The sequence below is a fragment of the Pempheris klunzingeri genome, chromosome 3 (assembly GCF_042242105.1).
Source record: "Pempheris klunzingeri isolate RE-2024b chromosome 3, fPemKlu1.hap1, whole genome shotgun sequence".
Classification (NCBI taxonomy): domain Eukaryota; kingdom Metazoa; phylum Chordata; class Actinopteri; order Acropomatiformes; family Pempheridae; genus Pempheris; species Pempheris klunzingeri.
In genome coordinates, this window is record NC_092014.1 from 16,403,828 (window position 1) to 16,475,916 (window position 72,089).

The window sequence follows — 72,089 nt, forward strand, 5'->3', positions numbered from 1 at the left end:
ATTTCTCTGCCTTGTCATTCTCTTCATTTGACTTAATTTTAAGTAAAATTAAATGCTTCAAGTGCTCTTTCCTCAAATTCATCCTCTACATTTTTCAGTCACCCACACTTAGACTAATTTATTCATGGTCTCAATTTTTCCGCCAAGCCTGGCAAAATCAAGAAAGCAACAGAATGGATACGGCGGATTTCAGGCTTTTCAATCTTTCTCTCACTCTCTGGCTCGCTCCTCACTCAAACTCTATCTGACCCCTTCCTCTCACCGCCTCCACTGCCTACATTGTCATTGGAGTGAATCTCACAAAATTGCGTGTTGTCAGACCTTAGGCTCTTTAACAGATGTCAACTTTAAATATGCTCTAACCATGTATTTAAGCATTTCAAATTATGTTTAGTTATCAATTATGCCAGAAATAAAACACATTTAAAAAGTCAAATCTCTCATAGTCTGATAAGCCCATGTCATGATTCAAATGGAAAGTACCAGAGGCAGGAGCACTGAAGGAATTCAGTCGGCTGGAGAATCAACTCCAGCATACAGGACTGAACTCCTGAGGCTAGTGGGACTGAACACATAGCAGAGCTGCTGACCTAATGTTTTGAAATGAAATTTACTAGTCATCAACAACATTGTCAGAGGAAATCTTAAAGTGCACGTGTAGCAGTCAAACGTCCAACGCTCTGCTTATCTACAAGAAATAGCAGCAGAGTTATTGGCAGCCGTGGCTTTCGGTCCAAATAAGCAGCCTACCAGCCCACTGCCCCCTGAAGAGTATCCCTGCCTCATTTATTTCTTTGTACGCTTCTTCTGCTCTCCTTTCCTTCTCTTACTCGGTGGGGCCGTTCCCTCTCTCACTATATCCATCCTTACCCTTGCTGCAGTGCAAACCCCAGCACCTGCTTGAGAATCCCAACAGAGCTGGTTCAGCTGAACTCTGCAACATGCACATTTGTTAGGATTGTTTTATTACCACTGTATGTGTGAATGCACTTAAGGGGGTGTGTCTGGAGGTATGCTTGTGTTTGCATTAGCCCTATGTCCATTCATCTGTGAGGGGTAAAACTCAACCAGCATCTCCTCTTTGCCACCTGCCCGTATCACTTTAATACTGCACATCCTTTTGCTCCATTGTACGCCATTAGAGAAAGCAATCTAATACTGTCTTCCCATCTCTGAATAGCATTAACATAACTGTGTTAACACTTTGTGAAAGCACGTAGTGAAAACAGGCCTTTGGTCCATAACAAGGTGTTATCGTCTGAATGAGGTAGGTAGACATGAATAGAATAGTAAATGGCTTCTTTGAAAAGGAGAAAAGCGGCCAGCCCTCTAACAAATTGCACATAAACAACTAGCCGCAGGCCATTGGTTGAGCTACTGCCAACTTCTTTGAGAAGTGACAGAGGAAGAGAGCAAGAAGGAGGGAGAGAGAAAGGAAAGGAGACTGTAGGAAGGACGCATTCCTTTCCACATAATTAGGTTTTATTTGGCTCCCTCAGCTTGGATCATAACTCTTTCCTCCTCTTCATCTTTCTCACCATCTCTTTCTATTTTTCTCATCACTCCATCAATGTAAGAGTACTCACTTCAAGCATCAGGACTTAAGTGGTATGGCGCGCTGACACATACTATATTGAGGCACAGAGATTGGCCAGCATGCAGAGTATGAGTCATGAAATTAACACTAAAAATATGTCAACAGGAAGAGCGAGTGGGATAGCGTGACGGTTATACGTTCACTGACATTTCCTTGTAATTTTAGGAGGATTAAATTTTGGCTCAGCTGCCAGAGGCTGCTGAGTCCAGTTACTGGACATGAAGACATGAAGTGGTGAAATCTGAGCTAACCCCATACAAACAGAAGCATGGAAACAGACATCCACACACTGATATAATATCACTTCAATGACAATTCACTTTAAAGACAGCCAGAATGTGATAGAATACAAAAGAATAAATGCAAAAAAGTACCATACAGTGAAAAAGAAAATACCTATAGAAGCATACAGAAGTGTGCTTTTCATTTTATTGCAAGTAGCACAGAGACCAGAGGGGAATTGTTGTGATGGCAATGGAGTGTGTGATTTATGCTTCCACAGCATGGGGAACAGGTCCTTCAAATATAAGTAGGACAACAGCAATATGGGATTCAGGGAAGTTCTCAGATGACAATATTAAGAGAGAGCCGATTGTTAAAACGGCTTGTTCAGTCAGGCAAAACAGATGCAGAAATATAGCAAATGTTGTGCACTGAAATATAATCTTTTATGATTTGCTCTTTAAAGTGTATATACACAAATAAAGAAAAATAGAATAGATTCAGACCAAGGATATGGTATATAGGATCCACATTCCCACCCCAACAAAAAACAATTAGTTAGGGCTCATTCATCACACCCTGTCCTCTTTACTGAATCTCCTGTTACCAGGTTAGTTTATGTTGTTACATGCTACTTGGCTCAACTCTTATTTCAGGGTTAAGGGGTTAATCAGATGTACATTTACATCTGAATAAAAGTCTGAATTCATTCGCAGATTTCAGACCAAATATAAGAAACACAAGTAGCGCACATGAGATCTGTCTGTAGAAACAAGCTTTTGTCCTCTACCTGTATCACTTGTGCAGCACATTTGAAATGTATAGCTTCACTCAAGTAGTTAAAACAAGCTCATGGTGCTATCTAACTGAAGCTCAACGTGCAGTCAGTGTACAATGCTAATGGATCTCATGTCAGTCGTGGTCTATAAAGGGATGTGAAGTTGGTTGAAATTGTGGTCATACTGTGTAATGTTAGAGCCTATTCAGTGGGCTCTGGCCACATGCACCATTTCACCAGGTTTACAAGATAAAGTCTTTGAGAAAAGTTGCATTTTGGTCACACAATAACTGACACAACCAAACAAGCATAACAAACATGATAATCACAATCCTGGAGTTTTAATTAGAAGAAGCCCAGGCTCATCTGTGCTGACTTCAAGCTGTTTTCTGTATCTCTGACTCCAATAAGAGAGTCTGGTCAGCATCCAGCTAAAATAGGAGCAATATAAAACATACAAGTGAGGAGGAAAGCATGAAGTGGCAGCTGAAAGAATAATTGAAATGCCCTGTAGAGCTGAGATAAAGAAATAAATGGTAAACATTATGCAGAGCCCAGTGAGGGAATATTTCCCTTCATTTACTGAAAAGTTGTGCAGACTCTTTGAGAAATAAATTATATGCTTAAGGGCACATCAGTAAGACCGTCAGCTCTGTGAAATTATTTAGAAATGTAGGCAAACTGTCATATCAGAAGAAAAGTTGTATTTTGGAAGAAGTATATCAAAAGTAGTTTTGCATTTTAGAGAAGTTGGTGCAAATGTTATTTGGAGTTTCCATTCATCCAATCTACATCAAATTATAAAAACACTGATATGTTGTCTTGGCTTTACTGATGAAATTAAACCAATAATCAATTCTTATGAATAGGATGATGTGGAGTACATGATTCCTCATGAATCATCACATTAATACCACACATTGTGTCTGTTATATGCCAACTTTTCAGGAACCTTGAATATTTCAGAAGAGATTTTTGTATTTTCTCAATTTTTATTGGATTAACCAGAGTTTTGCGCAATGGGACCAATATGTCCTCTTGTTTTAGAGGTGAGAAGTCACTGGATTGTAATGCTGCGTATTTTTGTAACTGCGTTAATGTTAGAGCTGGAAGATACAGTTTATATAATCATCTGAGATTGTTGTTATTATAATGCCGTGTAGGGCTGTAACTAAAGATTACCTAACAACATTTACAAGAACATTACAATTAATCCGTGATTGCGATAGTGGTGGATTCAGTCTCTGTTGATCAGCAAGACAATGATTGACTGTCGTAGCTCTAAGCTGTAATTATACAGCTGAATTGATGTCTCTTCTTGTTTTTTAAGGGCACATCGCATTGCAAGTGATTTTCTGAACCCATTTGACAGTTTTAGCTAGGTGAAATTAACAACAAATGCCTCAATCTGCTTTGCCATCACCTCTCTCCTTCTCTCTAATGCTTCCACCACCTTTACTCCTTCTCACTGAGACTAAACAGTGTCTTCTTTTTTTTTCTTTTTTGACCCGTCTTGAGAAATCTGCTGCATCACTAAAGACAAACTCTTTCAGCTTCAGTAACAACAATGACCTCCCTCCCCCTCTTTACAGCCCACACAGGCACTGGCCTCTTCCACAGCGGAGACAGACAGAGAGGCAGGCAGGGCTTCATATGCAAATATAGCCTGAGTAGGAGGCAGCCGAGAGCAGAGTGTGCAGCAATGTGAGGACTCTCACAAGCCCCGCCCACAGAAGCCAGTTGCTAAGCAACCACCCGCAAGAGAGAGGGAGGGGGGGAGAGAGAGAGGAGGGTTCATGAATTCAACAACTGTTGCCTGATCTGAGCTCTCACTGTGTGAATGTGAGTCAGCCGGCGGACCAGTCAGCGAGAGAGGGAAAGAGTGTGTGAGGTGCAGAGTCTGTGCTTGTGTGCGTGCATGTGTGTGCGTGCGTGTGTGTGTGTGTTACAGAGAGAGAGAGGCAGTTGCTGTCTCTGTCGGGTGTAGGAGAAGCCAGGCAGCCGGTGCAGTGTTTTAAAGTGAACGATACATCCTGCTCCACTCCTCTGCCTCTCTTTGGATTATACCACTAACAGGGACTCACCCTTTGGACTATCCCGACGCTTCCTCCTCCTCTTGCCTTTGAAGGGAACACCTGTGTGTGTGTGTGCTTGTGTGTGTGTGTGTGTGTGTGTGTGTGTGTGTGTGTATGTATCTGTGAGATAGGACAGCAGCTTTAGCCCTGGTGAACAGGGCGAGTGGATGACTTCAGTGCATGAGGGCTTGGTTTTTGGAAAGAGGGGGACTGCTGACCATGGACTCCCCTCACTAGAAATCGGGGTAAGCAACCAGACTGCACCCAACCAGCTGGAAAATGGGGGTGATGAAAGATTACTTGACTGAATGAGGACAAAAAGACTCAGTAGAGAGACGTGGGGGGGGGGGGATTAGTGAAAGAATCACAAAGAAAGCGCAGATAGTTTATATGTTAAGGGGAAAGATTGGTGAGGAAACGGGGGGCAGTTCAGCGTCAGTGCAGAGCCCATTGTCCCCCAGTTTGTGTGTGTGTTGCATGCAGTTGCCCCTGCCTCACAGCTTCCCTGTCTGTCTTGCTCAGCTATGTCATCACGCTGCACTGTCCTGTCTCTTCTGTTCGCTCTCTCCTCATCCCTATTTGCTTCCCAGTGTCCCTTCTCATCATGTTCTCTCTTTCCCTCCCTGCCTCATTCGCTGATGGCTCTGTTGCAGCTCAACATCTCTCTGATGATAATGGGATTAATTGGAAACCAGGGTAGCTGGAAGGAGAGGGGATGAGAGAGGGAAGGGAGAGAGAGTGTGATCATGAAGGAGTGTGCTGTGAACAGGACAAATATAACATGCCCGGGTACAAATAGATTCAGAAAGAAAGATAGAGGTTTGGTTGTAAATGTGAGAACAACAGGTTTGTTGCAGTATCAAGGTGAATGACAATTGGCACATAAATGTAAGATAGTGTGGGCTGTTATGATGAAGGGCTCAGCATCTGTTGTGTATTTAAGATGTTCAGTTTTAATATTCAGTAAATTGGAAATGGTCTGAAATCATTATGCACTAGAAATGCAATGCAAGGTTATGCCAGTCTGTTTATTCAGGCCATAGTTCAGAGAAAAGGGAGAAGTTTATACCATAACAATCACATTTAACAAAATACTGTGATAGTCAGCTTCACTATAGTTTAAATGATCTAGAGGACTTTTAATAAAATGTAAAAACAATATGACTGAGGCAGTACTTTTTGTACGTTGTAATATTCATTCAGCATTCCAAAAATAGAAAGGCAAGGTGAGTTTCATTTGTACTGTGAGGATCCCAATGGCAACATGTGACGTCAGACTCTATAGTCCTTTTGAATACTCCTGGTCTGTGACTGGACATTACATAATGAGATTTACTCTTCTTCAGCCAAGCAGGAAATACTCTGCTCATTGTCACAGGTCCCAAACATATGTGGAAGACTTGTTTTCCACTGAAGTATTTCTTCTTATGGGCATGTAGATGTAGTTGCTTTTTACAGTAATTATTTTTGTTCCCTGAAACAAGATTGACATTCAGCCAAGTGTCTTTGACTGTGCACGGGGTGTACACCAGGACGAGAATAACTAGATTAGCATGCAGTACTGAGCTGTTCTGGATGAATGGAGCCTAATCTGTTGCAGTTACAACAGTCACTCCTCTCTATGATTACTTCCATACTTTCAAATGCGTTGATACCGAGAGAGGCGGAAGAATAATCTCCGGACAAAACAAATGTCTATCTTAACACAAATACAATTTGTTAATGTACTGTAGTTCCAAGTATTATTTAAAAACAGAATACAAAACTTGAATCACCAAATTCAACATGCAACAGCTGACAAGAGGCAGTGGCCTGACCACCCGCTGAGGGTCTGCTGCTAACGGCACACTGAAATGCCCCCATTCAACGGACAGCAGCAACAGGGCTGAAATAACAGTCACTTAAGACAAAGACATTGCACTTTGGTAAAGAAAGCGAGGGGCTTTCTCTTCTGTTCAATGGACAGGAGTTTGATGACTCAGAGAGGACAATCAACACGCTAGACACTTTTTTTAAACACATTTTGGCTGTAAGACGACAGACTTGAACAATGAACGAGACAGAGAGCTGTTGAGCGTTAATGCTGCCACATATTAGTCATGGTGTTGTGTTTTTTCCTTGAAGATGAGTCTTACTTCTCTTCTTGCAATCCCTAAAAATAATGGTGATAGTGACAGAGATTTTTGTGTGTTTTATGTCATTGTAAATTTAATATCTTTGGGTTTTAAGACTAAACGGGGATTCTGAAGATTCACTTTGGGCTCTGGGAAATTGTGAGATTTGCTGTTTTCTGATAAAATAGTCAATAATGAAAATAATCATTAGCTGTAGCTTCAGTGGACTGTATCACACTGTCTGTTGTTGTAAGACAAAGCACACTTGTGACTTTGGTTTGACTTCTGTTTCTAAATGCCAACTTCCTTGTTTTGATGGGAAGCAGTAGCGTGTTTTGTTCAAACACACTATAAGCAGCTGTCAAACACCTAAGAGAGAACATGTGGTTGACACCCTGAGGGCAGATGGACTAATAAACCCGCACACTGGCCTGCCTGCGTGGTGTGACAGCTTTTTAATTACACTTCAATATGACTGTTAGGTTAGGTGTACCCACTCCAACGTTTAGATTTCCTTTTACTGTCTAGATTCTCTCTCTTCTTCTCTCAAGAATTGGTAACACATGCGCACAGGGATAAGAGAGTACAACACAGCTCTTTGGTTTAAGTTTTGCTCCAGTTTGAGCCTTTTTCTGATATCACACAGTCACACACTGACACACATCCTTGCACATGCAGAGCATCTACTGAATGTTGTGCACCAGCAGCAGTCTGCAGGATGCAACAGTTGCTTTGCGTGCAGCCTTGTAATCTTCACGTAATAGAGCTTAACTGTCTTGTCATGTTCTCAGGGAATCTGTCTTTGTAATTAAAAATGCAGTTCACTCATTAAAGCACACACAACAATGTAATATGACATTGTATTTCAAGTTCTCCCTGTTTAACGGGCCTGCTGTACATACACACACACACATTCATACACCTTAGTATCTTAATTGACAGCACTGTTTTCTTCACTGCTAACCTCATCTGTGACCACACGTAAATGGTTTTAGCCCTAAACCTAATCTGAATGTGTGTCTTCACTCTAAATCCAAATTGTCACCTTGAAATGTGTCCTTGATGAAGTCCAAACTAGGCAGAATAAACGTTCAGTAGATACATAAAAACAACAACAGAAAAAACACAGGCGCACACACACACCTCTCTTTCGCCTCTTGGGGTTTCTTGTGCATATCTGAGCTTGGTTTCATTTGGTACCTGCACACAGTCTCCAGTGTGCTGCCCCAGTCCCTCCCTACATTGTCCTTTGTCCAACGCCACATTCCTGGTAATCCAACCAGCTACCTGTTTCCCTTGAGACTTGGGTGAAAACAAATGTGTGTGTTTGTGATTGAAACCTGTGCAGAGTGAGAGTTGTTATACTTTTATAGAGGTGCAGTTGTGTGTGTCGAGCTGCTCTAAAAGCCCCAGTGTTGACATTTTACTTACTGTTTTGACTAACAGATGAATGAATGAGAGGAGGAGGAGGCTTTATTCAAAAGTTCTCACCATGAGGAGTCTCAGGTGTTTTTGTACAGTATTTCTGTTGGGCAAGTGTGTGTGTGTCATTTGCGGAAACCTGAGTTTCTCACGGTGTTGACCAAACAAAATGTTTGTCAAATATGACTCATTACTTCCCCTTTGTGTGATGTGGCAATGCATAGGAAGAGTATTGCTAGCTATAGGAGCTGAATAATACAGACAAACACAAGCACATAGACACACATGCAGACAGTGTTTATGCTCCCCTGTCATGGCATTGTTGGTATCAAAATAATCCACGTAGGTGTGAATGTTATCATCACTCTACAAATTATTTATTATTTATATGACAGAAAGAGTAGCAAATCCCTACATTTGAGAGACAGGAACCAGCAAATATTTGGCTTGAATAATTACTCAAATGATTGACTTATCACATAATCAACTAATCTTTTGTGTATTTGTGAATTAGACCGTCCTTTTGAGATTCTGGAAAGCCTCTTATGCCCTCCTGTCTCAGAGTGTCTTGTTACCCACTGGTTGGGTCTTAGGCTCAGAATGACAGAAGCACCCGCTGGTAACCGAGTCAAAATGCTGAATATCAAAGCAGAGGAATTAAACGATTCACTTCATAGGTGAATATTTCGGCGGTGGCAGCATTCAAAGAGCTCAGGGCTTAGAAGAATGAGGAGAAAATGAACAAAGAGAGGGAGAGAGAGATGTGAAGCCTCTGCAGTCTGCAGAGAAACGCCTCCTATCACTGGAGCTCGGTCTGACAAACACAAGCAGAGAGGCTGGTGTTCTTTCCCTGCTGCCCTTCTCTTGCTCTGTCTTTTTTCCTCTCTCCGATCCACCCGTCTCTACATTCAACCCCTTTCAATTTGTCCCTCACGCTTCTGCTCATCGTCCTGCCCCTTTCCTGCTGACTCACACTAAATCAAAGCTTCATCAGTGTGAATCGATCCGGTCGATGTCAGTTCATGTGTCTGCTCATCCAGTCCCACCCTGCACTGGTGAAGTACTCCATCGTCTCTGTCTTTTGCACAACACTTGTTTTGTTTGCTTGTACAGCAACAAGGTGGTTACAGTCCAACTAGTTATACAACTAACCATGCAACAGGAAGAACACCTTTTAAAACCCTATAAGCCGGATAATTCCTTTAATCTAGTGTTGCTTAAATGACACAACGCAAAAATATTCGTAAAGGGCGACCCTCAATCGAAATCTTAGCTCACGTTAAGCCTTAGTTTAAGCATATAGACTGCCATACCTTTCTTAAAGGTAGAAGCTTAAACGTTTTAAATGCTGAATATTTGTAACTGATAAATTCCTGTGGGTCCTTTATTAATATGTATGATATTATCTGCTGTATTCTTCGTTTGGTAATTTGGATGTTTTCATGGAAAATTCTGCAAACGCTCAATCAACTTAACATTTACTTTACTGTTTGATAAACACGTTTATGATACACGAATGAGAGTGAATCAGACTAACGAGGGAATCTCACTCTACTGGCAGCATTTCCAACTGAACAAATAAGATGTTCAAGTTGCACCACTCTTGCCCAGTCATGGTCTGGAGAGTTCAAAGCCATCTTTTTGCATTTAGATCAATAGAGCCTTGAAATGCAGGGTCATCCACACGGTTCTCATCGGTGCCAAAGGGGCAGATTAATGATTTGTTCAGCACTAAAATGGTATTGACCCCCAGCACTCAGCATGCACTAAAGGGGTGTGAGGAGAGGTGGACTGAGAGTTTGTCTTTTTAATGACAGCTGCAACAGCGTTGTCGTTGTTCAACCTGATAAAGAGTTTGAGCCTTTGATGACTTTGTGATTGAACGCTAAACTCAAACTAATTGGCCTTCCACTAAACAATTACTTCATGTCACTCTGCCTGTCATTCTGTGTGTGTTTTGTGTATGTGCGTGCGTGAGCATGTAAGCTTTTACTGTATACAAGAGTGTACTGGCACTGTGAGCCAGTACATTCATTAGCTACTGAAAACAGGAGTTAGATCCCTTGTATGACAAGAAAGAAACATTTTCTATAACTTTTACAGAAGATGAATATAGACTGTTTAGATTTTTTACTTGTAGAAGTAAAAACCCTCCAAATGAAAACACCAAAATACATCATTTGTCAGTGCATGTTAGACAAAATCACTTAGATAGTTTGAGAGAAGGATCATGGTCTCCTGAATTCAAACCATTGCCCCCGTCATAGTTATTACAGCTGCTACAGTCACTTGAATGGAAACGTACATTGTTTTTGGCCACTTGCTGAAATGACTCGCTGTCTCGCATTGAAAAATACACAAGTGTAAGTAATAACATCACTTAATTCTCCATTTTATTTGAGTAAGCAACACGCACGAAGCCCTGGACCTGGGATCTGGCTGTCATTAATGTTATTAATTACACCTGTATTTTTCCTGTTGAGACTTGTCAAAACTCCTGCTGTGAAAAAGGTCTGTTGTCCACTTTTCCTTCTTAGTGTAGCTTCATGCCGTTTCCCATGAATACCAAGTCAATTTGCCTATTTGACTTCCTTAGAATACTCTTTACTGTTTGCATCATGTGTTTGGATGGGTTAATGATTTGACTACAGGTCACCACATAGGAAATAAAATTGCATGTCAACATGGGTTGGAGGAGTTTGAGATAAACTTCTCAGTGTATCTCAGGGTGCACGTTTGCCTCCCACTCACCTGTTTTATTCCAAGTCTTTCTCTTACACAAACACACACGTCATTTTGTAATAAAAACATACTGCGTGTTTGCCTACCTAGCAGCCGATGCTGTTGCAGTAATTAAGATACAGCAACATCATTTATATTTAATAATTTTCCATACTGTAACCTTCCACAGGGTTGCTCAGCAACCGTAGCATTACAAAGACATTACTCAACAGTCCAGAGTTTCAGGACTGTGTCAACAGGGTGTGTTTGGTAGTCAGCATGCATATTATGTAAACTTCCATCCATTCACGGCTTAAAAAATGTCACTGCCGAGCTTAACTGAAAGTTAATTAAGAGGTCAAATTATTTTCCAGTTTCTATTTTTCAGTTAACTCTGATATTTTCTCTGCTGTACCATCTGTCTCTGTCTATTTTTTTCTTCCCATCTATTTCTCTCCACTTGACATGTGGCGACCTCTCTCTCTCTCTCTCTCTCTCTCTCTCTCTCTCTCTCTCTCTCTCTCCAGCTTACTGTAGAAAAGTGACAAGTACTGTCCCTCTGTCTCTTTTCTCCTCACTTTTTACATTTCTATTGCAGCTGCAGTGGATGTAAATAATACATTTTTCCCTACGAGTCTGGCTGTGTTAAGAGTCTCTTTCGTATTCTGTCTCATACATTACTATTCATGCCTCACAGCTGTTTCTCTACCTGGAAAATCAGGGCTGACAATCTACATGTCCGTAGTGAACGTGTCTGACCTGGATTTTTCCAGAGAGAGTTTAGTTTAGAGTACACATGTTTATTCAGCCACACATGATAACAAATTACATGTAATAAGTCTGTCACAAGTCTGTAATTGATGTGATGACTGATCTGGACAGAGCTTGGCTGAGGTTTAGGTAGCTGGACAGAGAAAGCATTCACATATACACCTATGTGAACATCCTGTGTACGTATTCTCATTAACTTCCAAAAAAGAAAATAAAAACATTACTAGACTCTAATTGACCACAAACACACAGCCAATGTCTTTTTTGTGTGTTTTCCTCATCTCTCCATCTTGGTCTTCTCTGACATAAGTCTCACCTGGGAGAGTGGGAAGGAAAGCAGGAAAGAGATGATAGGATGTCTGTATTTTATCTAGGTCAGACCCTGCAGCAACAGACTCACAGAGATCAAAAATCTTTTTATAATTTTATAAGTGAAAGAATATGTACGACAGCATGCATGCTGTGCAGGGTAATAATAAAAAGCTGCATAGTTTTACATCAATTCCTGCCTCTGTAGTAAAAGTTTTCACATCTGAGAAAGGCAATGCACAGACATAAATGTTGATCAAAGCACGATACAGTATAGATTTATGTCAGCCTCCCTGTAGTCATAGTTCAGTTTTAGTTTGTGGGTATTATTAAAGTATGTAACTGCTTTGAGCATGGCTTTATTGTATTCTGAAAAATGCCACTGATACTCATTCATTATTTCACCTTGAAATGAAACCTGCTACCAAAGTATCAATAAAAGAGCTGATTTTGCTCAGGCAAACATTTAATGGTGATAAAAATCCTCCTTGGACCAAAGGGTGATGTGAAGGCGCTTCACGCCTCAGGCAGAGGCAGTTAAAAGCACAGCAGAATTTGGCAACCTCGATTCAAAGCCACTGGCAGGTTGGACGTTGCTTGGCAGGCTAGGTGTGTTTGTGCTGCGGGGGAAATCCAGCAACTCAAAACAGTCTGTAGGCTCATGTTTTGGCAGTTACAGCCCCAAGGGCCATTCTGAAGTGGGCAGGTACATAGAGAGGCTAACTCTAACTCTGCACGCGCACACACACACACACACACACACACACACACTTGGTAGGATATTACTGTCCACCAGTGCCTTTGCCTGAACCAATAGCTGTCAGAAAAGCTTTAATTGGCAGCCTAAATGACGGCACATGTGCTGCTCTTCTCCTGAAAATGGTGCTTGACTGACTGCTCAACATGTATTATTACTGTTCCTGAACACTTGAGTGAGTCACAGGATGCTGACATACATTCACCTGAACAGAGCAAACAAAAGCTCTTGAAATACTTTGAAATGAGCCGTCAGGTTGGAGTTAAATACATTCTTTACCGGTGGTATTGTATTAGTGCAGCATTATGTTGTAAAGAGACTGAATAACTTTAATGTGAGGATATTTCTTTATCGTTATCGCCTCATCGACTAGGAAATGTGTACTTCTGCTAATGAAGTGGTAATTTTCAGTTGATGTAATGAAAAACTGCCTTGTCTCTCTTTCTCAGAACAAGCACAGCAGGTGTCAAACTTCCTGCTGTGTTAGCTTGTTCAGTTTTTTTAATTGTTGTTGTGGAGTATAGAGGGGGGGCTGCCTATTAGTTTGCCTCACACTGCTTCTTTTTCTGCTGCAGGGAAATACAGAGACTAGTCTAAGGAATGCCAAAGAGACCTTTATCCTTCATTTTATTCTCTGTGACTGAGCTCCAGACCCCATGTTGGCTCTTTGTAACGGTACGGAGCCTCACTTTATGACTCGAGTGGGTGCTTTTTAATTTAGCTGCACACAGGAATGTATGGAATTTATGTTTGGTTGGTTATGAGATTGGGGTGTTAGAAAATATAAATGCATTATTGGGATATGAACAGGTAATACACATGAACAGATAATCCCCTCTAAAAAGATACACACAGCATTGGAATATTGCAGTAATATTCATATCTTACAGACCATCTCAAAAGAGTATACTAAATGGCCAAGAGGGCTTTTTGAATTTCTTTCTCATGTTTCATTGACACTTAAAAGAGCTTTATTTGCATGCACAACCTCCCTTTCTAATCAAGCAATAGGGCCAAATAAGTCTACGGCCTGTTTTCTGTTTCTTTTTTTATTTGTATATGTATTTATGTATGAGTGGGATTGAAAAGGAATGAAAATTTCTACAACAGTTGAGCTTAAAGGATGAAAAGTCAGAGTTTTGTGTGCGTGCCTGTGTGTGTGTGTGACAGAGAGAGCTGTCTGAATCTTAGTTGCTGAAATCTTGTATTAGTCTTAATATCGTCTAATACCGACCTGCTTGTCCTCAAGCTGCTTTGTTATCTCTCTGCCTCTCCCACATCTTTCTTCACAGCTCTCACACTCCCGTCTAATCTCACCCTCACGTTGTACTGCTAATTCCTTCCTTCTTGGCTTTGTTCCTTATGCCACCTTTTTCTTCTGCTCACTTGTTAGCTGCATTCTTCTCTTCTATGATTATTCTTGCACCCCACCTCCATCCATACATGCCTATTTCACTCGCTCTCCACCTTTCTGTTTCTCACAACCCAACGTACCCCTCACCCTGCTGTCTCTCCTGTCTTATTACCTCTTCACCTGCCGCCCTCCTTCATGCTGCTCTGTGTTTCAGCTGCTCAGTCATGCTGAGATAAGTCCTTGTTCTCTGTTGCATTAGACTGGATTTGAGCCGTGGAAGAATGACACTAGATGGAGTGGGACCTGTGACCTTTGACCTGTTGCCCTTTCACCTCCTCCAGACCTCTAGACCTCCAATGTGAACTTAAGACCATTCCCACAGTGAAAGAATTTACTAAATGGGAAAAAATCCACGCTAAAACAAAATCCACAAGAATTAAGCAAAACTCAAACAAAGAATCGCAATGAGATGGATTGAAACTTGCAACTTCTTGCATGATACCGACCTGGCAACGTTCTGACGGTGTCTCCATAACAACAAGTCTCTGTGCTGACTGCTGGCTTTCAGCCTTTTTTTGGATTTTTTCTTTTGCTGAATATAATTTGTAGCATCTTAAAATACGAATAAGGATAGTGATAGTGAGTTGCATGTTAGAGTTGCATTTTCAATATTGATGAAACAGTAAAAACATGAAAATACAAGTGGGTCAAGAATTTGGAGCCATTCATGATTCAGTGTGTACATTTTAGGGTTAGTTTGGTTTGTAGGATACTTTCCTCTGTCTAAAACTAAGACAGTCTAAGACAGTTTTTTTTACTTATTGGGTGTTGAAACCGGTGACATGCATTATTTTCAAAAACCGACCATTGGTAAATTGACAAGCTTAGTATCCAGCCATCAGCCAGCTTTGGTGGAGCTGAGATGGGCCAGTTTACACTGGTGCAACTTTCAGAAACAGTTTCATCTCCTTAGGAAACAGCTGCCCTAAAAGTCAAAACAAGTCAAGGCCTTTTCAGTGAATTCCAAAATACACCTGTTGTCTAAGAAATAAAACTTTGCAAGATATTTGGATGTATTTTTTAGGGGTATGCTAGATTATGTAGATTATTATTATGTTTTTTTACAGGTCAGTGTCTGCAAACGTGTTCGTGATCTTACTCATCAGTAATCTCTTCCTCCCTTTCTTTTCTCTGTGTCTTTCTTCCCATCATTCTCCAGGGCGGTGAGGAGGAGCGGCTTTGTCCGGTCATCATGTGCACACGGGCCTATCCTGACCCCGTCCCTGAGTGCCAGCTGTTCCCGGGAGAGGTGGAGGAGCCTGAGGAGGAGGTGGCAGACGACGGCAGGGAGAGGGAATCAGACAGAGACAGTGCTGTGGAAAGCACCCAAGGGTCAGACACCTCAGACGGGCTGATCAGACCGGGCGATAAGGAAGACGCACTGGGGGATCTTTTTTTCCCTGGGGAGAAGTAAGCACAATTCCATCTTTTTGACTTCTGCTTTCCTGCCTGCTCCTTTTTCCAGTGCTGCATACAACAGAGACCTTTATTCATGGAGACGTGTGTTTTGTCTGTTTCTTTTCAGCTTGGTGGTCCTCACTACTGTTTTCTCAATCAGACTCTCTAAAATTGGCCATTGTCAACTGTCCTCTGTGGCATTTTTCCTCTCTCCACTGTTTTTCCAATGTATAATATAATGCATTAGTCTACAGGTGATATTTTGGAGAAAATGTATCCTCTAAATTCAAATAAAAGAATCATCATCAGTTTGTTGGAGTGCCTTTGTTGTATCTCACCTCCCAAGATGAAGATAATGACGTAAGTAAGTATAACATCAAGCTCTCTCTTTTTATACTCAGGTGTGGTCAGACCAGCATCTCAGTGACCTCAGATCTATCAACACGTTCCTCAGCTTCTCTGAACGAGGAGCAGTTTGAGGACTACGGCGAAGGGGAGGAACCAGACTACATTCCCAGCAGCCCCTGCCCGGACGACGAGACTCGTACCAACGGATACTCCGACCTTGGCTCATCTGTTCCCTCTAGGTAAGATAGTGTTAGACAAACAAAACATTGTCGTCCACTACCTAGACTGATCACTGTCAGGTTTTTTACCAACGTTAGCTTGTTCCAACGGTGATAGGATGTTAATTGTGTAGCTAAGCGGGTGATGACAGATTGATTACATCATGTAGTGATGACCTATTGCAGTTCAAAATCAGTGTTCTGTTGTTTTCAGCGTGACAGGGACACCTGTACTAAACTCAGTGCAGACAAAAGTCAAGATAATGTGCAAATAGCCTTAATTTGCTATGAATGTATGTAATTATAATTCAGCTTTCTTAATGAATCATCCTGCAGGCCCAGCAGCAAAAGTTTGGTCACTCCATCAGGGGTTGAGAACCGCTATGCTACTAAGCGCAAATAATCACACATCATCAGTTGTGCATTGCTGTTTATGATGAAGAAATTGTCCAGTTTCCATAGCTTGAACTCTATCAAGTATTGGACTTGAGGCTCCACTCTGCGAACTCCAGAATCATTACCTGACTCATCCTATTCTGGGTCTTGACTGCAGCAGTGTACTTTAGGAGCTCCTGCCTTTAAGGCCACATTTATATTCATCGAAAGCCTGTGTTTAATGGGATTAAGTCTCCCAGCTGATAGACTGGCAATACTGCCTCATGCTGCTTCCACGCATACCAAGCAGACAAAACGCACCGAATGAAGTTGGCATGGAGATTTAAATTCAAAATGAGGCCCTGATTTACAAGAAGTCTTAGACATCTTAGCGTCGGCAAAAAGTTTGAATAACTGCAGTACAAAGTGTGTTAAAGGTACACTCTGTAATTTTGGTATTGTGCCTCCTAAACTCCTAAATGACTATTTATGGATTTAAATATTTATAACTAAAAAAGGCCGATAGTCGGCCAATACGGCCGATAGTCGGGGAACACTGGACCAGCTCCACACTCTCCATCGGGTGCTCGAGGGTTCATGGGAGTTTGCCCAACCTGTCCACATGTGCTTTGTGGACTTGGAGAAGGCATTCGACCGTGTCCCTCGTGGCATCTTGTGGGGGGTGCTTCGGGAGTATGGGGTCCAGGGCCCTTTGTGAAGGGCTGTCCGGTCCCTGTACGATCGGAGTAGGAGTCTGGTTCGCATTGCCGGCAGTAAGTCAGACCTGTTCCCGGTGCATGTTGGACTCCGGCAGGGCTGCCCTTTGTCACCGGTTCTGTTCATTATTTTTATGGACAGAGTTTCTAGGCGCAGCCAGGGGCCGGAGGGGGTCCGGTTTGGGGACCTCATGATAGCATCTCTGCTTTTTGCGGATGATGTTGTCATGTTGGCTTCATCAGGCTGGAGCTGAGCCAAAAGGCAAAGCTCTCGATTTACCGGTCGATCTACGTTCCTACCCTCACCTATGGTCATGAGCTTTTGGTCATGACCGAAAGAACGAGATCACGGATACAAGCGGCCGAAATGAGTTTCCTCCGCAGGGTGGCTGGACTCACCCTTAGAGATAGGGTGAGGAGCTCGGCCATCCGGGAGGAGCTCAGAGTAGAACCGCTGCTCCTCCACATCGAGAGGAGCCAGCTGAGGTGGCTCGGGCATCTGTTTCGGATGCCTCCTGGACGCCTCCCTGGGGAGGTTTTCCGGGCATGTCCCACCGGAAGGAGGCCCCGGGGAAGACCCAGGACACGCTGGAGGGACTACGTCTCTCGGCTGGCCTGGGAACGCCTCGGAGTCCCACCGGATGAGCTGGAGGAGGTGTCTGGGGCAAGGGAAGTCTGGGCATCTCCACTAAAACTGCTGCCCCCGCAACCCGACCCCGGATAAGCGGTTGAAAATGGATGGATGGATGGATGGATAAAAAAGGCCATTACTTAGTTCATGTGTAGCAGAGAATTTGTCCCAGAAAATATCTTGTAGATGGTCACAACATTATTTTTCTCTTCTTCTCAATCTTTAGCATCTCTTTCCGCCTCTGTTCAGTTTCAGTGATTAGTGGATAGTCAGGCCAGTTGTCAAGGTGTCTTTGCACAGGCCACATGACATACTGTGTATGTCTCTGTGTGTGTTTACAGTGCGGGCCAGACTCCTCGTAAGGTGCGTCAGCAGTACACTGGTGAACTGATGGATGTCTACTGTTCTCAGTGCAGCAAAAAGGTCAACCTGCTAAATGACCTGGAGGCTCGCCTCAAAAACCTCAAGGCAAACAGGTAGGACAAACACATGCCTACAAGCGCACGCGCACACACACACACACACACACACACACACAAATGTAACACAACAAGAACTACACCCACCAAATGCCACAAATTAAATAACTTTTACAGTTTGTAGCCGTTTTCTGCCGTCAAATCTTTCCCACCAGCCATCATACTCTTATTCTGACTGTAAGACAGTGAATCAAATGAAATCACCAGCAAGTATTCACTGACTGCAATTTAGTCTGCTGCTTTTTATTACAATTAAATGCAAGTGAAGTAGTGAAATATACGGAAGCAGTCACACAATAGCTGGTTCCATAATCAAAAGCCTCTCAGTGAAAACAGGTAGGGGGTCCTATTCCTGTGAAAAATTAGCGTTGATGATCCTGGTAATTTTAATACACAACCACTGTGTATTAAAAGACAATAACTTGATGACAGGATAACAGAGAGGGATTTGTAGTGTATTGGTCCACTTGGACTGGTGAGGCTGACTCGGGGTTTCTGTTTACTTTGTGGGCTTTTTTTACATATAAAGTAATAAGAATGATGTAATATTGTTACAGGGGTGTTTAAAGTGTTCCTCCTCCTGTGTCATACATGCATAAAATTGCCCACACACACACTCAAACACTAATTGATTGTTATATAAGGCTCCCATGCTCACCTCATCAACCATTGTAATAGGGAATCTATTATTGGAAACATAATCCCTAATGATCATTAATAGCTCTACTGTCCACCTGCAAACACAAGTGCACACACATGTAGTTATTTATTAGTACAAAGTGGTGCAGAATAATGTTTTTCAGCGTGGTGTGAACTGTGGAGTCACCTTTTTTCTTTGTTACGTGGACTCTCTGCTGACTCAGCAGGATTTATCCCCGGAGAGAAACAGCTCCATAATCCAACATGGCCAGTCTAATTAGACCCATGTTTTCCCCTTATGAATAATTAAGTAGGGATGGGCAGAAAGAAAGAGCTAGAGGGTGGAAAGAGCAAGAATAAAAGAGTGAGCAACATGTAATCAATTGGAGAAATTGCTTTGAGTATAGTGAGCTCACAGGAAGTGGATACAGACTGAGGAGGATGGTGGAGGGAATGGATTTTGATGCAAAATCACGATAAATATGTAGACATGGGAGCAGGTCATGAAACTGTCTAAAACATTAACAAGATACTGTACTGATCAATTCAAAGAATTGAGTTTTTTTAAGCAAGACTAAATGGACTCAGAATGGATGGAGGAAGGAGCTTTTGCCACTAAGCAGCATGAAGAATTTAAAGGATCACTTGAGCATGTCAAGCTCCTTTAACACTATTAATTTAATTAAATTGGCCACATTGAAGCATAGGCAATAAAAACATGAAATTGGCGGGTGGTGTTTGGTTCATTTGAAAACAGTGCATAGCCAAGGCAGCCGCACATGACATCATGCAAGCCGAAACACTGAATTCTTGATCTAATTGACAAATAGATGGATTGTTGGTATTGTATGCCCTTTTTGAGAATATCTGTGGATTTAACCTATGGGAGGAAGTAATGGTACGATGGTTACACAATCCTCAAAAAATGCTCATAAATGAAATGTAACCTAAAAAAATGACAGAAATGAACACTTTAAACTTTTTTTATTAGTTTGTTTTGTACCTAAGAGTACCAGTAAAAGAAAAACTGAAACAACTTGTGCACTTTTACACAAAAATGTTTTTCAATAATAGATGTGTACATTTTGTGCAGAGAAAAGTCCAAAGATTATTAAATACAGCAGTAATTCTGCTCCACAATTGAGCCTCTTTGACCTCTTCAAAGAGAGGACATGACATTAACTGGCACATCAACTGCAGGGGAATCTCTTGGGATTATTCTACTGTACTCTATTAATTTAGCTTTACCAGGAGTTGATGATATATCTACACCAACTCATTTGTGTGACCCTACAGTATGTTTGTTAATCCAGTGTGAAGCCCCGCACAGACAGACACATCAGACTGAAAGAGTCTTTGGGCTTTTGTCCCCCTGAGACAGTTGCTGAGCTGACAGAAACCCACGTTCACTGAACCAGGAGTGAAATTGTATTATCATTGACATGTCCTTCAGTGTTTCTTTCTCTCTCTCTCATTCCTACATGTCTGCCACACTGAATAGCCTAAATCATTATTACCATCAGCAGTTCGTACCACTGTATTGTTGTGCTGTGAGTCTAGACATATCCATGGCACTTCACTGTGATAAAAATGTCTTTCATTTCGTTTTCCCCCTTTGCAGCCCTAACAGGAAAATCTCCAGCACTGCTTTTGGAAGGTAGGCCACTCACCTGTACAGTGTGTGTGTGTGTGTGTTTGTCTCTAAGGAAGGTCATTCACTTGTACTGTGTGTGTTTATGCATTATACAACCTGTGCTGCATGTGTTTGCTGTATTTGTTGATATAGGCACACACACACACACACACACAGAAAGATTAGTCACTGCTTCCTTATCAGTCAGCTGCCCAACCATTGTGCTCTAAGTTAATTACTAACTGGTTGTTCAGAGAAAATACATGACGTCTGGGTGGCATGAACTGAGATCTGAAATCTGAAACAGAGCGTGCTATAAAATCTTTTGTTTTTCATTTGAGATAAAGAGTTCAGAGACATCAGCTCTCTCAGTGGCAGCCATGTATCCCTCTTCGTGGTCTGTTGGTCTGTACTGGGTGAAATGTTTTTCTATCTAAGCTTTGGTCCTATTTCCACCCACAGTAACTGAGTTATACTGACAGAATGAAAATGGCCTGTCAGACCTGATCTATGTATTCAATATAAGGTTTGGCTCTCTCTTCCCCAGTTCCCTCTACTGTCCTCTCTGTCTGGTTTGATCACTTCTTCCACTTTATTGCTGTCTTTATCTGTCCTCCTGTTCTTTCTCCCTCCTGTTTCCTCTTCTTCATCTAAATCCTCTCCATATTACTAATCTCCGCAATGGAGCCGGGCCTATATATGCACACCTGTGTGGGTGTGTATCTGAGTTTTTTAATACAAGATGTGTGTGTGTGTGTGTGTGTGTGCATGTATGTGTGTACTAATTTTAATTCTGTTTGCACCAGTTTCTCTCCTTGGCACTCACTGCCCTTATAGTCCCACATTGTCTCTGCTATCTTGCATCACTGCAAGACAGAGCACACTTCCCTTTACATTCTCTCTTTCTCGCGCACACACACACACACACACTCAGAACCAGCTGGTTCTCACCTGGATCTATTCCCGGCAGCTTCTTCAAGTTTGTATCTCTGTGTGTTTGAGCAGGCAGCTGCTTCACAACAGCAATTTGAGCAGCAGTAACGGCAGCACAGAGGACCTTTTCCGAGACAGCATCGACTCCTGTGACATTGACATCAATGAGAAGGTACAAATGTGTTTGTGACCTTTTGTGTGTGTGCACTTTTGTTTGTCTGCATGCTAAGTTGTGTCAGGGAAGTAATAATAACCCTTCCTGTTTCTGCATGACTACTGAAAACTCATAAAAGATTAAATGCATCTCACCTTCAGCATTTTTTATACTCTTGGCAGTAGAATCACAGATAGTGAAGAGTTGTTCCCAGTGGATGCAAAGCGCAAGTTGAGAATGCTAATTCATAGGATTAGCCTTGTCAGGATTCCTCTTGCGTCTGCAAATTTAAGGTGTAGGGTTGGCATTTCTCAAACTAAAACTCTGGAATTACACAATTACTTTTAGGAAGTATGGAAAGTGTTGTTGATAAGATGAGAGGGATATTTCCTAATTTTCATACCAGTATGGCAAGCATTTTTGAGCATGCACCATTTTAAATCCCTAAATTTAATCCATAAAATTAATTCAGTTTAATTCAGCTTAACTTTCTGTGTTTCTATCAGGTGACTTTTTTGGAAAAGAAGGTGGCCGAACTCGAGAACGAGATCCTGATGAATGGTGATCTCAAGTCCAAGCTGAAGCAGGAGAACACACAACTAGTGCACAGGTAGAGTCAGAAAACTCAAGGTTTATTTAGGAAAGAATATATGTCCGGCCCAGCAGTAATTTAGTATTCACGGTCTAAAAAAGTAACCCTCAGCTCTTTTATGCTACTGTACTGAATGATTTTTTCTGTGCGATGGGTTCATCATCCCAGGGTTAATGAGCTGGAGGAGCAGCTGAAAGACCAGGAGACACGAGCAGAGCAAAATCTGCAGGAGGAGTTAAGACGACACCGAGAGGCCTACAGCAAGATGGAGAGAGACAAGAACACACAGATAGAGCTGCTCACCAGTCGGTGAGAAAAACACCAACAATTTCTCTGATACTGATACTGTTTAGATTTGGGTGCACAAAACCGGACTAGATGGCGTTGATAAGACTGTGATGTGCCTGCTTGTTAAGAGAAAATGCAGATTGTAAAATTGTATGCAAAACAGAGCGCCTCAAGAGATTCCTCCTGGGGTTAGTTAGTTGCTTTTGGAGCTACATTTTTGCTGTGGACGCTCGCTTAAAGAGGTGCTGACTATGAGATGTACTCAGCTTATATATGAAAGCAAACTTATGTACAGGATTTTGTGTTTTTAGAGTTAAGCTACTGGAGGAGGAGAATAGTGACATTGCTGTTAACATGTGCCGACTCAAATCACAAACAGAGAAACTGGATGAGGTAAGCCATATTTTTACTTTTGTCTTTCTTTGCTTTCTTTTATCTTGTTTGTTTTATCTTTTTATTCTGTCCTTATTTTTACATGCTATGGGGATGCTATGGTTTCCTCAATTGTCAAATAATGTTGAACATATACACACACACACAAAAGATTACAAGGAACTGTAATTTCATTTAAAAAGTGAGGTGTTGAATCACCCTTTTACTGTTGAACCACATGTCTATTTTAACGCAGTACCTGTGTAAATGACACCAAAGCAGAAAGTTGTCAACACTAGCTTTGTGATCACAGAAAATAGAAAACTTATTTCATTATGGAAATATATTTATGTGGACTTTTCTTGAACAAATGCACACAGACAACCTTTTATAGCTAAAACCTGTGTTGTTCATACAAAAGTGTCCATCAATGTAGATATGCGTGTGTGTCTTTGTGGGTTTTCAAATTTTGAATGAATGTCCATTTACTATAACTGAAACACATAAATAACACAAAACTATAACTGCATGTGTATGTTTGTCCTTCCTCAGGAGAAGCAAAGGATGACAGACAAGCTGGAGGACACCAGTTTGCGCCTGAAGGATGAGATGGACCTCTACAGGAAGATGATGGACAAACTGAGACAGAACAGACACCAGTTCCAGAAAGAAAAGGATGCCATGCAGGAGGTGGGAGGGACAATTTTATGCAATCAGACACATGCACCGAGTGGGTTGTTTGTTCTACTGCTCCCTCTGCTTCGTCACTGTCCCTTACCCCCCCGTCGCCCTCTCTCTCACTGCAATTATGCCAGCTCGTACACCCACACCTACAAAATACTGCACTGACATTATGTAACAGTGTTCATCTGTCCTTTGTCTGTGTGTAGCTGATAGAGGACCTGCGTCGAGAGCTGGAGCATTTGCAGCTCTTCAAGCTGGAGGCAGAGAGGCCCGGACGCGGCCGCAGCTCGTCCTCTGGGCTGGCAGACTTCAACAGCAGGACCAGGGAGGTGGAGCTAGAGCACGAGGTCAAGCGGCTCAAGCAGGTACTGACGAAAGGCTCTGTTCAAAAGTCTTTGTTGTGCATAGTCAGCTCAGTAAGCACTGTAGCTACTGAGTGTGCATTAAGATGCGGAGATAATCATAAAATGCTTTCACATTGATTTTAGAGAGTGGGAAGCAACATGGCCCCTGTTCTCTAAAATCTCTTGATGTTTGCACAAGTGCTTGTCTCCAGGGCTGTTGTACGTAAGGAATGAAAGGACTTTCAGAAATATCTAAACATAACGCTTCATCGGAGGGTAATCACAGCGCTGGTAGAAGATTATGCCATGGTTTGGATGTACTAAAGAGTATGAGATGCAGAGATGCCAAGACCCAAAGGTGCCTATAATCTATGAGTACTTGTCATGGCTGATTTTTTTGAAAGCAGCGGCAGACATTTCTTGGCTGACCAGTTTTTATTTTATTTCAAACATTGAACAAATTCCTCTTTTTCCCAGCCTTGATTTCCAGTCTGTATCAACTTGATACATTTTTGATGGAGTACAGGTTGATTTTACTTATAAGCTGTTTTTCACAATTTAACGTGTTTGACTAGTTACTCTTAGTCTTTGACTCTCAGTCCATTCAGGAATAAGTGACATACTAAATGCACTGATTTCATAAATCAAGCCACATTTGTTATTTTCACGGCTGCAGATACTAAGTGCAGCTAGTGCACCCATTAAAACTGGGGGGTGGGTTTGGGCAGAATATATTATCACATATTACCAGTCTGGTTAGAGGCTGGTAACCATCATTGCACTGGCTCCTCTCACTGCCTTTAAAAGCAGCACTGTCCTCAACATGTTGTACTGATACTTTGGTAAATGAATGGAGAGTCCAGCGGAGCTTAACTTCATTACAACTGTGATGACTTCTATTTTCATTTATTGTATATATTCTGTACATACTAGCAATTGTTATTCTAGTTTATTGTATTTCCTATAGCTCTCTTGTGTTTCTCTTTATCAGAGCAACTGTAACGCTCACATTTACCCCCCGGGATAAATAAAGTATTTCTGAATCTGATTCTGTTGTCTTGTAAAAAAAAAAAAAAAAAAAAAAAACACAGCCGCAGAGCACATGTGTCACTAGTTTCAGTATTCCTAGAAACAGTGACATTTTCCTGCCACAGTTAGAGACTCAAATGTCAAGTTAGTGTTTCCAGTCGTGCAAACTGCACAGACCTGGTGCAAAGTAAACATTAGAGATAGGGGAGGAGACGAGTGTGTTTTTCAGACGTCCCCTCTGATAAGACTAATTTAAGTAGCTGTTAATGGTCCTTGAAGTCGTACGCGCAGTGATATGCACTAGAAATTATACCTTCAAGTTCCTCAGTTAATGGAAAAGTCAATACAAAAGCAGAAAGTACTGAAACCACCAAGCCATGAAGTAACTCTGTAAGTGATGTACAGTACAGCCAGTCAGTTAGAATTGCTGATTTGCACATTGTGTGTATCTTATCAGCGACTAAGATGATAAGGTCCATCTCCTCCTATAGCCTCAGAGCAAACTTGTCACACTAAGTGCAGACAAGCAATAAGGGAACTGATAATGCTTTTTTTTTTTTACCAGCTTCAATTTGCAGATACTTCCACTTTGTCTTTCTCTCTCAATATATCAACTTCTTATCCTGAGCTACTTCTTGCAGTTTTAGTTTTAGAACAATTCACTTTGATTATCTGTGGTTGGACAAATGATGTAGTTAATTATGTAGGTTAACAGCTCTACTTTGAGAGGCACTACCCTGTGACATCCATGAGGATAAGCTCACTATCTCATACTTGCATGTGCACCTCTGTAAATGTCTGTATGTGTGTGTCCAGCGATTTGTGTCCCAGGACTTTCTTCCCCCTGAATTCCAGCACCTGGTGTTGTCTGGGGCTCGGCTCTGTCCCGGTCTGATGGTAAAATTGTTTCTGTGACCTTTGACCTCTCGATTAACAACTAATCACAATGGAGTAGAGTGAACTTGCCCGAGCTGAATTGGGGTCAGTACTGCAATTCCCTCTCTAATGGCCAAGGATGGTACAAGGGAAAAGCAAACTGACCTTGTGTCAGCGCTCAAAGGCAACTGAACCATGGAGCTTTCATAACACACCAGACAAAGCAGGGGAGCAGTTTGTTCTGTAACATGCATAACCCATGTCACGTGCTGTACGTGTTGCCAAAATAGATGTGCATTGCTGTGTTTGCTGCTGGATGAGGTACCAAGTGCAGTGTTCTGTCGTATGGGCTGAGTGAGGCTTGAGTAGCGGCCATGTTTTAAAAAGCATCATCACCTGTGATACACCTGGTGGTACCCTGGTCCAGATACTTATCTCATTCTCTCCCCATCTCTCTCTCTCTCCTCTGCCTCCCACCTTCATTCTGTGTTTTAGGAGAACCAGAAGCTGAAGGAGCAGAACGATGATCTTAACGGACAGATCCTCAGCCTCAGTCTGTATGAAGCCAAGACGCTGTTTGCCACTCAGACCAAGGCCCAGTCTCTAGCTGCTGAGATAGATCATGCCTCCAGAGACCAGGTAAAATCTCATGCAGTTGTTAGAGCATAACGGCATTTCTGGGACATACCACAGCACAGCAGTGCTCTAGATATTACAGTATTGTAGATTTTAATATAATATGCATTATATGGAGGTCATTACCATGACTATATCTCACACGTAGACACTGACCAAGGCCGATGGATATAAGCTATTCTTGCTCCTTAAAAGGATTAGCTTAGCACTATGAAATGTGAATCTTCTCCATAGCAGCATTAGAGCTGAAACAATCAGTGGATTTGTGGGATGTTATGTAAAGCTCTTCTGATTTAGTTGTCACACTTATCAGAAAATTGATTTTCTTGGTGTTTTGGACTCTTGGTTGGACAAAACAAGCAATTTAAACGCATAATGTCGGGGTTTAGCAAATTGTTAGCAGCTCTGTTTCCTGTTTCGTGTCATTTTATAGATGAAATAATAAGCAGTGAGAAAATAGTCGGGGGTTTAATCAGTAATGTAAATAATTGTCAATCACAGACTTAAGCACGCACAAAGGAGTTTACCTTTGTGTCTCTCTCCCCAGTTAATGGAAGCCCTGAAGGAGCAGGAAGAAATCAACTTGCGTCTGCGTCAGTACATGGACAAAATCATACTGAACATCCTGGACCACAACCCCTCCATCCTGGAGATCAAGAACTAGCAACGACTCAACTGGAATGAGAGTTGTTCCCGGTCGGGGGAGACTGAACATCGTTCCAGTTGTTTGATCAGAGCCTGCAACCCGGGTCAGGAATCTGTACAGGAAAGCAGAGAGAACCAGAGCCAGTCTTAGAAACTGGAACTTATAAATAGACACGCATCGCCCCCTGCTGTTTGTGGTGGGGAAAGAACTTCTCTTGCAGAGGAGGTAGAATGGGATTCTGCGCTGAACTGGAGGGAGTGATTGCTCTCTGACTGTAGGTCATACTACTGTAACTCTTCTACTCCACTCCATTTGCTGTCTATGCTGTGAACTGTAGTCACTTTCACATCTTTGAACTGGGGATTTCTTCCCAGCGATACCCTGCATTCAACATGCTTTGAGGATCGGCAAAGTCGCTGGATGTCGTACACTGGACATATGTACTCTGGCGTAAAAACTGGAACAAGTAACAAACCTGCCGTAGGATCTATTGGATCCTGGTGTAATATTAGCTGTAATATCCACACATACACATACAGTTTGGTATGGTGCAGACAGAAACAGTCATTAGGCAAACAAACAATTTGGCACGCAGACTGTCGCCCCGACTCTCCGAGATATGAAGGCAGACCAGCTGAGTGCTGCCTGATTTGTAAACCGCCTCTGTCCCGTAGGTGTTCTCTGATGTATTTGGACAGGCATGTCGTAAGAGAAGATAGAGAAAAGTGGCAAAAGTGGTCAGAGGAAGAAAATAATAAGAACCCCTTTAACTACAAGGGGAGCAGAAGAGTTTGAGTCAGAAAGAAACTGTAAAGCATCTCTTCCCTAAAGAGGTGGGGAATCAGACGATGGTCCATGTATGCAAGCTAAGAAGGGTTGTAGTGAAGTCGGTGAAGGGTTAATAGGAGGTTAAGAAGATTTTTTGTTTTTGTTTTTTCTTGAGGAAATGTCTTCCAGTAACCTCGCAACAGTACTTGCAGTGTCAATCAGTCCAATAGTGAATATTTTTCACTGAGAAGTGGCCCTTAGTTTGTTCAGAGGAGCAGCCGAGTGTCACTTTATGGAGCGGAAGCTGCAACCAAGGAGTGTCTTTAAACCGTAACTTCCATGGCTGCTATTTGCTAGCAACACATGAACTTGAAAAGGTACGTTGTTGCTAGCGATAGGCCCAGTGATGTTGCACAGAAATGTAAGGATATGAATGTACAGGATGTGTGGTGGATTTACGGCGACTGGTAGCCATTGTTACATGGTTTAACGAATCATCTCTCTATGCTCAGTGAAATCAACTCAGATATTGTACGTGAGCATGTGCAGGTGACTCACTTTTTAGTACTAAAGACTGGATTAGCAATCTCATTGGAGCCTAAAGGTTGCAGATTGTTTTTAAAGCCCAAATAGCTCTCTGAAACTCTCTATTACTGTAAATATCATGAATGTACAACTGGATATTTCACTTTCCGTGTGGCCAAAAAGGCTGCTTGACTTTAAATTGCTGTAATTGGTCAAGTTACGTTGTAATACACATGTACAGTATTCAGTACTGTAATGAAGAGGGCGTCGTCTGGAGAGTGAAAACAATTACAATCTGCTGTATTATGTAATTATTCTAAACTTGAGTTTTGCTTCCTTGCACAAAAAAACACACATTTTGTTTCTTTTTGCATGGTTCACCTTTTCTTCTGTCTGTGCCTTTTGAGGACATTTTTCAAGACGATGTTGCTATAGATTTACATAGTTTTTTGAAGCTACGTCATATGTCTACGTCTGACATACTTTCTTGACTTGTAAATGTTGTAATTATATAGTGATAATTTGTACTCATGTGCCACTCACCACTCTTTTTCAGATTGATACTATGAAAACGATTTTATACAGTTTTATCAAGGAAGAACTTGTGATCGCTTGGGTGTCCGATTAGAAAAGCCGTATAGCACTATGCTTTGTATGGTACGCAGGACAGGTTAGCATTTTGGGAATATTTTGTCAATGTAATGATTTTTTTAACGCAGTGGGGGGATATTTGTTGCATTTCTCAAATTTTTTTTGTCAGTCATGGTACAGTAAGTCCATTGCTTTTCAATTTGCTTTAAACTGGCTTTTTATATGGCTGTAAACTGTCTTCCTAACTTAAACTAAATAGTGAGCATTATGAGCAATATTAACTTATTTACCAATACCTGCTGATTTGTGTCTTGTTTTGCTTCACAAATCTTTTCACTCTATAGCTGCTCGTGCCGTTCTAGATTTAAAAAAAATAAATAAATGCACATTAAGCTGTAAAATTTGTCAGAAACTCATTTCTTGTAGCTCTCAAATTTTGAATTATTAGGGCTATCCAGTGCGATGTAGTCACTATAAATAGCAATAAAAATGGCTTTGGCAGTGATGCTGTCTCGTGAAATTTGTATCATTTTAAACATTTTATGTTTTTCTTCCTCCTCATTTCCATTTATATAACAGACCATCATTTCTAAAACATGAAACCACTTGTTCTGTGACTACGGTGCACGCTGCTGATGACTTTGCTGATGCCATTGCACTGAACATCCTGTGTTGTAAATGAAAACATTTCACCTGGCATTAAAATAATCCATTCTTGTCCAGTTACATGACGAATTTCAGAATTTACCATCACAATGTAAGTGTGTATGTTATTTTCCTCTGTCTTTCAGTGATTTTGACAAATTCAAAAACATTCAATAGCAATGTTCACGATCATTCCTTTGGCTTTGCATATTCTCAGTGTTGTGTCTCAGACATAACAATATAGACCCTTGGGAAAATGTCATATAGGTATTGTTTTACCACATTGTTGCCTGCAACAGGGACTGGGAGATAGCAGAATGGCACGAGTGGTGCGTCTTGCATCCTATAACTGGTAGATGCAAGATATGAATTGACAGCTGTTGCGTCTTAGAGCATATCTCTATAGAGACTATTTAAACATTAAAAACAAGGCGTAGGCCTGCACAACCAGAGACGACATTTGCTGAGGAAGGGATTGATCTATCTCGGTATCTATACACACACTTATAGATAATACTATCTATAAGTATGTGCGCACCCCAGCATTACACCGACGCAGATATTAAACATCTCATTACAAACATCATGGGCTTTACAATGCTGCCATAACAGAAAAAAGATTTTTAAGCTTTTTAAAAGAACTAAAGGACAGGTTGTCCACATACTTTTGGGTCTATCTATCATAATGAAAATGAACTGTTGCTGCTGAGAGGTTGTATTTAAAGCTACTTACAGCTCTGATGTTAGGAAAGTATAAGATCTGATGGTTGGTCTCACTGCAGGAGAAGTTTGAGCTTTTGTTTTTGGTCGCTAGGGGTCACTGATGGATCTTTAACTTCCCTGAATCTCAGATAATAGTGTCTTCTCAAGCATTGGCTTCATATGGTTAATGTTTAATGCTCTAATAAACTGCACGCCTAGGTTGGTGTTTTCCTATTAGCGCCTTTTAACCTGGACATAATAAAGCAATGACTGTGTAGATATGACATTGTGTCTGTGTGGCGCCACCTACCGTCTGCTGCCTCTCCCTCAGTGTCGGTGTGTGCTACACGGGGGAGTGACGCCTCAAGGTGAAGGACAGGTAAGAGGCATTGATTAGCCAAATTAAACTGAATTCAGGGTTACATTGTGGTGTTTCTTTTCCGTCAGAAAGCTTTATTGGAAGTTTTCCTGAGGTGTGTGCGGTGCCGTGTTAGCTGGATTGCGCCTTTTCCCCGTGGTTAGCACGTTAGCTGATGTTAGCTAGCAGCTAGCTGTTAGCATCGACCTGACGGAGTCAAAGTAGCTAACTGTGTTCTTCAATCTGCTGCTGGAAGAATAGCTGTTATTTTATTAATGTTAACCCACTAAACTAAGAAGTTAAAACGATGGTGTGAAAATTCAGCGGACATTTTAAAGTGAGCGTCACCGAGTGTATTTGGTTGCTTAAGTTATTGGTTGTTGTATTAAACAAAAAGGAGAATCAACAGTCCATGAGAGGAACATTTAAGTGCACCAGGACATCTCCTAAGTAAGTCTGAAGAACCAATAGTGAGAACAAGACTAATGACTAACCCGAGAAAAGACCAAAGTATCACCTTGAGAAAACGTAGATACCTCATTAGTGTAACTAAGAGTCCGCCATGTTGGGGAGGTCAAGTTCTGCTAGTCTCTGTGTTCAACCAATTTTTAAGAAATTTAGTTTTTTATAGAAAATGAGAAATGTATCATGAGAGTAGCTCTTAGAGAGCGCAGCCTACATGAAATACAGTGGATGCATACGCTTTCTGTTGGCTATATCTTAAATGAGTTTGTGACCAATGAAACATCATGTTCCACTATGATAAAAAAAGTCATCTAAAAGCAGGGTAGGTGCCTCGTTTTAGAAGCATTTATGTTATATTTGTTTAAATTCTCACTAACAACCAGGCAGCAATTAATACATAAAGGAGTCTCCACAAGGTTTGGCAGACTTATTGGTAAAGTTGGTAAGGTAGTCGCACAAGAATGACCGCCAGAAGTGCAGCCACAATTTGAGCTGCGGCCCAGTGACAGACTTTTGTGAGTTACCCAGCTCTAAGCGCACACCCGCTGAGCCGAAGAACGATTCAGCGAAAGTCTGTTGTTGAGTGAGCTAACAGCCTCTAGACCTGAGTGAGCAGTATGGTAACGTTCTGTTCATGGCAGCTGTTTTGCTTGTGTTTTTATGATTGTGGCATTTATCCGAGTTGTTTATTTGTCAGACTGAAAAGCTGAGATAAGCTGACGGTCAGCAGTTGTGTACAGAGTGGCTGGGGAGGTGGTGGGATTATTTTCAGTTTGATACTTTAAAAATCTCTTGCTAGTTCCCACAATGTAACAAAACCTGCATTTTAAGTTAGAGTTTTGATTATTATCAAGTTGTTTTATTTTCTTTTATACTTTGCACCTCTGTCAAACCCTATATATATATATACATATATATTACAGGTGACGTGATGCCTCAGAATGGTATGAGCTATGAGGGTAGAAGAAGAGAAACGCGTCGCAGCACCTGTAAAGCCAACGGTCAGGTCCCAAGCACAGGTTTGGTTAATGGAGCCATTCCTCACAATGGCGTCCCAGCTGCTGCCACTAGAACCAATGAGAGGGCACCAGCTGGCACACTGAATGGTACCAAACCACAATGCATGGCCAATGGTTATATTAACCATTGGTACAAGGGCAAGAGTACGAAAGCAGCGCCCCCGCGGACATTCGGGAAACAAGGAAGCCAGATTTCAAGTGTCACCGAAGCCTCAGCAGCTGGCAGGGTCCGCAGTGCACACAGTCCAGGTGGTATCTTAGTAAATGGGGCCAACAGTCTAGACAGTGTTGCTTTGCCCTGTAATTCTGACCAAATGTCACCAGAGCCCAGCCTGTCGGCAGCAGCAAAGAACCAGAGGAGGAGGAAATTCAGGCGTAACAAGAGGTGCGCCACACCTACCGTACAGCTGCTTTTACCAAATCATTCAGCCCAAAATGTTCATTCAATTGCTCACACCTGTCAGTCAGTGCTTAGCATAACCTGCTGCTGGCTGTAGTCTTTTAATGGACAAATATGAGAGATATAGTAATCTTCTTTTGCCAAAAGCTGTAGTAGTCCTGGACTAAATATTTAATAAGTATGTGTTGACAAGAAACAAACACGGCGTCAGATAATTACAAATAGTGTATATAAAGATCTGCCTAGTTGTCCTTGTCAGTGCCTGTAAAATTAATTTACGCCCCATCAATCTTTTGTAGAGACACTAAAGTTGTCTCTCTGGAGAACCCACTGATGCCACCACACGTGGAGGAAGACTGGGAAAATGACATCCAAGAGGTCTCGCTAACTGACTTCTCTGACTGGGAAAAGACACGTTTTGCGTCCTACGGTAAAGAAGCAACATTTAAATATGACTGTTTCCCCTCCATAGCACTATACTGACACTAATGTCACAGAATGCCTCAAATATTTATGCTAGTTAGTGTGTATATATAGATTTTTTTTATTGCCATATAAATAAACATTAATTTATTTTGCATTAGCAGTAATTAGAGTAATGTTGTTACCACTGCAGTCAAATTAAAGAGACAGCCAGCTTAGTTATTTCCACTCAGGGTTTCAAAGCTGCTGCTTTGAAAGCAGTCAGCAGGCCAAGTACAGATGTTTTCCTGGTCTTCTTTGCCTCCTTCAGGTCCAGAAGATGTGCTCCGTTCTGCTCCGCGGGATCAGACACTGACAGCCAGTTATAGCCCAGCCGTGCACCACGCACATCCTGTCCAATGGTCCTGCCGCAGCATTCCCACTGAACCAGACCAGTTTGCAGATGCTGATGAGTAAGCCAGACATATGCTGTTATGTTAGAGGATTGGTAGAAACCACTGTTCACATACCAACATTAACTGAGAAGTTCTGCTGTGAATGTAGTTGGCCCTTATCGGCATTGTGCAGATTTTTCGGTTGTGTGACCTATTTGGGGATGCTGGACAGCACCCATGCTTAGAATATGTGTTTAGTCTGCATCTGTCTTTTTGTTCCCTCATCTAAAGCATTAGTGGAAGAAAAATACATTTGAAACTTACCTTAGGTTAGCAGCTGTGCAAAGCTTCAAAATCAAATAGGTTAAAGCTATCACAGCTCAGAGGTTGTAGAGTGGAGTCACTTATTTTTATTGTAGGTTTTAATTTAGAATTTACAACACATTACGTTTTTATATACGTTTTATATTGCATCGCATTAATTTGTTAGGCTTCTATGATCTTAAGAAATGATTTTAGCTGCTGCTTCATTGACTGTACTGAAAATGGTCATGAATTAGCTGTTCCTCTGTTTCTCATTTCTTCATAATTTTGCTAGTCTTCCAAAAACAAAAGTAATAGTTTTTTAAATTAAGTTTTAAGTTTTTTTTGTGTGTTTTAATATTCCTAAAATGGGAACTGTCGTTAGACTAAGTTTCTCTTTTGAGCTTTCGATCAATTTTATTGTTTATAAATTGCACGTGTTCACAGCAAGTACCTGAAGCAACTGTTTTAAGTTGGGAGACCCAACCCTAACCAGGAAATTCTTTTTTGATTATGTAACAAAAATTTGCCTGTTCAGACTTTCAATTTAATTTTCACAACCACAATAAATCAAATTTTCCTCTACCCTGTGGTCAGACCGTACATGTTTCTCTCTAGTAGACACTACTCAGTCAAAATGAGGTTCACCTGTCTAGAAGGTCTGTCTAAGAAGAGCAGGTCTTCCTCTGTTTAGATCTCTTCGTGTCATTTTAGGGAGATTTTAGCAGCAATGACATGTTTTGGCCACTAGATGGGAGAGTTGGTGTCAGACTTTGTTTTCTCTGAGTTATTCTACACACCTTTGGGAGTTCAGTGGGTTCATTCCCAAGGACTTGGGAGACATAAGCACTCAGTTGCATACTGTTCAAACCCCATTTCTCGCTTCATGCAGAATGCAACAGAAGATGGAGCTGCAAGCACGCTGATTAATGTCATATAATAATACTAAATGATTCACATTCAGACACCATGTCAATAATTGATTGAGGTCATAATCTCTGGTGAAATCCACAGTCGTGCACTCTGATTACACTTTTCAATTTTAAGCAGAGCTCTGGGTTTTGTTCAGTTTTTTTTCCCCAAGCAAAGGTACGCAACATCAGATCCGTCACTATCAAAGAGATGAAGTAGCTTTTGATGTTCCTCAGCCTCTTGTGTGAATTTCATTGTTGATGTTGAGGGCACATGTGACTGGAAGTGCGGTGATATCAGTGAAAGATGAGTACTTCTCTGGTGTGTGAGCCCCATTGAACTGTTCAAGGGAGTTTCAGACAGTTGAAAAAGCAATGTCAAGCATAAAGAGAAACATGGCGGGACGTTTTCTAAAATACCGTGGGGATGTTTCTGACAAGCTGGAGCTGTGTCTCTGTGGTTAGCACCGTCTGGTCATAGCAGGTCCCCTTGTGTTTCTTTGTGGGTTTTTCATGAGATGCTTCAGTCGCTCGCCCTTAGTCTGAAAACATGGAGGTTCGATGAACTGAACACTCTAAAACACTATGTGAGTCTGAGAGTGAACATGAATGCATTCCTTTCCTGTCTCTATGTGATGGCCTTATGACCCCTGCCTCTCAGTCAGAGCATGCAGGGATCGCCTTCAGCATATCCACCCCTGGACAGGATAAATGGTTTAGAAGGTGGCTGGATGGATGGATGATTGTCTGGATGTTAATTTCAATCTGTGTTTGTCTTTATCTGTTTGAAGCATTAGTTTCCAGGAAGCTGACCCGTATGTCATTGTTAATTTACTTTGCCGATGATCATACTTTGCAAACTTGGCTTGCCCTATAGAGAAACATATGTTATTTGTTTGATCTCAGACAGTTTAATAAATATTTGTGAGCATGAAGAAATCTCTCCAAAATCCAGAAAGCAGAAAACCCAGAGTCAAATTTGCCATGTCATCATGAGATTAAACCGTGTTTCTTTAACTGCTTCTTTAACAGGAAGCGTTACTGTTTTCACATCCATGTGACCTATTTTTTTGTTTAGAAGGAGATGCTATTCACAAAAAATGTGTCTGTTTCCCCATTTAAAGTTCCCCTGAACCCTATCAGTCTGCTCTCAGGACCCATCTGTTATTCATTGTCATCGGGGCAGCTCACATACTACGCTCACTTTTAGCTTTGTGAGAGGCTGCTTCGCATTCACAAATCTTGACTGTACCGGCATCATTTTAGAAATGAATTTAAGATGGATTTCCCCTTGAAAGGTTGCTGTAGCTGTAATAGCCTTGCATTGTATTTTTGTAGGGGTTGTATCAAGAGTTACATTGTTAAGAAATGGCCCGTCTCATACATGTTGTAATCCTGGTGAGTGATTAATACCCCTGTATGTTTCAAAGGACTCTTTCTCCACATCCTGTGTTTGGACAAATAGACTGACTTGCTGTGACCAGCCCCACTTACCCTCCCACATCCACACTGTAGTTATGGTATGGGTCAAGTTCAGCTCGTTGCTTGTAGTTCACGTTTCAAGTGAGTGAAATTTGCACATGTGTATTGGTGATACATTGGCCACCCATGTTACATTATTTTACTGAAGGCAGATAGACTTTTATTGCAATACAAGTTGCATTTCCCAGTCATGACTTTGGGAAATCAGCTCCAGGCCTGTAGCTCCACATTTCTCAGATGTGAATCACCACCAGTTATTTCATCTGGTTCCAGTGTGACCAGTCATTTAGCATGCAGTGTCTTGATTGATCTGGCAACATAATGGTTTGTTAGCCTGGCACAGGAAGAAACCCAGGAGGAGACAGGAAGGAGGATTGTGGTCAGTTAAACCCTACTGCATCTAACCAAAGCAAACACATTGCGGTAGTGGATAGACGTTTGTCATAAAAGTCACCATTATTCAAACCTTGTGATCCTAAATTGCTAATCCTGCCTTTAAACTGTGTGGCCAAATGCTGGGCTGTAGGTACAAGTGGTAACTTGACAAGTCTGTTTTAGGAAATGACCATTAAAAACCACGAATCTATATATTTATGAGCCATTTTTAAAGATATACAACTTGGGTGCCACCGACAGGGTTGGGTAGTCAGAAAATATGGATGCCTTTACGCCTTTAGCAAATCTTCACTTTGTGAACATTTTAAACATTTGCTAAAGGCGTAATTCTCCAATTAGAGGAATCACCACCACCTCTTTTCCTTCATATTCTTCCATATAAACAGCAAGTAATATGTGTTGTATCAATAATATCCTGTCTCCTGTCCCCCTTTAAATGACCTCCTGCAGTGCATGATAAATGGTACACCCAGTTCAGACAGGCACTTAGCTGTGTGTTTCTCCTCTGTGACTCACCTCCCGTTATGGCTTTTTCATCCCTCCTCAGTGTGTCCGGTCATTTTCTGCGCCTCCTCTTGATTGATCTTGTAACAGTATGTTGGCAAGTACAGGAAGATGCCTGTGGTTAGTTAACCACAGCCAGACCTCGCCATTACAAAAACATAAATAAATTGGCTGTTTTGGGGAGTGGGGATTCTGGTAAATTAGAACAATTATCTTCAGTCCACTAGTGAAAATTGGTAAAAGATGGAAACTACAAGGCCCTTTTGGAAAATTTGCCTCATTCAGGCAAGATCCATGCCAGTGTTGTTTAATTTGGGATTTTTTTCACAGAAATTTGGCAGTATTACATTTAATGAGTCCTTGGCACTTTAGATTCTCTAAACTTTCTGGAAATGGTGGATAGTACCTAATGGCTTGTTTTAGGCTGTGAAGATGTGAACACATTGATTTCTCAGAGGTTCCACAAACCCACTTGTATCCCTTCCAAAGAAAAGGGTTCATGGTTTCCTGTCATTGTCACTTGACCCACTAGGCAGACAGCCACGTTGTTGAGATCTGGGTGACAGACCATCAGGGAAAAAAAGTGCAAGTAGCCTGTGGAAATCGCTGTTTTTCCTAACTTTGTGATGAAACAAAAAGGTGCAGCAATGCTGCCAGCAGTTCTTCCAACTAGGTTAGCCTGTTGCGCACTAAATCATCTCTGGGCCTTAACTCCCAAGCCAGTTTATTGGTGGTATGAGTTTTAGAATATATAATGTTTTTGGGTGCATTGTTCTGAAAGAAACCGTTGCCACATGTGGTGAACAGAGGAAGGGCAGCAGTTTATGCTGAATTAGAGTGACTGGAATCAAGAGGGCGTTTGCCTGGAGAGAAATCTTCACCATATGGTGAAACTGGAGCACTGCACCAGGGCTATAACCCCGTGTCTGGTAAATTCACTTCCTGAGTGTCACTTTAATGCTATTCTAGGACATTCTTGTTGTAACATGATGGCTTTTATTAGGGTACCGTTAAGGAAATACATCTGCTCTAACAGAAATTCCTCCTGACTTGAATTATAGCAACATGTGCTCGATGACAGTCCGGTTTGTGGACACTCACAACTGCCTCTGATATTACAAAGCAAGATAGAAAAGATTGTGCCATCCATGAACGCTTAACATCATATTAACACAGACTAAAGAGAAAAAAAGGAAATGGAGTCAGTGCCAGGACAGTTTTCCAGGGTTTTGGATAAATTTTTATGCTGAAGAATATTTAAGAATTTATGTAGATAGTCAAACAAAGCAGGCTTGATTTATACAGCCAGAGATTAGTTTTGCTCTATTTTAGGCTTGTTCATGTTCTTGTCGTGACCTCCTTTGTAACATAGGAGTATTTCATTTTAAATTGACTGCAGCTGCTCTTCGAGGTCTTAGTTTTGGAGGCTACTGTATGGTACTGTGGTGAGTTCATAGTACATTACGCAATTTTTAAAGCAATTATTTTTACTACTATTAAAAAAATGTGTCAGCCTGAAGGATTGATTGAAAGCTTGATATTTAAATTTTTTTTTTTTGCTTTGATTGTCACCTCATTCAGTAAGGCTGCAAAATCTAATATCTAAATCTAATATTATAAATCTAATATCTAATGTAAAATAAGTCATTCTTATTTGGCATATAATATGTCAATAAATAATTCTCTTATACCCAAATGCATACAGCTTGTTCTGTCTGCCTAAATCCCAAAGGTATTAATTTTTTTACTCTCATTGACCCCCAGGTCCTATTTGACCTCAACGTTTCCTATTCTATACTCCATTCCATTTGTATTCTTAGGCTTTGGGCCGAACTCAGGTTTTAGGAGGACATAACATCTTCTTTTGAGTCTTTGGCTGAACACGCAGTCACTAAAGGGTTATTTGTCTCCATGCAGGCATCACTTAGTGTCTGCAGTACCACGCCAGGCCCAGACAGAGGCAGTGTTTATCAGCCATGCAGCTACTGACCCTCTGGCCTGTTGGGATGCTGGGCTCGTAGCTCGGCTGGCTGCTCCGTTCCGGCCTGTGACGACCTGCTTGTCTGGCTGCTCTGCCCTGTCTGCCTCCTGCTCGCCTGCCTGTATGTGTCCTCCTACCTGTTTGGTAGTCTCTTAACTGACAGCGTCTCTGTCTCCTTGTCAGACCACTCGCCAGGGTGTCCCAGTGCTGCCTCTACGGACGTCTCCCGTCCAGTTAAATTTTTTTGCCTTTCCTCCTGCCTGCCTGCCAGTCTTACTGCAGTAGCTGCTGGGCTGTCAGTCTTTCCTCCTCTCTGGTCGTCTTTTGTCATTCCGCCTGCTCAGTTGCCTGTCTGGCTTCCCAGCCGAGGGATGTCTGGATAGGTGCTGGATAACAAGGACCCCGCAGACCCCCCACTCGTACACAAGAAAGAAGACGGGGAGGGAGGGTGGGAGAGGAGGAGGAGGAGGTGGTTGTGACAGATGAAAGGAGAGATAAATGGAGCAAAAGAAGGGAGGGAAAGGGTGTGGGGGGAAAAAAGGTGAGAGGCAGGGAAGGAATGAACACACGGAGATAGACGTGCATTAAAGAAGAACAGAGGGAGGCGATGAAGGAAGCAGATGGATAGGTGGGATAGCACAATGAAGTGAGTGGAAGAAGTAGTGAGACGAGAGACGAGGATACTGCTCATTAACAGGCTTACACACGGCTGCTGTCTCTATTGAATTAGCACGCAGACGTACTGTTAGTCTGAGGGACAAAACTGTGACTCTACGGGGACTTAATATGCACAAAAACACACATCCACACACTGTATCCTTCTCACACCTTCGTTCACATGCATGCCAACTCAGGCAGTCATGAACTGTCAGACTCTCAGACTGAGCCTGTGCACGCAGTCGTTGTGATGAGACCTGAATCTGAATTACAGATGAGACCGTCTAGTGTAAAGTGCTGTAGTCAGTTACAAATTCTCAGCTCATTTGTATAACACATACAGTACCATTGACTGGCTAATGTCACCAGATAACCTGGGCATAGTGTGTGTCTTTCTGCATGGAGCTGTGACCAAATAATCTGCTCTGGCCCCTTAAAATATGAATATTTTGAATGCCAATGGGCATGGAGTTATCAGTCGAGTTAGTAATCTTGTGTTGGGCTGAAATAAGATAGTTAGTTGATTGATGAAGCGACAGAAAATGAAGCGCAAACTATTTTGAGTCGGACAGAAAATGCCACTTGAACACTAAATCTTGGACTTGTGAAACAGTGATGGGTATTTTTCTCAATTTAACGACATTTAATAGATTAATTGATAATGACAATAATCATTAGTTGAGCTGTAATCCTGTGCAGCCCGATGAGTGAGATGCAACAAATTGACTCTTAAAATGTCCAACACACATATTTAGCTCCACTCCCTCTGCCTTTTATTCACTGTAGAGTGATCGCTCATAGCATTAGCCTACATGCTATTTGCTGAGCTTGTAATTCTGTGTGTGTGTGTGTTTGTGTGTGTGTGTGTGTGTGTGTGTGTGTGTGTGTGTATAACAGAGCTGGAAAGGAAGAGGGTGGGGGGATTTTGTATCAGCCTCTCAGCCTGTGAGTCTTTGATCAGCAGGGCAGAACCCAGAATCCTCATTCTCCACATTACTCTGTGGAACGATAAGAGGAGTTGTAGCTAGCTAGCTTACACCTCCCACGCCCATTTCTACAATACACAAACACACGCATACACACATTCGCTCTCTGCACACCATACATCACCCAGGAATCTGCCCTTTTAAAGATGAATTACATTCCCTTTCCTGTCTCTGTCTGCCTCTCCCTTTCTCTTCATATGCACACACACACACACATAATCTACAAATTGAGCAGGCTAATACATGACCAAGCTCAAGGCTCTTCAGCTCTCCTGCCATCCATTCAGAAAAATATAACCTTTCTCCGCCCTCTCTCGTCTGTCTCGGCCCATGTGTTGTCTTTCCATGCCTTTTGTAGCTGCGGTCAGTGGAGCCGTCTTTGCAGCTGTATCCACAGTCATAAGTAAGTTTCCGTAGGGGAAGGCCCATCGGACAGCACATAACAAAGGAATGTGACCTGACTGTCACAGCTGATAGAGATATCTGCGGCCTTGTGTGTTAATTTGCACCCTACCAGTAGCCGGTGGTGGAGTTCAGCTGTTTCCTCCTTTATTACTGTATCGGGTAATTGTCTTGCGATCCAAGTGTGACATTGTAATATTACAGCGGTTCTCACAGCGAGCCCTTGCTACCCTTTATCTGCATTTGAAAAGGCTTCTTAACTCGAGTCAAGTCGTAGGCGGCAGAGTGAAAATGATCATAAAAATTATTTTTTTGGAGATTGTGGAAACACTACCTTTCATTTAGCAATGACGTGGTGAATCCTACATTCCAGTATGTTTTTTTGGCCTCGTGCTGCGTTGGGATGCTGCCACGGTTTGGTGGTGACGCTTTCTCCTTTAAGCAAAGCTGTCATTCATGTAGGTTCAAATCAGTGGTTGTTGGCACACCACATACGTTTGTTTTGTTAAATTTGGCTTTCTTTCAGGATGACGTATAGAGGAGTGTAGCAGCGTGATGATTTGATTAGGGCTAAAACATTTAGATACTATTCTGAGAATCGGAAGGAATTGTTTAGGTAATTACTTGAAGGCAAAGAGCCAAAAAGTTTCCGGTCGCAGCTTCTCAAACATGAACTTTTGCTGGTTTCCTTGGTCTTTTATGATGAGTAGCTGAATACTTTCAGGCTTTGCACTATTAATCAGTGTAAAGCATGCAATTTTAATATATCAATCTGACATTTTCACTATTTTCTTATTAGTTATCAATCAATTATAAAGTAAATAATAAATGCAAAAATACGTACGGGTTTCAGCTATCTTTGGATTTTTGAGTGTCGGTCTTGAAAAAATAAAACATTTAAGACAAGTAATCGAGAAATAATCTAAATTAATAATTTACATTTTGTTGAAATAATTGTGATTTACAGCTATTTCTAGCTATTTATCTGATATCGCTGTACCAAAAGCTTAATCAATTAATCAGAAACATGCCTGACAGATGAATCGCTAATGAAAATAATTCTATTTTGTTTCCATAATGTTATTTCCTGACGGGCCACAGCAGAATATTGTTGAGTTATTTTCTCGGTTCTACTGGATTATCAATAACTGAAAGCGGCTGCATGTGTAATTTACAGGATTTCCTGAATGATTTTTAATATACATGTTTGGTTTTTTTATTTCCCAACACTGTTGAGGAACGGCTCTGACTCATTTGCTCTATTTCACTTTGGCAAACGTCCAGTTTACCAAAACCATCCCTTCATAGTGAATAAATCCCTTTGCAGCAGTGCATCACCAGTGGATGCAAAGAGGGAAAAGATCCCCCACATACTAATTAACCTGGGCATGTTTTGTCATGATCCCTGTCAAAGACTTCACTTAACACGTTACACTGACGTAAAACAGAGCTGTCTGCCATTGCATTTTGGCACAGCGCTGGCAGAAAGTGGGCATCTGGTTGAACGGCACCTCTGCGCTCGTGGCGGTGTAACCTGGCACCGGCTACAGAGAGATGGCAGCGTAGCAGGCAGACAAACAGAGGGAGCGGGCACTGTATCCAGGACGAGCAAGGTCGCCGGCAGGTTGATTGAGTGCTTGTAGGAGTGGGTGACCTCCTTCGCGTCCCCTCAGTGGCACAAGAGAGAGGAGCACGAGGGGAGGATGGAGCAGGAGAGGAGAGGAGGGAGTTACGAGCTTGTATCACTGCTGTCTGTCCCACTTTTCTCTCTCTCCTCTCTTTCTTTCTTTTCTGTCGCTGTGGTTCCCATACACTCACATATTTACACAGTTATAGTACAGTATACTTCCATACACACATATTAGGGCACAGTTAAATTCCCTTTACCTCTATTTGCTGCATTTCCACATTCAGCGTCCGTGTTGAGTGTGCTTTGGTGTGCCTACACACCACATATAAACACCTTGGACCTCATTAAAAAGCATCAAAGCAACGGCCTATAATTTAGAGCTTACGTTGAGTTTATCTGCGACTTTCTCTTTGTCTCAGCCAGGTTATTCATCTCAACCAGCTCCTTTTCTACAGGCCAGAAGGCCATATTATTGTACATTAGCACAGCCATGGTTGCTGCGCAGCATTGATCACACTTAATCACTGTGACAGACGAGCAGGTTGGTGAGTCAGCGGGCGAGCACGGCCATGTGTGTCAAAGGGGTCTACCACTGAAATGTAGCAGGCAGGCTTAGAACCTGGCCATCATGTGCAAATGAGAAAAGCAAAGCAGGGCTGATATGCGGAGGGCCGAGAGGAGGAGGAGGAGGAGGAGGAGGAGGAGGAGGAGGAAGATTTAAAGGTATAGTTCCACATTTTGGGGCACAAGCTTACTTGCTTTTCTTGCCAAGGTGTGACAATTGATAGAACTCTCATGCCTGTCCACTAAATAAAGCAGATTTAGCAGTTAGTTAGCGTAGCTTAGCACAAATACTGGAAACAACTAGTTTAGCCAACCAGCACTTTTAAAGCTCACTAATCAGCAGGATACATTTCGTTTATTTAATACAAAAACCAAAGTGTAAAAAAAGGTAATCTGTGGTTTTCCGGGGTGTTTTGTGCCAGGCTATTTCTTGGCCGATCCACGATTACTGAGCTTTAAAGGTGTTTCTACGCACATATTGCACTTTAGACTGATCCAGGCTAGCTATTTCCCCCTGTTTCTAGTCTTCATGCTACGCTAAGCTAATCAGCTGCTGGCTTCACGCCTCAGCTGCACTTTGATTTCCTCTCCCTCTGCCCTCATTCTTCAACCTTTGCTTTTGCTGCTGTCGTCTTTCTCTCCTTTCAGAAAGCCCTCTCACTCTTTCTCCAATCTCTCTACCTTCAGGTCTTGGAACGAGCGTTTAAACTCCCACGCTCACACTCCTTGTTGGCCTCCAACTGCTGCCCGAATATATACGTTATCTGCTCATACACAAATTCAAAAAGCAGTTCAGTTGCAAATCGTTGTGTGCAGGGCTCCGTCTTCGGCTGGATTTGAGGAGCATTTCTCACTCCTTGCCCCCATCTCGCGTCCGCTGACACCTGCCTCGAGGCTGGGCTTTTAGTGCTACGATAGGGATACATGCTTTCTTTGGAATCCAGCCTTCCAGGATGTTTCTAACAGGTGCCCTCAGACACCCTGTATCTATGTCTGCTAAGATATGTGGCCTGGATGATGTGTGTGTCCGTGTGGGTGTGTTTGTGTGTGTGTTGGCAGTGACTCCTGCATCCTCTGAGGGGGGGGGTCATCGGGGGCACTCACTGTAAACAGATCTTTGTGGGCATCAGCAAATCCCCTGACTGGATCACGTGCTCTATATACCATTCTATAATTTTCTCTTTCACACACACATACACGGGCACATAAACACTTCTACTTGTGCATTCAGACATATTTCTTATCTGTAGACCAGAGGTTTCAGTCTCTTCCTCTCTCTCTCTCTCTCTCTGCACTCTTTTGTCACACAGACTCTCTACCCCTTTCCCCGACTGTTGGGCCTCCCGCTTGCTTTACCGTTTCCAGGAAGCGGGTAAAACCAGTCTTGAGTTTCCCTCTGCTCCATTCCAAGCTTCCAGGTGGAGAAAATAGACTCCGCTGTCACCCCTTGTCCAAATCTGTCCCCACGTTGGAGTGGAAAACAAACAGTGTAGCTGCCTGACAGGTCCAGGGGGACACGAGAACCTGTGGACTGTTTGAACAGAGCCCAAGATGAGAAATAAAGGGTTGTACTTCAAAGCTGCGCTGCTGCATTTCACCCAGTTTCTTTCTCCTGCTATGCCATTCATTCGTCATTTCTTGTACCTCCCACCTACTGCCAGACAAACGAGGCAATAAGTCTGCCGCCATGACTGATGCTCCCTCTTACATCACAGCCTGCTATTATACATCATTTTTAGCTTCATAAATAGTCACTTTCGCTGCCAAGCCGTCAGATGCTTCAGTTGATTTCAAGGTGCGAAGTTGATATTATGCTGCTACAATCATTATAACCTCTCATGTCGAAAACTATTCTAAATTAAGCTGTGATGATTCCTAGAAGGAGAGCAATGTTCAGTTTCTTCTCAGAAACTATCGTCCATCATGTGACAGTATTGTCTATTTCCTCTTCCAAGTATCAACTACTGCTGCAGGGTCCCTCTGTTGTTGTTTTTTTTCTCACGACAAGCCACAACTCGTGTTAGCAAGCTGGGATGCACCCAGCATTTACAGGCAGCGTTTAAATTACATATTTTAGCAACAAATTATGCAGTTTTATGGGACAAGTGTCATAATATGACCAAAAAGACCTTTTAAAGGTGTCATTTGTTTACAGAAAGCTACGCATTTTTGAGGATTGATAATTTGAGGTTGTCACACACCCCATCTGCACTCTATCACTGCTACACAATTATAATCTGTCATTACAAAAGCATTGATTATTATCATGGAGTGTTACTTTATTTCAGTGTTTCAGAAATTGTCTACCACTCTTTCTCATCGATTTTGTTTTTTTAAGATTGTTTTGTCAGGCTGCCAGGCAAAGAGAACAACAGATTCTACGATAGTCCCTGTAAACTTCTCACACAACAGCTTTCTTCCATTTTGGCAGGTCTCTCAGTGAGCAGTGTTTTGGCAGGTCTCCCTCGTGTGTGTGTGTGTGTGTGTGTGTGTGTGTGTGTGTGATAGTTGTTTGCTGAGTTTCAGGAAGGCTCACTTTGCCAGCAGGCCTGAAACAATAAGAGCATGGTTTTCTCCGCTTGTTGCTGCTTGGTGTAGGCCTTCGCCTGCAAGAACGAGAGGGAAACTCCGGACTTGCCACCTCCTGCCTCTTCTCCTCCCCCTTTTTCTTCTTCTTCTTCTCCACCTCCTCCTTTTTCGCCTCCTCCTCCTCCTCCTCCTCCTCCTCCTCCCTCTCTCTCCCCCCTCTCTGATGACTCAGAGAAATGTGCTTGGCTCGGCTCCCGCTGCCAAAACACGAACCAAGGTCTAATGAAAACGGAGTGAAAGTGACAGAAGATTCCTTTATAAGAATTTGGCTGGATTAAAACCTTAAGACATTTCAGATGTAGCGAAGTTCAATAAGCGCAATAAAATAGAAAGATTTGTCAAAGACAGACCAAATTGGTTAATGTTTCCTAACTTATTCATACATGTTTACGTGCTGCGCTGTCATGCTGGAGCTGGTTGGAGGCAGCCAGTTGCTGCCAAGCACGATTGCAAACATCAGAGCACAATTTCAAAGCTATGGCTTCTTGAAAAGAATTGCTGATAAGAATTAACTGAGGGTGATGCTGATTTAATGCTCTCTGTTTCTGATAATGAACTTATTTTTAATGCCTTTCTGACTGACAAAAAACACATTGATGAAAGTTTTTTTTTTAAACTAAAATCTAATATTGGTCAAATTGTTGTCGTTTGTTAAAACAGCTTTTGACGTGTTTTAAGTGTTGCAACAAAATTACCTTTTTTTTAAATACTAATACTTAATTTTAAACTGAATTTATTAATGACAGCATATCATGCGAATGTATTATCTTAAGAGGTTGACTGGACAGAAGGAGTGAATTTCAAATAATAACCCTTATGTCACGAATTCTAACTGGGCTCCACGTAATGGTATAAGAATTGCATTGAAGCTAAATAAAATAAATGGCTTAACTGTAGAATCGTTTAAAAGCTACGCACTCATAAATTACTCAATCCAATATGTGGAGCACAATTTTAAAATTATTTTTTCTAATGTAAAACAATGTTTCATACATACAGTTCAACAAATTGATATTTCTTTTGAAATGGAAATTATTACAATTTAGTATTAGCATTAAAATTAAGTCGTCCAAAGGGAGTTTCTGACAGTAATACTCACCAATATGTTAATTAAACAGATGGGTTAGGATAGACTGCAGATTTATTTGTCATTTGCTTTTATCAATTAATTTTTTTTTCTCTGTAAATAAGCTTAACTGTTATTCATTTCAGGTACAATTTGCAAATTCTTTCCCCCATATAATCCTCCATACACTTCTTTATGTAATCAGTAAAATAAATTCTCTCCTCTATAATACAGACCAACATAGAGAACACGTTATGATAGTTATCAGGTCAACATGTAAAAACATGTAAAAATGTAGAAACATGCAAACCAAGTTTGGGAAAATGATCTTCCAGTGATCCAGGATGTCACATACTGAAAATCATATAAGCTGAGGAAGCATTTTATTGTTAGGTTGGATTGATAGGCACACATTTATTAAATCTTTTTATAGCCAATAACAGTGAAAACTAGTGAAAATACTAACTAAAATGATAACTATAGCAAATAAATTTCAGTAAATAAATAAATAAAACAAAACTACAAATGGTATTTGTAGTTTTGTTTTATTCTGAAAGTCACATAGTATGGTGAGATAGAAGTAAATTAGGTTCTCAGTTTTAAAGAGTTATGATAAACAGCATTTTCTTAGGTTTCATCATGTCCTTAATTATATTTGATAAATAATATATCGAAAGCAACTTCACTGTGATGTTGATAAGTATTTAAACAATACTTTACATGGGCTTACTAGAAGCCAGTAGGATTTTTAAACGGTTTTGCAAAGTGACTCACAAACAGTTTTCTGGATGATTTATCATTCTTGTTGGCTTTCCATACAGGTTTTATGTTTCACCATGGCCAATCTTTAGCTCCATAGCATAAAAATGTTAACTTTGGCATATTTTTGTTCAGTCGGCCTTCCAAACTTGGCTTTTCTCAGTGAACTATCATTGAGGAGCTCTGGCAGCAGTTTGACTGTGCGCCATCAGTGGTGTGAGGAGATGTGAGTGTGAGTGTGTGTGTGTGTGTTTGTGTACGGCTGACAATACATAGTTTTTGTCCTTGTCTGTCTTCAGTTGTGTGCTGTTGTTGTCATTGTTTAACAGCAAATGAGAGGCCCTCTTTTCGTCCATCAGCCTATCTCCCCCTTCCTCATCTTATTTTGGTTTGTTTGGCTTGATCTTGCCAACTGTTGCTATTTTAACACTTTAGCACACACTTGATCTTCGTCTCTCATTGGAAAGAATTGCACTTTCTGACAGATCTTGCAGTCTCTGCCTCTGTTTATCTTTTAATTCTGCTCGGCTTTATTATTCCTTCTCTTTTTCTATTCATGGCTCTCCACTGTATGCCAGAGATCTCACAAAACATAACCAAAAGCCCCTGATAGTTTCTGTCAGAAATATCAACTCCATGTCACACACACACCCGCCTGGGGGGGCATTCATTTTGTGAATAAGAAATTCGGACACAACCTCTAAAATATAATATTAGAATACACTTCACACAGATGGTTAAATGTGTCGATAATAGCGCATCAGATTTTCTTGGCAGTGCTTTATAGCGTATTTGGTTTAACTGTTGGCTGTAATATATTTGGCTAACTACAATAGCTCTAAAGCTAGCATTGTTTAGGGGTCCCTCAGGGCTTGCATGCTGGCCCTGCGCAGTTTCTTCTCTGGGATAGCATCTGCTTTGTTCTTGGCTCTAAAGTATCATCCTTCAGATCACATATCTACCCACCATACTGATCTTAATAGCTTGAGCCTACGGCCCTCTGATACACACTCACAGACACACAGGCAAACATCCCCAGAGACACTATCACAGAGGCTCAGTTGGTCACTCTCATACAAAGGGAGCACACACACACACACACACACACACACACAGTCATGCACAGAGCTAATCGAATGGCTTGTGCAACACTGGTGATAAATCTGTTTAAGGAAATGACCCACTGTAAAGGAAAGAGCAAGATTCCCCTTCTACTTTGGGTGCTTTTTAAATGCCTGTACGTGACAAAGACAATATACTTGCTGCTTTATCTATTTACTTAACTCTCTTAAGTTTATGTATGATTACACAGTTGTTCCATATGCATATTCTACATGTGTGTGTCTGTACATGTGTGTGACAAAACGTTCCAGCGCTCTTTTGTGTCGCTGGTCCACAGTAAGTTAATTTTGTGCAAACTGATGTTTTTGATAAACCTGATTTGGCCACTGTGTGCTTTAACAGGCACTGGCTTTATACCCAGTGCAACTGCAGCACATGTATATGTGTTCGTCTTTGTGTGAATGTGTTACCGCAGGTGTATTCAGGTTTGTGTGTCACACAGCACAGCAGGCTCAGGGGGATTTTACATGTCCGACCCTGTTGCTGGTAGAAGTCCCCATGTGAGCTCGAGAAGCGGCAACAGAGGGTTGACGTGTGTGTGTGTGCGCGTGTGCGCGTGTGCGTGTCGTGGACAGAAGCAGAGTGACAGGGTGTTTGAAGCCTGCTACTGAGACTAGCATCAAACACCACCTCAACTCTTTGCCTTTCAGCCTGTAATAACAAACACACACGCACACACACGCACACACACACACACACACACACACACATGCAGTTGCACATCCTCAATAAATCTCTGGCTCTCTCTTCCCCTCTGATGCACTCAAACACACGCACATCTATTCTGATCTCCTTCTCTTATAAGTGTAAAAAAGGCACAGAGACAAACCGGGAAGATATCAAGGCACTCCAGCTGCAGGTATTTTACTTTCTCCTCTTCTTCAAGTCCAGGCATTTATCTGTCTTGTCCATCTGCCAGACAAACAAGACGACAGTACTCATACTGTGCAAACACTGGTTGTCTTGTCAATCAAGCTTCACATTGGTTTGTTAAGACGCACATGTTGATTCCATCTGGGCTCCTCTGAGGTTAGCTTATGTCAGGTCTGGGAAAAGATGTAAGTGGTGGAAAGCATTCGGTGGAGAAGACCAAAGAACTACCAGTAAGTAATTATTTTAGTACACACACATTTTCTATTTTTAATGACTGCTTGACTAACACAGACCATGTTCGTAGAAAAGCAAGTGAAAACAGATTTATACATATTTAGATGATTGCTAATGTTGGTAAAGGTGTGTCTTTAGTGAAGCTGAAGCTTGTAGGCCTGGATTCATGTGACCTAGATTACTGGATGCCACACACATCCAATAGGAAGTTGAAAGTAAGAAAGACTGTCTTTGGTTAAAAAAATGTGTCAGGGAAATTCCTCGGTGACTCACACTAAGTTGGTGCTAGTTCTGAATCAGGGTTGGTGTTGGGCTTGGTAAAGTTCACCACCCTCCAGTCTCTTCCTCACCCTGTCTGCAAGTCTGGGGATGGGTGGATGGGAGGGATGGAGAGTGGGTGTGTGGAGACAGGTTTTCATCCCCACCCTTCATAGTGAGATACAATCTGGGCGATGATACTGAGTCATCCTTGCCTTCTACGCTCTCCTCTTTCTTATTAGTATTCGCCATCATGGCTCCTGTTCTCACCACACCCTATCCTGCCAGTGTTACACATAGCACAGCGTGCTGTAGGTCTACACAGTCCCCTGCAGGCTTTTTTTTTTTCAAAAATCTGGGTCAGGACCCAATTGAGAGTTAAGGGAAGATTAAAATGTGCCTCAAATATTCAGAGAAAATTGGCATGTAAAACTATTTGCCTTTGCTTTTAAACAAAGACCTAAAGCCTTCCAGCATCCTTTCTATGTAAGAATGAAATACACCATAGCCTGTTAATATGTAATGTCACATGCCAAGGGAAAGAGTTGCATCATTTGTACAATACAATACTTCAAATGATGCAACTCATGGCTCAGACAAATCTGTCTGGGTTCACAAAGAAAAATATGTTGAAAATATGTACAGTCACCCATGCTGTGTCCCTAACTGCTTGCTGATCGCCAGCTTTACTCGAACAGTACTGTGCTGTTATTATCCTCTGTATGGCTCTGTAATCCAGCAATACTAACTGTAGGCCTCTCGTACATCCATTCAGTTCACAGAAATAGAAGCTGCGTTGTCTTTTTAGCAAGCGGCATGGCTTTAGGGAAGGCAGTGTTGGTGTGTCAGTCTGTTGGTCGGTCTACCACTTCCAAACTGAAATGTCTCAACACCTATGACATGGATTGCTGTGAAATGTTGTGCAGACATTCATGGCTCCCAGATGATGAATTCTTATGACTTTGGTGACCACCTGACTTTTCTTGTCCACATTTGTGGTTTTGTGTGAAACAGCTGTTGGATGAATTGCTATGAAAGTTGGTGCAGCTAAATTGTAATGTTGCTAAAGCTGTGAATTTTTAATCTTATTCCATCATCAGGTCAAAATGTAATACCTTCAAAGCTATTTAATCCAGTGAATCACTTCACAATACAGACATTCAAAACTTAATTCAAAAACCTCCAAAAGAAACTTTCAATGTTAAAAAAAAAACAGTACAGTACTCCTGGCACATACATTTAATTTCCGACTACAGCATTAAGCCAACATTTTCTTGAGTACAATCTCCCTAGATTGAATATGTCATCTCTAAGGAAGACTTACAAAAAGTTAAAGTTAGTCGCCCCAGGCAAGGAACATCATGAGGTAAAATGTACTGGCATGCTGTCCATGGCCATAACTTTATAACTTAGATCATGATTGTAAGGCTGTGCATACACTGGGGCTCAGCCAATGTAAATATATGTTTGCCTGTGCGGCCATGGTTCAGTGAGCTGAGTGAAATATCTGAAATAACTCTGAGTCACAACTATATCACTAAGTAAGTCATGGGAATTTGATCTACAGCTTATTTAAGCTTTTTTTGATTGGAGTATGCGAATCTGCTGTTGAGAAGCACTTAACACTTAGCATGCAGATACTTGACTTTACTGAAATGCTCTTTCAAATTCAACATGACTATGTGTAGCATTTGGCCTGTGTAAGAGTAGATGTGTATAGGCCAGCTTTGGATGTATGTTTTATAGACACCAGGTAGCAAGAGAACATGCACAGGCGATCACCTGCTGGAAATAAAGTCGGCGGTAGAAGCTTAGTGTGTTTGACACTAATATATCACAGCTAGACAGTTCCCCCTGAGGATCACTCCTGCCCCCCAGCCCTCATCCTCGCAATATCAAAGCAAATGTGCTGAATAATCTACTTGCGTTTTGACTGGGAACTTGACCCCCATGCCTGGAAAGAACAATCACTTACAGAAAGAAGCTTGAAGGCAAATTAGCTCAACTGAACTCAAACAGGAGGTATTTCTTTGAGAGACCCTTTACCTTGACTCTATGCCTCGTTTCATTTTGTTTGGAGCTGTCACTCATGGGACTTTCACTGTAAAACTGAGCAGGAAAAGATTAAGTTAAGTTTACACTCAGGAGAAAATCTAAAAGGATAACTTCGTCACTGGCTCGCATCTGCCAAAATCCTTGCTGAAAAACAGCTGCGTGTAAGAGTTTGGTCAGAAATCTTTGAACCAAAAGGAGGTCGCGATACAGAAAGTCATGAGATCAAAAGGCCATAAAGCTGACGGTGAGCTGTCTCTTTATGAACCTGTTATCACAGGCTATACATGGCACACACACTAGTGTGTGACTCAAACTCCGTGACCCACAGAGAGATTCCTCTTATGTAGACAGCTGGTGTGAATACTGGCACAGTGCCTACAAAAAACATGTTTTATAGTGTTGTCATGATAAATGAGTTCAGGTAACATAGAGGAGATCCTGAAAACCCCTGTAAAGTAGCACATGAATGAAGACCAGGCAGGTCTTCACAAGCACTAGTGAAATTATATCCTCATTGTTATTAGGCAATTTTAGCTATCAGCCAGAAGAACACACATTTCAAGGACTATCATGGTCTTCTGCCTATTAAACCAAAACGACTGTAGTTATGCCTTTAAGATGACTGCACATTTAAACTGTAGCGTAATGTAACTGAGCAGATATATTTGATTATTGTACTGCAGTTTTGCTTAAATATTTCCATTGGTATTTCTACATATATTCATCATACTTTTTTTTACTTCTATTATTCTGTTCTGCTATATGAGAGCTCATTCTCAACCAGCCATAACATGAAAATGCTTGACATTTTGCATAAAGAAGTCAAACTACAAATATATTTTGCAGTTGTATTTACTGTATCTTAAGTAAAATGGTGAATGCAGCACTTATAGTATAGTATATTTACACTGTTACATTCCTTCATTGACACTGACATTGTGCAAAACCAACCATAACTTATGAACTCAACAAAAAAACCAAGGCTTCATTGAAGAGGTCAGTTTAGGATAAAACACACTTTTAAAAAAACAAGAGAAGAAACATAACCAGACACCACAATTTCATTTTGGGATTGCTAATCGAAAATTGCCACAGAAAATTTTAAAATGATCGTGTGACCAGCTCTGTTTTTTAGCCAACTCTGGTTCCGTTTTAGTTTTGACTGAATATTTCTCATTGTTGTAAAAATGAATATCTCACCCTTGACAAGAGCGTAGGCCCTGTGAAAAGGCCAGTGACTGACCATGATGATGGTGAGTCATGAAGGGCAAAAAAAGGCAGCTGAGGCCTTGTTTGAGGAGAAGGAAGTCATAGTAATTCAAAATACATTTGGTTTGCTTCTATGGTTTTTATCTTTTAATCCTGCTTTTTCTTTTCTTGGCTTCTCTCACTCACTCACTCTCTCTCTCTCACACACACACACACACACACACACACACACACACACACTCCCAGGGGGAGAGGACTATGTGATCTGGTGGGAAGATTTCGGGAGGTTTGGCTCCTGGTGGTTTCTGGGAGCAGCACCAGTTCAGTGACTTGATCCACACTCGGCAACTGGATTGGCTTGATCCGGTCTCACCGCAGCCATGACGATCTGGTTCTGCCTGGAGATTGAGAGGGTGGGGGCGAGGTTACTGAAGAAGAGAGGGAGTTTTTATTAAGAGGCAGCCTGGCTAGAGTTGATCAGGAGTTTTTGTGTGTGTGTGTGTGTGTGTGTGTGTGTGTATGTGTGTGTGTCTCTGTGTGTTTTGAATGGGGCTTTTTGTTTCAACGTGACTCACCGTGTTCTAGCCACTGTTGGTGCCTGAAGGGAGAGATGAAGGGAGGGTGAACAGCACTGAAAAAGAGTTGATGTGGTTAAGTCATTAGGAGACTGCATGTTCGGTTGCTATGTCAAGCTTCGACCTACTTCTCTGATGAATCAATAAGCCAAATGCCAGCCTGTGAAAGAACGGAGAGTAAGATTACATCTATCCTCTAGCTTGCCTGGCTCCAGATCATTTTAACTTTTAGCCAACTCCTCCACAGATTGTATGCGCTCGCATGGCTAAAAGTACTTGCGATACGACATCAGTCAAACCAGATGGTGCATGTGATTGCTCACTACTGCCTATAAATTTGTCAGCAAAATTTTATTCAGTTGACGTTCATAATCACTTTTGTCATGGTTCTGATTACTCTGTGAAAACACACATGAAGTCAACATAAATGATCTCTTAGTAATGTTTCTTAGAAACCACTGTTTGCCTGTGTTTGTTTATAAGTCTTGGGATACTGTAAGCTAATGTACCCCATTTTTTCCATATATATACTTTTTTGTTTTCCACATGTTAAAAATTACACCAGAAAGTCTTATTGACAATTACATCTGCTCAATTGCTTCATTTGTGAAGAAAACCAAACAAATCACTCGTACATGCTTGCAGTATTCTCAGAAAGCTAAATTGAAACTGGAATATCGAGGTTCTGAAGTTCAGAAGTAAGAAAACCTCATTCAAAATCCCACTTACATTTGTAAAGTTACTGAAAATCCAGCCTTGAAATAGAACCTTTCTCGACACGTGGCTCTCTTCATATGTTTAGATAAGGATGGGGATTTTTACAAACAAACAAAAAAAACCCCTGAAAATGATCAAATCGTGTATTTGATAATTCTGTTTTTTAGTACCCTTTATAGTGAGTACCATTTCCCATGAGCCTTAGATCATCGTGGGTTAAACCACGTCACAGCTCAACAAAAGTATTGGGTCGAGTCGAGGGGCCGTGATCAGGTCAGATATGTCTGTAATAACAGCAGGACAGAGAGGAGTGGATGCTATAAACGTTTTTAGGCAGCAGAGAACACAGCTGAATAAATTGGAAAAATTACTTTAGAAGAGGTTCTTCTTGATTATTATTTAAATGCACGAAAACAAGTTACGATAATGTAAGTCACCGCTCTACTGCACTGGTACATTTTCATTGGAGCTGTACCTCGTTTGCCCTCGAAGTAATCGTGGTTCAACTTTGTCGGAGTCATGAAGGTTTAGATGTTATAGGCTTAAGCGGACGTGGCGCCATGATCTCGACTCTCTGCATCCATGTTAAAATGTTAAAAATCAAATGGCCACCACCTGTTGCTTCATTCACACACACACAAACCCATCACCAGTTTTTCTTAGACACCCCTCCTTTGTTCCACAGCACTCATTGTCACCCAAGTGTGAAAGAAACCCACACTTGAGCCACACTCTGGAGCTCTCCGAGAGGTGGTCACGCACTTGTTGCCCCCTCCACCCCTCCACTCCATCACCATTTGCCATAGATGTTTCAAAACCATCTGACCTGGCTGTGCTAACGGGCGGCTATTTTGGGAGAGGGATGGCAAAACCGTCTGCCACTCACGACGGCCATCGGAAAAAAGAGGGATTGCTGAGTGGGCGTGCTCGCCGGGAGAGTTGGTGAAAAAGAAGTCTTTGGGTCCTCCTGTGCATGTGCGTGTGAAAACATATTGTGTAAGTGTGTGTGTGTGTGTGTGTGTGTGTCCACAGCCGGCCATGCCAGTGACCAAGTGCGGTCTTGGGGTCAGGTGTCACTTTAGGCCACAGGGATTGCCGTTGAAATTGGAGATTTCATACTCTTGCAAAACCCAGACAGACGCCGTAGTTCATCCTCTGGCAACTGCTTTTTGTTACTTCAGCCTTTCACACACATTATTGTCATCAACATCTTGGTTTTATGAAACAGGGTTCTTGTCCTTACTGCAGATCAAAACCCTGCTCAAGTTTTGTGGTGATTCAATGTGCGTGCTGTTTTGCACAGACTTGCACATGCAGCTTGTACATGTTTTATACCCACAGTATGTCTGGTTTATGGAAATTTTTAAATAAATGCATCCAGTATAAGCTTGGGGCAGTTGGCAGACAAACCACCTGTGCTTGGTGCCGCTTCTAACAAAAACAGCCCATAGTGAAATATGCATTCAGGGCCTTTGGGAAAGAGCCTGATCAACAGGTTGGGCAATGGAACATGCCAGAGTGAATGAGCATGGAATCTCTCTCTGTGCATCTGAAACATCATCTCCCTCTGTGGGACTTCACTAATGCATGTAAGAAAACATTCGGTGGTCAAAGGCATGAGTCATCTCGCTTGACACATTTAAGGTAACATAGCAAGTTGAAACACCAGGCACACAGGCTAAAAGCTTATTAAGCTTTAGGGCTGCTCTCTTTGGGCAGAGCTGAATAGTCAGTCGTTTTTAATTAGACCTTTTCTTTGAAGCTTTCAAGCTCTTGATTCATTTGCAGTATTTGAAAATGTAAAAAAATCACTTTATTGGCTTCAAAAAGATCTTTTTCCACTCGTGTTAGTTCATCTAACATACTGTAATTTTTGACTTTGCAGGCATGTTGCAAGCCCTGTGACTTGCAATAAGATTTTCATCCCACTCTAAGGATGAGGACATTTTACATTAAACACTCACACACATACACTCGGGACTGGTCTGTTGAGTGAGTGGGCCAGTTCCTCCTACTATTTCTCTTAATGTGTCCCTTGTGCTGGGAGCTGCCAGCATTGTTCACTAGCTACACTGGACACTAACAGCTGTGTGTATTTACCAATCTAAACACACGCATTACTGCAGCTAGTTTAGCCTTGCAACCACATTTAGTTATTGTTAAGAGTGTGTGTTTTGAATGTAAGGTTTGAGGGGCTGTGTGTAAAGTTTGTAGGTGTGACTTCATCTGGCTTTGTGCTTTTACTGTTTTATCTGCAAGTGTCTGTTCAGCGTCTGGCGGAACAGATAAGGCGTGTCTGCATGTTTGCAAATCCTTGACTGGTCCCGCTGGACTATGTAAGCAGTTCTTCCGATGCAGCTCCAGGGTGTGGATCGGAGGCTGTAGGACCGGGTCTCCTGATGCAGCTTCTGGGTCAGGCTCATAGGCATTATGGGTAAGCCTCGAGATGCAGCTCTGGGGTTGGGCTCATTGGTTTGGGTGTGTCACCGGCCTCCCAACTACTTTCCAGGTCTTTGGCAGGAGAAGTCTTTTTTAAATATAGGAAAAGCAGGATAGTTGGCAGGTAAAAGGTCATTTTCCGTCCCTTTTTCTTTGAATCATTTGATAGTTGGCTTCCCACGGCTCAGGTGTGGCATGAGCTTGACACAATGCCCGTCAAGACAAAGTGATCCTGCTTGGGTTCATCAGCTCTCTATTCAAAGTAGGATGTGACATTTCTAAGCAGTTTATAATTTGCTTTGTCCAGAGCGGTTAATAATTTGGTTGGGGGGGGGGGGTGGGGGGTTAAAGGAATTTTGTGGTTTGCCAAACTGCGCCTCAGGAACTCACACAAACACTCACCACAGATTCTTCCGACATGAATAACAGCGATATCAACACATACCAGATAAGGTACTGGAAACTGCTGCAATCAAAGAGTGTCTGTTTTAAAACGTCTAAATGTTGCAGTACTTCTGTCATTCCTCTTTCTCTGGGAAAACAGTAAACGTTTTGTGTAAGTAAAACTGTTTAGCTGGCAAACAGCAGCATGTAACATACCATAGACAGTCCAACACAATGATGTAGCTTATCAAACATTTGTGCGAGAGAGCAGCGTATTTTATATGCATGGAATGTCTGACTCATTAATCCTGTGTGTGTGTGTGTGTGTGTGTGTGTGTGTGTGTGTGTGTGTGTGTGTGTGTGTGTGTGTGTGTGTGTGTGTGTGTGTGTGTGTGTGTGTGTGTGTGTGTGTGTGTGTGTGTGTGTGTGTGTGTGTGTGTGTGAGACTGTCACATAATCAGATAAGCTAAGTTAAACACGTTTAGTTAGATCAATTTGTAAATTTCCTCTCCCCACTGATTTCAGGGGACTGTCTCTTTAGCTGTCACTTTGCATAGGGAATGGAGGCCTAACCACTCTGTTTTACATAGCAGTTGAAGCCTGATAACGTCCTTATTCTTTTTAAAGAACTGAATAAGCTTCCTGCTTCTACCTCAACGGTGTGTGTGTGTTACAATGTAAGCCTACGTACTTGAGCAGCATTTAATCATTCCTCATCAGCCCATGGTAGCCTTTCATCAGAGCTGTTACCGTACACAGCAACTAAAAGAACGACGTATATACAAGTAGAATTCACACAAAGAAGCTTGTCACGTGACTTATCAGGTGGGGTTTTTTTTCTGGGAAATATAGTAAAGTTAAATATAACGATGCTGTATATTTTTCCTATTGTCAACAAATCCTATAAAAAGAACAAAACTAACAATGAAGTGATTCCTCTCAAATTTTGCCTGTACAGCCAAAGCCTGATTAAGCTTACTCTTCAGTGCCGTGGGGCTCCATTGTTGTCCAAAAACTAATAAAAAAAAAAAAAAAAACTTATCAATGAGCCACATTGTTGCACTGGGCCATTACCATGAGCACGAGCACTGTAGGTGATTTCAAGTCAGCTCCACATGCACCGTCCTGCTGCCATAAATGCTCACAAGGGCTCCGAATCTGCATTATGTCTCCACAGCTGAAACTAGTCCCACCAGATGTGCTATTTACTCTTGTTATGAGCAATGTAATAAAATTTATGTTTGCTAAAAACTACAGTGCCAAGCAGTTTTACTTTTTAAGAAATTACTTTCTATTAATGAAATATTTTTGCTTGTTTTTTTTTTTTTTTAAAGACTTACGTGTACACATGGAGGAAAAGCAGAACATAATCTTCAGACATTCTCTGTTTACTCAAGTTAAAAATCAAAAGTGTTTTACACAGAGACAACAACACCGTTCATATTATTTTTAGAACTTTATTCAACATAGTGCACATAATAAGTACATATCATCCAAACGTTAAACAGTTGATAAACTTTATTTTACTACACTGATACCTTTAGCACTGTGGGTGATGGCTGCCTACAGGAGTCAATGTATTTGACTGTGTGGGGAGCAGAGGGACGGCTTTGAGTGATGGCTACCTTCAGGCTGCCTTCTTTGCAGCCATCTATCTTAGTATCTTCCTTTACATCGTTCGACCCATCTTTTGGTTCTTCAATTAGCTCCACAATTAGCCACGGTCACACATATAGGCCTGCCATTCAAAGCTTTTTTCACTTGATTTTCACGCAGCCATCAACGCTTCACCAGACAATCTGTCCTTTTCATATCTCGACAGTGGATAAACCCAGTGAGCTTGTGTTAGTGAGCACTGCTCTAAATTAAAGTGCTCTATGTGGACGGTGGCCAGCTGCCTGGGGGCACTGCCTCAGAATGAAGCTACCTTGTGATGTGACAAACACACATCCTCACACATTTCTGCTCAATGAGATTTCACCCTTTTTGTTACACTTTGCCAGCCTGTTTCAGCCATCAACCAAATCAAAGAGGGAACAGAGTGGATGTACAGTTGTAAACTTTTATAACCCTCCTCTCCTTTTCTTCTTGCTGGCCTTACACTGATATCTAAAAGATACCATGTCTGGTTGTTGAACAGTTTTAACACCTGCAGAAGCATTTTTACTTACCTGCCTATGAAACCGACCAAAAATATATGGTATTTAAGTATTGGGCTCCAACATTGTTGCAGAGGTTTCAGTGAAATCATCGGCACTGCTAGAGAGTTAGTCCTGTCACTGAAAGTGAGATGCCGCGACGTATGACTGGCAATGTTGAGGAGGCTGTGAAGAAATGATCCCTGAAAGACATGACACACACAACATATTCCTCCAGCATACAGCGATCAACATCATTATGACAGGTAAATTATACAAGCTCATCTGCAAGACCCTGAAAAGAGATTAGTAAATGAGATAGAACAGGATACAGTCTCTGTCACTGGATTATCTGCGTTTCGCTCTGCATGACTGCATGAGCTCGTGGAGGATTCAGGGGAAATGCGTGAAATACAAACCAACCATTCTCACTGGGAGACATTAGGCCCTCTAGGTAAGATGTTTATTGGATGCGACCAAAAAATTCAAAGGCTTCATTCTTGCAAAATATGCCTTAAAAAATAAGTCTTTTGCACTTCCTTCCCTCTCGTTAATGCCACTCTCCTCAGGCTAAGCAGCTGATTTATTGACGAGACGCCGCCAACATCTTATGGTCTTTGAACCACGAGACATGGCGTGGCAAACGGGATGGAGACCTCATGACTGCCGACAGGAGGGGAGGCACAGTCCCCCCTTCCTCCATCAGCTCTCTCTGTGGGACGCTTTTGTCCGATAAGAGGTCATGCACCACACCCGATTTAAGTCATGTGCTCCTCATTGCATGACGAGCAACACAAGACAACAGGGATGTGTTCGGCTGTGTGTTTGTTTGAGCCAGGGAGAGCAAACGTATCGACATCTGTGTCTGGGTACATTTTGTGCTCATCTTCGTCTGAGAAACGTATGTTTGTTGTTAAAGTTAATTTCCTCCTTCTTGTGTTTGTCGTGTGTATCCGAGTGTGTATTTCTCTGCTGCATAGCCAAAGTATGAAAGCATGTGCAGGGCTGGAAGAGAAGGTGCTGTGTCCCTGTGAGTGGGTGCGTAGGGTCTGGGTCAAGGCTTTTTAGTACTTTAAGACCTTAGCTCTGCTCCAGGGGACTCTTACTCCACACCCACGCCTCGTTCTATTAAACTCTGGACCACATCAACATTCCTGGGATTAATGTAGACGCAGACACAATCTATTACGGCAGAGAGATACATTTGTACAGTCCTCATGTGAGTGCTAAATAAGGGTATGTCCAGATACAGCTCTGTTGTAAGAGTGGAGTTGCTTCTAACAGTTTTGTTGGCTAAAGGCCCTGATGAACTCCAAAATGGACACAGGGACGTGTACCCGCACATGTGCACTCAGTGTGTACAGTCAGCACACGTGGTGCGCAATGCTGATATTGGCTAATGAAGCCGCGATCCTCTAGGAGCGGGCCGCAGAGGTCTGGTAACCTCACCTCTTTCTTCCATGGTCCTAAATTTGAACTTAAAACAGTGCTGACTCAAGTGACATCATTTGAGTCAGCTCACAAAAGCCACAAAAGGCTTTATACAACTTTTTTGCTCCTATGCAGCAGTACCTCCCTAACACCTGTAAATAGACTTTATTGCATAAAATCGATGGTGTTTTTAATTGCCCAAACCTAACCACACTGTAATATATAGCTTATTTACTATGACTTTAATCCTCTCTTAGGTCTTAAAAAGTGGTTTTAGTTTGATAATTAAACCACATATCAATAGCAGTACAGTTGCCACTTGTGGATGTTGCAAAAATAAATTGGTTGGAAAACACTGACATTTAAAGTTCTAGTTCATGTTGTTACAGCAGTAGCAGTGAATAATCAAAGACCCCTGAGGTGCAGTCAGTGACTTTAGTCACGTTGCTAATGACGTTCAAAGGCAGAGCCTTTGGGGCGATTCTTGACACATGTGAACGATGATCGTTCAACTGTGCCTTGTGGCGACATACTACATACAATACCCTTCATTCTCCTTAGTGAATATAGTTGTCAGTCTCAAACTCAGGCTGTATGAATGTAGCCACAGAAATCTTTAGCTTCATACTTAATGTGAGCTAACAAAAACGGCCCTTGATGCCCAACCACTAATTCATTTTTAAAATTAAATTAGAATATATAGGCATGACACCATGGGATTTTTTTCCAACTCAAAGGAAACCATTTGTACATGTAACTGTTTTACAATATAAACATGGAAATCACCATAGTTGGGTTAACAGGGCAGAAACATACACGCACAGTGAATCATTACAGTTGTTTCAGCTGCAGAGTTTAGATCATTAAGAACAGACAATTGATCAGCTTACATGTAGAAGTAGTTTTTTCAGTAATATATATATATATATATATATATATATATATATATATATATATATATATATACACTACTCACAAAAAGTTAGGGATATTCGGCTTTCAGGTGAAATTTCAGGATGAACCACCACCAATACATTTCCTGCTTCAGTTAGAATTGGTATTTAAACAGTCCTCCTCATCATGATGTTCACATTCTGACATCATGAGTCCAAGATGACACCTAACTATTGATCAACAGCACCTCAACACTGGAGGCTTCAAACAGGTCCTCAGACGGAGGTGTTCACTGAGCTTAGAGGGTCACAGAGTGTCATCAGGAAGTTGTAACAGTGATAAAGAGAGACTGGAAGAGTCACAGAAAGGAGAGGAGTGGACGTCCTTTGGCCACATCCCAATTTTACGTTTACCCTCGTTTACCCTCCACTGTTGTTAGATTTTCTTTCAATAAATTGTTTAAGATGAAGAAACTACCATTGCATGCTGATACTTAAATGTCCTACTTTCATGATATAATATCACTGTAGCATTCACTTTTTACATTTTCCATAAATTTCACCTGAAAGTTGAATATCCCTAACTTTTTGTGAACCCTGTGTGTGTGTGTGTGTGTGTGTGTGTGTGTGTGTGTGTGTGTGTGTGTGTGTGTGTATGTATATATATATATATATGTATATATATATATATATATAGAGAGAGAGAGAGATATGTGTGTGTGTGTGTGTGTATATATCTATATATATATAGATATATATCGCTATATATAGATATAGATATATATATCGCTATATATAGACATAGATATATATATCGCTATATATAGATATAGATATATATATCGCTATATATAGATATTGATATATATATCACTATATATAGCTGTTGCAGGTGGTCCAGTCTGAGTCATGATGAGAAAAGATTCATTCATCGAATCGCCTACTGACGCACCCACACCTGCTGTTGAAATATATGTGCATTGCTGTCCTCTCCACAGTATACAAGCAGTCACACACTGATGCTGTGTCTCAGTAACTCACTCATGCACACACACACACACACAGACACCTTCTGTTAATCTCTTAATCACAAGCATGCTCATTTTCACTTGACATGTTTACCCAGACAAATCAATCCAGCCAATCCAGCAGCTACCGGACATTGACCTTTAACTAACCCTGGCAGATAGAGCTCGTATAAGACGATGCACCTTATGTGTGTTCAAGAGGTCCCTGCACACATGCAATGGCCTTCCTCAAGTATTACCTTATTCTATGTTGACTATATTTGCACAAAGTATTTTTGTCTGTATTGGTTTACGGTTGAACACATGTGCCCCACTTAACGTGGGCGTCTGCATGCCTTCATACTGTGCATGTTAAGCTATCTGTATGTGTGTTTCTGTATCAGCATGTGTGTTTGAGGAGCATGGGTTGTAACTCACTCTGACTGCCAGCCGAGGCCCCTGGCAGGGAAAGCTGTGGGTCTGGCAGGTATCAGCGGGGCTCTGCAGCTCAGCTCGGCTCCGCTGGTAGTTGCGGACCTGTCTCTGTGTCACACTGAAGAGGTACTCCTTACTGGGAGGCCTCCAGTGAGAAAACCGGACAATGTCATCATGTCTTATTGTTGGCAGCCATGTCGGCTCCACAATAGGTTCTGAGCTGCCGAGCTGAAAAGAAGCACAGACAGTTATGCCAGTTGATTTGCACAGTGTCCATTTTCCCATGATGAATGGAAGCAAAAGCACTGTTATAGTTGCTGCAGGCTGCAAGCATCAGTGTGGCACCTCTTCAATCCTAAATCAAAGTCTATCACTGCCTCTTTAATGGTTTCTGAGCAGCAATGCATCGCATTCCCCAACGGTGTATGCAGACTATAGGAAGGACTCGAGTGCCTAACGTCGTGGCTTAAAGTAAATAAACTAGCGTGGTGTTTGACAAAGAGTTGGACAAACTAATCTATTTAATCTCTATGTTTGATACAGAGATTGACTGATTGATGTTCAGCCTATTTTACTATAATTTCAGAAAGGAATGGTCAACAGCTAGTGCCATAAAAGATGAATCCCTGCATTGTATCCTGCACACTTAACACATCAGAAAAAAGGAAATTAGGTTTAACTAGCAGTTAACGTATGCATTTTTGAACTATTTAATAACCAATGTTTTGTTCTTTCTTTTAGTAGTTGCTAGCTTTTCTCCCAAGTCTCCAGTCTGTGCACTGAGAAAAGAGATGCAGAAATTAAACTGACATCAATTTTCAAGCCTATTTCCCAAAATGTTTCTTCTTTTCTTAAAATTACAGGCCACTACTCCACTTTCTGAATTTCTTTGTCTTGGCTTGTTTACTACATAATAAACGTACCTAAATTTTAAGTCCTGTGTAAATACTGCAGCAACAGCCGTGCCTGTTTTTTTTTCTTAAATGTAATGAAGTACAACTGAATAGACTTATTGTAACACTCATAACTCATCTGGCTGCCTCCGGACTGCATATGAATTATATGGCTGTTCCCTTCACCCGCCTCCAATTTTCTTAATTCCTCAAGGGAGAAGAGCAAAAGTTAAAAACCCACCATTGTTTTCCCAACAGTTCATAAAGTATAAAGTGACATTTTTAGATTCAGTGCTCATCCCTACTTTATTCATTTACATCCCAGCTAATATGATGTTGATCTGAGGATGCTGTCTGCTGAGGACGACACAGGCAGACGGCAAAGCTGCTGCCTCTGTCAGGCTCAGGCAGCACGTGCCAGGCACAGCATATGGAGAGGAAGAAAGATGAGAAGGAGGGAGAAAGATGGACAGAGTGAATGAAGAAAAGAAAAGAAAATATGTAAAGTGGGTGAGGAGATGAAGCTGTATGGAGAAGGAGAGGAGACAAAGAGAGAGCAGTGGGATAAGATGAAGGAGGAATGGGGTGCAGAGGAGGGAGCGTGAAGCAATGGCGAGTGAGAGAGGTTATGGCTTGGACTCTGACCCAGATTTTAAATATGGTCTCTGACAACCTGATCTGACCTTGCTGCTGTGTGGTCTTCCTTTCTTTCCACTCGTTATGGATGCGTGACGGCCGTACGCCTCTCCTTTCGGCGCTCTGTGCAGTCACTTGACGAGTCAGAGCACGTTCGTTTAATGCAACATAAAAATGACGACAAGCTCGAGGTCAGAGCGTCACCAGGTTCTTTTCAAAAACTGCATTGCTCCTTTAGGCATGTGCATGTGCTCATCAAACACGGATTACACCTCGGGCTCAGAGAGAGGGCCAGAAAATGAAGGTTCGTGTAATTACGTTAGACAGTATGAAGCTGCTCTACAACAGAGTTCGCTCATCCTCAAGTGTTATGAATAAAAACATTTTTTCATACAGGCATAAGAATTCTGTGATTCAAAGAAGTAGGCAGAAAATTTCTCTATGTACCAGTAAGAGAACAGTGGGTGCATGCTGAAGTCTTTGGCAGGGGTTGCTGGCATTCGTCTTTTGCTTTTGCTGGTTTGCTGGCAGTGCATACGCCTGTTTGGTTATTTTATGGCCAAGCAGGAGCTATAACTAAGCCAATTCCTTTAGAAGAAGAAATTTTGATTTTGGGTGTTTGGCAGGGTTAATGGGATTATTTTTTAATAGCCAGTATTAATAATTCATAATAAAATCATATCAAAGAGACACCATATCACAATAGTCTGTTGTAAGGCTGCTATTATTGTTTTTATTTTATTCTATTCACCAAGTCAAAAGGAGTATGAGCATGTCTTTACATTTGGGAGGTATTCTAATCTTTTTAGCAAGTGTCTGTGTACATTTCTTGAATGTATAACCCGCCCGCCTGGATAAACATGAGCACACGCACGCGTACGCACGCACGCACAAACGCCTTTTGCACTGTGTGCTGAGATCGTTGGGAGTTAGGTGACAGATACTGAGAATGCTTGTACCTAAATTAAGCCCACTGCTTCATCAAAAACATCCTGCCTTCCTGCTTGGGCTGAGATTGTGGTGACTTCTCATGGGGCGTGCAGGTACACAAGAGGGAACACACACACGCACACACACACTGACTCATACACATGTGCGAGGATTCAGTAAGATTTTCTGTAACTGGTAAAACCAACCTCCAAACAATGTGCTGTATGGATTCTATAGTGTAAATGATTACATAAAGCTCAGGCTTCTCAGGCATTAACACACACACACACACACAAAAGCATACGCACTGATAACAGAAGTGAAAAGAGCAGAAGTGAAGCGTTGCAAAGTACAGTTTTCAGTACCTCAAAATTTTATGAACTTTTCAATGACAGTTGGAAGTTACAGAAAAAATGGTTTCACAGGCAAAAAAATACAACCAGCTCATAAAACATGGAGTTATCCTACATCAACACTATTGTTGGACGGGCTAAAGAATTTGAGAAACTTGATAATTTGACATAATTTGAACTCTGAAGGGCATTGACATCCACTACTTGACTCCCAGGTACATTTTGATGCAGCACTTACATGTGTTTACACAAGTTTAAAAGCATGACCTTCACTTTAAATGCAGCATTGTTCCTCTGTGTTGCTAGTTTTTACTCAAAGGTAAAAGTTTGAGCACTTCTTTCCATATGCTCACTGGAAAAGAGAACATATTTACCAGCGTGTACACACAATTGCAGTATGACCCATATACAGTAACAGAGCCAAAAAAAAAAATGGGTGGGAGCGAAGGAGGCCAGAAGGGAGGAGGAGAGCTCTGCACCACTCTGCTCCAGCTCCACTTCTACTTGTGACCCCATGGCTGTAAATCTGAAAGTAGAAGACCATTCCTTACGTCTTATGTTTTTTTTCTACCTATTACTTTACGGTATGGCAAGTGACTGTCAGTATTTAATAAGGACTCATTATGTCCTTTTGGCAAGTCATAGCCAGATGTTAATCTGTTTGACAAGTGAGTTCAGAAGGTGAAATCTCAGTGTTTGGTTGCAAATGTTTTGGACTTTCATATAGAAAGTCTGAAATTAAACAGATATGATCTGACTGACACAGAAACAAATGTCACTGTCTCTTCATGTTAACAGACAACTTCATTAAGTTACTCCACTGCGTTGACATTTAGTTCATTACACAGAGCTACACTGCTTGAAAAAAAAAAAAGAATTAAGCCATTTTTATTCTCGCTCATTAAGCATGCATGTCTTCTTATTTACACCCACTCCAAAGCTTTCTGTGTGACAGTTACCAGTAAAGGGAAAAAAAAAAGAAAGGTGAGAATAGAGAAGAATCTCGCTAATACAGTCAACTTCTAGGAAAACGAGACTGTGACCGCTTAATTATCTTGATGGCTGCAACACAGCACATCTCTGTGAGGCTGAGCCAGGCAGATCATACAAACAACAAGGCAGTTACCGTAACGTTGTGGTTACTAGCTAAAGAGAGTAAAAATTTGGTTGAGGCCAGCCAGAGTTTTTTTTTTTTTTTTTTCATGCAGCTCCCACTGGCTTTGAAAAGCAACAGTGGATCAGGTTGATGTTGAATCGACTCCCAAAATGACACTAAAGATATTAGTATCTGCAGCAGTGTTACAGCGGCCTTGCCAAAGTCTTCCCAAATAAGTCCTTGTAAAGTAACATAGTCAGGATAAAATATTGTTGGCCTCTAGGTTTGCAGTCAACATACAAAATAATGTTTGCCAGCCTAATTCCCTGCAACATGAGCTAAGGACTGAGAGAAGAAAAATGCCAAAAAGAAAAGTGGCCAAATCTTAGATAATTTGCTGTTTTGGAGGTGGTGGTGCACTACCTGTCTACATAAACTATATTACTGTTTCTGAAATGCGGTCCCGAGAGTCACAGGCCTGTCTCTGTTAGCTTTGTATTATTGGCAATCTCATATTTAATCCTGACAACTATGATCAGAGTTTATTGCTCTGTGAAGACTTGAAATGTGTGGGCCACTCTTCATGTAAATGCTCCTTTTTTTTTTTTTGCGAAAAAAGAATATGCCTAAAGCAACACCACAAATCTTTGTATATGCTAATTGCTGAGCTACAGACAAGTGAAAACAACACACGGAAAAAAATCTGTTTTCTCAGATTTGAAATGAATCATGACATTGCTGATTCTACTCAGCACTTGCTTTATTCACTCACACAGATCTTGCAGAGATTGTGATTTTTGCAGCCAAAAATCGAGAAATCATTACTAGTGCCTACTTTGCCTACGAGTTTTAGTTATTTTGCAATACACTGAAAAAACTGATATTCTAAGCTCCAGTAAGAGTAAAAATGGACCATGTGATACCGAATCGAAAAATCAGCAGCATTTGGGATGACTCACAACGTCCCAAAAAGGAGACTTATATGTCAGAGTAGTTTGGTTTTAACTCTCCTAGTTCTGTGGCATGCTCTGTGATGTTAAATATATATATCCAAGTCAATTCATGAATTGAGAAGTTGATGGTTAAGTTTAGGTGTCAGGCTACAAATGGTTTGCTCACATTTCAGTTGGTAGATCTTGTTGAGCTTGATGCACAGCCTGAAATTAAGCACTGCTTCAGTGGACTGAAAATCCTCAAAGCATTCACAGCTCTGAATTAAAGTTTGTTGAGTTTGCGATTTGATTTCATCTGACTTGTTGTTGTGGTGGTTCTAAATTGGATTACTGTATGTGAGAAAATGCAGTCACTGGTAAAAAATCTGCAAGCTCTTTACAGACAAAACTGCAAACTCAAGCGAGGAACGCTTGAATTTGTAGTAATTATTCCCAGAGGGACGGTTTATTGTATAAAAGGGTGCTTATTCAAGCTTTTGACATTTTAAATAACGAAATGAAGTCACTCAGGTTCTTTAACAGCTCTTTAGATACAGACCGTATTATCTTTGCACCCTGTATTAGAGCAGGTTAATGTGAGACGATGGCGGGATGGGGACTGATGACGGGATTTTGGGTGCACTGACAAAGTTGAGCCGAGTTTATCCTCCAGACTCCGTCACCCCTGACTCCCCCACCCTCATTCTTGGGAAAAGGGGAGTGTTTATTCTATAACCTACATGTTCCTTTATAACAAGCTGATTTATGAAATGACTGTAGCTGTTGCTAAGGCTCTGCTGGATAAGGACTGTATGCTTGTTGCATTCATTTGAGCCTCTATCTCCTCACATGGAGGTGCCTTGAGACATTCTCATCCTCCCGCTGCTTAATACAGCCAGAGGCTATTTGACAATTAAGCACACAGAGAGTCTGAAATGTCACCAGACGTGAGCAAACTGAGAGAATTAGAGATCAGACTGTGAATGCAGGTGGTCAGAATCTGAACACAAAAGCGTTAGTGCAACTCAGAGTGTTGTGGTTTGTCTGGAGGATCGCCTAAGCCGTGCTTCAAGTGAAGTTGAACACTTTCAATTAGTGAGCTTTAGAGGTGCTGGTAGGTGATTTTGTTACCTTTGGACAGAGCCAGTCTACCTGTTTCCCCCTGTTTCCGGTGTTTGTGCTAAACTAAGCTACAGGCTGTTTGCAGTAGCTCCATATTTACTGTACAAACATGATAGTGGATCTGCTTGATATCAAGTTAAAAATGAACAATATGTACAACAGAAACATTTACAGGAAAGTAGTCAGCGTAAAATGTGATGACACGACACGACAAGGAGAATTTATAGCCATGAGATTGACATAAACATATGAGCACACTGTTCCTGCATGTGCTCTCTATATAATATAAATATAGTGTATATGCTATACTTAGTGTATATCATACACATTGTTCACATTTACACATTCACACTGCTCAAAATAATCCATCCTGTGTGTTCCGGAGATAAGTCAAGACAAAAACTAAGCCAAGTATAACAACAAGAGGTACAAAGGAAGAAAAATAAAACACTGTCAATCCAAATAAGAGTGACATGAAAGTACATCTGAATATTTGCACTGCAGATGTGAGAGATATTTCCAAAACTGTTGGTTTTGGAGTCAGACGGGCACTGTGCCATTGTTCTTCTGCCCAAGGAATTACAGGGAAGTTCCAAGAAGGCACATTGCTGGGCTTAAGGTCGCCCCTGGCATGCTTGTCACACTGTGGCTCCCATCACTCTGGTGCCAACATGAAACAGCACTTTCTTCAATACTTCACAAGATATAACTCACGCGTGCACACAGGCAATTTATTCATGTCCGCATCAGTTGCAAAGGTTACAGTTAGGAAAACAATGCAGATGATGATATTTGACAGAACTGTCAGCTGTACATGTGCTCCGCAGATCAACAGTACACGAGAGTATCAAGGGTGTAGAATCACATGCACATATTTACACACACACACACACACTCCCTTTTCTTCTGAAAACCAACTGGAAGGATCATGCTGTCCCCATGACTGACGATTTTGCCAACACGAAGACCAAAAAAAAGCAGCAATTGATGTTTTCCAAGTGGCTTGAATAACTTCCATTGACAGCTTCGATAGAAGCGGAAAACCTCTTTTCTGTAATGGAAGAAGGTTTTGGGGAAGATGGGTTTTCCCTTTTTGTAATATCCTCAGAGCCAAGCTTGGCACAGAGGCCCTCTGGACTGGAGGCTGTTGGCGCGGGCCAGACAATGGGACTTCAAGTGAGCCACAGTGAGTAGAAGAAAAGATCAGAGCAACCATGAGTCTCTGTCATGCCCCTGATTAGCTGAAAATGTTTACTTCATCCCCTTGTTAACTACAAATGTTACAAAGAAGTCTGGAGAAACAGCAGCTTACCTCCACTGCTGTCTCTCTGTATTTTAAACAAGCCCCACGCTGAAGCAGACCTACCACAGCTCACTATTATTCCTCTTATCTCACAACAGAGTTGTAAAGAGGTGTGTGTGAGGAGTAAAATGGCCACCTTTCCATTATTACTCCTGGAGAGGTTGGACAGATAAAACACTTGCCGCTGCAGGTTTGTTTGGTGAGTTTTGGCAGTGGAACCGCTTCTTTGGCAAATGATCTTTCTGCCAAAACAAACGCCCGCTTTTCCTCACCCCTTGTACACATACACACGTGAACACACACATTTCACTTGCTGACTCCACACAATGGCATGACTGTATCTGCAGCATCAAACAGGCAACTGCCAATCGCCCTGCGGAGCTCATTGTTACTCAACACCGGGGCACACAAACGCTGAGCCGAGTTCAGCCTCCAACAAATTTTGCAATGCAAAGAGAAAGTGCCGATGAGATCTGCCAACATGCATCGTTGACCCCAACTAGCCAGAAAACAACTGGAAACCGACGTGCCCCTGTCAATGGTTGGCAAGGGATAGAGGAGAAGAGAGGAGGAATGACTTTTCAAAATATTTAGACTGAGCTCAAGCTGAGGCAGAGGAGCACCTCTCAACTGTGAGGGCTGCATTCCTCCACATGCTATAGCAAATAGTTTCACACAATGCATTTATCAACACTTTAGTATGCACTCCGCTTATGTATATGCAAACATAATCACATAGACAAACAGAAGAAGATGAGGCCCAGCTGCCAAGTGAACTAAACGCAGGCCGGCGCAGAAAAGTTGAATACCTGCGAGCGAGTTTGTCATTCCATATAAAAAGCAAACAGTGACTAAACGAGAGGTAGAAAGGTAGAGAGTCGGTGTGCCTGGCTGTGTGTATTTGTGTGTACGTGTGTGTGTGTACACAGCGCTGACCCCTGGGTCGAAAGATCTCATTTCGATGTACGTGTGACAGGCAGAGGCACGCCTTCCACACCTATAGCTGAAGCCTGGTGTTTGTTTTGACCTTTCAGCCTACCTACCGCCTAAAGTTATTGCACTGTGTTGTTTTATTTGTTCACAACTGCAACATACTGCTGGCAGACCTTTTCAAAGGGATCGGCTGTGTCCCCCACAGTTTATTTATGCTGGAAGTCATAAATGGATCTCTCAAATCAAACAGGACCAGGACTGGATTGTACCAACTACTCATAACAATCCATTACTAAATTCGTCCTCCCCAATTTCTTAGCAATTTTACTAAACTGGACTTTTTGTGATATGTAAATCGGTTGCTAGGAAACATCTGCAGCCCCATCCGATCAAAAGCAATCAGCTGTGTCAGTAGAGAGTCTCCATAGCTTCACAAGCTGGAGCGTAGCT

The 72,089-nt window shown here is 41.6% G+C and overlaps 1 protein-coding gene across 1 annotated transcript; it reads left to right on the top strand.

The window, feature by feature from the left end:
• Positions 1-4,447: 4,447 nt before the first annotated feature.
• Positions 4,448-29,745, top strand: rab11fip4b (RAB11 family interacting protein 4 (class II) b). The gene is made up of 13 exons (XM_070827516.1): positions 4,448-4,917; positions 15,340-15,590; positions 15,980-16,165; positions 18,208-18,342; positions 20,606-20,641; positions 21,623-21,722; positions 22,211-22,314; positions 22,465-22,605; positions 22,896-22,977; positions 23,509-23,646; positions 23,847-24,005; positions 26,385-26,528; positions 27,073-29,745. Exons 1-13 carry the CDS (start codon positions 4,840-4,842, stop codon positions 27,187-27,189), a joined length of 1,671 nt encoding a protein of 556 aa, XP_070683617.1. The 5' UTR covers positions 4,448-4,839; the 3' UTR covers positions 27,190-29,745.
• Positions 29,746-72,089: the final 42,344 nt, after the last annotated feature.

Coding starts and splice junctions, on each gene's coding strand:
- rab11fip4b (XM_070827516.1), top strand. CDS start 4,840: ATGACTTCAGTGCATGAGGGCTTGGTTTTTGGAAAGAGGGGGACTGCT. Junction 18,343..20,605: donor AAAAACCTCAAGGCAAACAG/GTAGGACAAACA, acceptor CCCCCTTTGCAG/CCCTAACAGGAAAATCTCCA. Junction 26,529..27,072: donor ATCATGCCTCCAGAGACCAG/GTAAAATCTCAT, acceptor CTCTCTCCCCAG/TTAATGGAAGCCCTGAAGGA.